Raw genomic sequence first — 69633 nt, 5'->3', positions numbered from 1 at the left:
CACGGATCAGAAGACGGCCATATGCAAACTATGCCAAAAGACTATTCCTGCGCCCGATGCCAACACAACAAACCTCTTCTATCACCTTAAGAAGGTCCACGAAAAAGAATACATGACAATCCAAAAAATCCGAGCTAAACCAAGTGGAACAGCGGGGGCAAGTTGCGAAAAGAAAAACTATAGCCAGCCGAAGATAAAGCAGTCTTTCGCACAAGGTACGCCATATGAGAAGGCGTCCCAGCGCCATAAAGAAATCACATGTGCCATCTCGCGTTACATCTGTAAAGGCATGGCTCCCGTGTATATAGTTGAGAAGGACAGCTTTCGAGACCTTAAATTAATTATTTAAATAGTGTTTATTTTGACAGTTGAGTTTAAATAACTGTATGATTTTGAAAAAAATGTGAAGGCTACTGTACCTCAACCACAGCTGTTTTCATTTGATACATTTATATTGCCGCACTAAAATGTATGTTTCTCATTTGTGACAGTACAGTTAAATGTCACTTCAAAATAAAGCTGGAGAAAAGTAAGCAATGAAATTTTTGTCAAACTTTTCAGAGAATAACTGAAAACATACTTTATTGTGGTATATCGTGATATATATCGTTATTGTGATATAAAATAATCCATATCGTGATATATGATTTTTTCCATATCGCCCAGCACTACCTCCGCGTATGAAGATGTGACTCAATCCATTTGATAACTCAGTAGCTTGTACAGAAGCTACTAGGGCTGGGCGATATGGCCTGTAACTGATATCCCGATATATTTTTGTTTATATCCCGATGCACGATATATATCTCAAAGTTTTGAAATCTCCTCTAAAATTTTGTGTAAATGTTGATTTTAACATTGTCATACATAAAAAAGACTCAAGTCAAATAATTTAAGAAAACTGTTAAAGGGAGGAAGGGGGAGGAGAAATCACAATAAAGTTAAATTTAACAAACTTTATTTTTAAACCAGGGATCTACACTCATATTCTTTAACAACACAGCGGGTCTCCTTGCTGTGACCTGGTCCTTAAACATCTAACAACAGCAGCTTAGGCTATCAACAACAACAAAAAATAATTTAACAAGCATCCCATTGAAAGGCATTTCAAAACTTTACAAATTAAAGTGCATTTTTCTGTGCAAGACTGCATTTGTTGTAAAAGACAATTAAACAAAATAAATAAATATATTTAAAATTAAATTGGCACAGAAGCAGAAGTCCATAAGTTAAAAAACAAAAAGTAAAATGCATCAGCAAGCATTCTTAACTAGCACATTTCAATAAACAAGGTGCACTTTTTCTGCTTGTTCCAAGTTTGTAATAACCCCCCCCCCCCCCCCAAAAAAAAAACAGAATACAAAATAATAGATAAATGGAAGTCCAATATGTGAATGCAAAAACAAAAATCAAACTTTAAATTACTGAAGTGGGTGGCATGGTTTTGTCTATCGCTTGTTTGCAGTAACCACTCAGCACAAAAATGTGTCTAGAGGTTTTGTGCTAAAAACACAAGCCTGTCAACAGCTTCTGGCTTGAGTGATGCCCTGTGACATGTGACCACATTCCCGCTGGTACTAAATACCCTTTCTGATGGGGAACTAGTGGCAGGCACACACAGATATTTTTTTGCCAAACTTTTCAGGTTTGGAAACATTTCCTCATGGTCCTTCCACCACAGCAGGGGATCAGATTCAGTGTCAGCACTTGGACTCTGCAAGTAGATGGACAATTCTGCTTTCATTGTCTCTTTGAGTGACAATATAGCTGTGGAAGAGGGGTTTGCTGCCTTTTTAAAGAAACTTCCAAGAGTTTTCTTTTTTGGTGGCTCTGGTTCAGACACTGCTGGTGTTTCATGAGACTGTGAAGCAGCTGACCGTGCTGTGCCCTGGTCAGACAGCATCGCCTGCGCCTCCATCTCCAATATGGCTCTTGACTTGACCTCCTCCACCTTCTCTGCATTGATGTACATGGTTTTAAACCGTGGATCCAAAAACGAAGCCATGTCTAGCAGGGCATCAGTGGCAGGGTCAGCAAACTTTTCTCTTAAATAATCCAGGATGGAGACTTTGATGGACTGGGTCAGTGGCGTGTCATCCTCCTGAACTGCCAAGGTGCTGGTGTTGAAAAGATGAAGCACAGGCTTCACTGTGGACACTGTAACATAGTCCTCACCAGACAGAGCATCAGTGAATTCCACAAGGGGTTTTAGAGCCTTTTGCACTGACTCTAAAACTTCCAGGTCTTGCCAGGTCAGAACAAGATGACATGTTTTCTTGTCTGAAGACAAAACCAGAGAAATGGCTCGTTCCTGCTCCAGCACTCGCTCAATCATTTTCTGACGGGATCCCCACCTGGTAGGAGACTCACTGATCAGCTGGTGTACAGGAATGTTGAGCTCTCTTTGTGCAGTGGCCAGGTCTCTCCTCCTCTTCCAACTGAACGAGAAGCTGCTCACAATCTTCTTACAAACAGCAACTGCTCGATCAATGCGGGGATCTTTCATGCTTCTCTGTGCAAGGGGTGGGGAAACGATTTAAAAGATTAAATAGAAATAATTATTCATTCAGCCTAATAGTGAGAACTGTTTAAGTAATTTATTCTCCATAGATCTGACCTTTGACATATGTTTAAAAAAAACTCATATGCTTTACAAAATATATATTGTCAATAACACCACAATATGAATGACAAACTGTTTTCAACGTAAGAATGGCTAGTTTTTAACTGGATGTGAATAGATAATGAAATGCTCATATTTTTAATTGCATGAAAAATATGATTGAAAGTACTCAAGCTGTTTAAATGCATAAAAAATACTGAAACGGTTTCAAAGTTTTTAATTTTAATTGTGCTGAAATATAAAATAGTATCTTAGCTATATTAACCACTGTTATAAAAAATATAAATGATATCTCAATTAGAAGGAGGGAAACCTATACAAATACTCACCAATAGCAAGGTGCAATCGATGGCCAAAACACTGTAGCCTTCTCCACCCATTCAGACTCATTGCTTTGATTATGTTAGCCCCATTGTCTGTTGTGACACAGACTTGATGAGTTTCTGACAAATTCCATGAACTGAGAGCATCTTGCAGTCCTTGTGCAATTAACTCTGCTGTATGATCATCAGGGAAAAAACTTGTCTGAAGGCACGCACTTTTAAGCTCCCAATTGTCGATGTAATGTATTGTTAAGCTGAGGTAAGGCTCACATGTTCTGCTGGTCCACAGATCCGTAGTTGTAGAGAAGTGGGTCACGTTTTTGAGTTTTTCTGCTGTCTTTTCTCGCACTGAAATGTACAATTCTGGTAGCGCTTTTTCTGCAAAGAATTTGCGACCAGGCGAATCATACTTTGGGTCAAGTGTTTTGATGAGGCCTCGGAATCCAGGCTTTTCCACAACGCTAACTGGGGCCATGTCTTTAGCAATGTACCTTGTTACTGCAGCCGTTATCTCTCTCCATTTTGAACTTTTTCTGTCGTATGGGATTGATTTAGCAAACGAAGAAACCAAAGTCATTTGTTTTGCTGCCAGTTCGTCTGATGATTTCTTCCGTGTCGGTGGAGATGTGACCACGCGGAGCTTGAGACATTCTTCATGTTGCTGAGGATGACATTTCAGGTGGTGAAACAAGTTGGTGGTACTGCCGCCTTTTGTAGCAACGGTTTTACAGCATATTTTGCAAATAACTGCATTTTGTTCAACGTCTTCCTTTCGAAACCCGAACCACCGCCAGATGATGGATCCAGAGCTGTTTTTCTTAATAACTAAATCGTCCGTACCACCTTCAGCTTCCATCCCCTAACATTTATAAGTTCGCACGTTGCAGGTATTACTTCCGTTGTCTCCAAGTTTCTTTTCCCGTTTCACGTAATGTAACAACACGCATGCGCTGTACGGGCGGGGTGAGTGCCATCTGCTGTTGTGAGCGGGGCAGTCTGCTTGACTATTTATACTCGATGTACGCGATATGCTTATTTTATATATCTCGGGTCAAACAACTCGGGATATATCGAGTATATCCGATATATCGCCCACCCCTAGAAGCTACTACAGAGTCAATAAATTCTTCATTCACACGAATGTCTTGCAGTGTTTCAATCCTCTTCTCCAGCTGTGTTATCCTCAAAGAAAGTTGCTCACACTCAGTGCAGCTCATTGATACTGCAGGGTTAGGAGACATCATTCCACTAGTTCTCCGATGGCAATCAACTAAATTTATCAAAAAATATATTCGTTCCAGTGATTTATAAGTGACCAGGAGTCCTTGTTCCTAAATTTCTTGCTGGTACAGATAAGAAAAAAGAAGAAAAAAATGCAATCAGAAAGGAGAGCAAAGCAGGAAGTCAGGAAGTCTACTCAACTGTAGAAATTGCACAAGCTTTTGCATACAGACTATATGCGAATGTTTAGGTGGTGGTGCATGAGGTCTGCTCTGATTGGCTGCAGGGAGGCCAGAGTCAGAAAGGGGGGCTGGCCCAGTGCGTGCACAGTGTGTCCGACTCCAAAACATCAGCAGCTTAGTGATGGCGAGTGAACCTGACCGAGCAGCAGTTTATGAAATTTAGCCATTTATGTTTGAACCAGACTCCGAGCCTGAGAGTGAAGATGCAGAGATAGTGTAAGAAGCACGTTTACAACAAAATGTTTACAAAACTTTACGCAGCAGAGCGCTTCACCCACTTATAAAAAAGAAAACATGGGGCTCATTTGTACATTACAGGGGGTTAAACTTTTAGGCTCGTCCCTTAGCATTAGCGTTAGCATTAGCTGTGTCAGCAGGAAAGCTTGGCTTTATATCAGTAGCAACACTTACTGATTGCATTGATGGTGAGCCACTCAGAGTTAGAATTGCACCTCTTTCCAACCGCAGGGTTGATGCCATCTTCGCCTGAAACTGTCCCAAATTACTAAAACATTCAGGCCAAGATGTTTAGCACAAACATAGAGCGCGGCAGGCAGAGTTTACCTTGTTGGCGGTTCTGCTGTGAACAAAGGGCCCAGACGGAAAAACTCCACCTTCTTCAAAAGGAAGGCTTTCAGGGAAGTTAACACTTCGGTCCAACATCAACACACGTTTTAACTTGAAAAAGTGCAGTTTCCATGTGATGACTACTTTAACAACCATGACAATGCAAAACGCGCATGGAAGTATGAGGACGGCAACGTATGATGTATGAAGCAGACTTATATATAAGGGAGAATAAATGGGCCTTCAGTCATGATGAATGAAGGGTTTTCCATCCATCAGACTGTTTTACATTGAGCACATCAGTGTTCAGCTGGTTCTTATAGATGTCTGTTCATATGGTGGCTTGCGTGCTTCATTTGAAAACAAAATACCGTTTTAAAGAAGAAATAAAATGGTTTTAAATGTAAAGTTTAATTTTGCAGTAGAATTGAGGGATTTTGCTCGTTGTGTGTTTGGGTGTGTGTGCAGGAGTTCTGATTGTATGAATCATGCTTTCAGAAAATGTGTGTAAACAATCGTAAATCAGGCTGAGCTGCCTTAGTGGAACGACTTGAGGCTTAATGAGGAGATGGATTCGTCTGGTTTCAGTCTTTTTCAGGTGAGTCTCTCAAGCAACTTTCACGGAAAACCCCTCAGATTTTTGAGCAAAGTTGTACGAGATTGCAGCAGGTCCTCAGATAACACCAGGCAGCCTGTCGGCCATCTTGTTCTCATGTATCATTAGAGTCCATCGTCCTATCTTCACAGTTCCTCTACAGCAGGTTGGAAGAGACATGTTTCCAGACGCGGACACGTCTCCTAACTGTCTGCTGACTGGTGAGACATGGCAGGAATGTGTGCCTTTAACCATCATCTGATGTCTTCCCTGCGTTCACAGATGGCGGAGACGGTGAAGTACGTGGACGATGAACATAAGAGCCTCTTCCTGAAGCTGCTGAACGAGCAGCGGCTGGAGGGCGAGCACTGCGACATTGCCGTGGTGGTGGAAGACGTCAAATTCAGAGCTCATCGTTGTGTCCTCGCCGCCTGCTCCAACTACTTCAAGAAGCTCTTCAAGAAACATGAGGTACTGCCCTGGTACGCACTGGGAACCCACTGGGTACACCAGCAGCTATGTTCTGCCTGGTGTGATCTGGAAAAAATTAGTTTAGAGGCATTTTGTTTTCATTTTGAAATCTGCGCTATATTCGGCTTTATGGTGCGGCTTGACCACAGGTTTGTAGTAGTGGCAAAGCATTGGACTGTAGCCCCGTCCTTCACCCTAACCACACTCATCATACAGGGCAGGAGAGACACTCCACTAACATGGAGACAAGGTGGCAGCGATGCCGTTTGTCCAAAGGGTTGATGAGTTTCTTCAATCCCGGGTTGCTCATGGGTTAACTGAGCGCTGGTCTATGGCGAGAAAAAAGTTGTTTGTTTATAACATTTGTTATCTCTGTGTCTCTGGGAGCTGGTGGATTATTTAGTCTCGACTCACAAAAATTTTTCTATTTTCTTGTGTTGCGTCGCAAGCCCCCGTGTGCACATCTGTGTGAACGAGCGCAACATTTCACATGCATGAATGTCGCCTGTCGCAACGATTTTCACCTCATCACGCAAGTTCCATAGAAAATGACAGAGAAGGAGCGACGTCGCCTCCCGTGTGTCCAGCCCATAACTTGAGAGGTGTTTGCAACTCGAGTTGAATAAAAGCAAAGCGGCAGGGCAGTGGGAGGAGTCTGCAGCAGTGGGAGGAGTCTGCAGCAGAGCTCTGCCAGTGGCGCTTGATTTGCAACTGGAAACAGCATAAGAGGAAACTGAGAAGGACAAAAATAATCGGATCATTTCATTTTTATGAAAACCCAGATCGTAACTGAGATTAAAATTCAATTAATCGCCCAGTCCTACCACTAGGTACACACAGGGTATACACAGGATACACACTGGGTACACACTGGGTATACACAGGATACACACTTGATATACACTGGGTAAACACTAGATACACAACGGGTATACACTGGATACACACTGGGTATACACTGGGTACACACTGGATACACACTGGGTACACACTGGATACACACTGGGTATACACTGGGTATACACACCGGGGATACCCTGGATACACACTGCATACACACTGGGTATACACTGGATACACACTGGATACACACTTGATACACACTGGGTATACACTGGATACACACTGGGTATACACTGGATACACACTGGGTACACACTGGGTATACACTGGGTACACACTGGATACACACTGGGTATACACTGGGTATACACACCGGGGATACCCTGGATACACACTGCATACACACTGGGTATACACTGGATACACACTGGATACACACTTGATACACACTGGGTATACACTGGATACACACTGGGTATACACTGGATACACACTGGGTATACACTGGGTACACACTGGATACACACTGGGTACACACTGGATACACACTGGGTATACACTGGATACACACTGGGTATACACACCGGGGATACCCTGGATACACACTGCATACACACTGGGTATACACACCGGGGATACCCTGGATACACACTGCATACACACTGGGTATACACTGGATACACACTGGGTACACACTGCATACACACTGGATACACACTTGATACACACTGGGTATACACTGGATACACACTGGGTACACACTGAGTACACACTGGGTATACTGTTACTAGCTCAGGTTCAGCGAGTCTCACCTGTTCCTGCGTTTCTTCAGGTGGACAACTCGTCTGTGATTGAGATCGACTTCATCCGCTCAGACATTTTTGAGGAGGTGCTGAACTACATGTACACAGCGAAGATATCCATCAAGAAAAGAGATGTTAACCTGATGATGTCATCAGGACAGATCCTCGGCATCCGCTTCCTGGACAAGCTCTGTTCTCAGGTAATGCACAGGTAACCCACACATGTAGAGTTCCCTCAGGACATGTAGTTGACATGATGTGTCCTCAGAAACGTGATGTGTCATCAGAAGACAAAGAGAAGTTTCCGTATGACATTGTGAAGATGGCGTTGCCGCCTGAAGCTCAGCTGGCTGCTGACTCAGAGGTACAACCATCAATATCCATTAGTGATGCATCAGTAATCAGTTAACCACAATGATCTATCAATAATCAATCAGTAATCCAAAAAGCGTTGTAGATCCAGTCCGTTAACCTGACTCTATGTGCAGGTTCTCGGTGAGCACGATGACACGCCCACTACAGATGACCTCGTTGAGGCATCAGCTAATCAGGAGCTTGACAAGTCACCAAGTGCAGCGTTGCACGTCCAGGAAGCCATCTTGAAAGAACTGACCAATGAGGATGTTCACAAGGTGCGTACCATGTAAGGGGGGTTGTGAGATAACACACACTGGTAAGGTATTAACAACCTGACCATGGGTTGTATTACCCCATTATATCACACATGAGGTGTTTCCAGCCGCCATGAATACGCCACGCCCCCTGGTGGGAAGCTTCTGACAGAACAGGATGCATAGTTTTAATCACAGTTCTCACAAACATGTTAAAACATCCACTAACAGCCTGATGCCTCCAGGTGACCTGTTACGACCAGGATGTGGTGACAGAGATGGAGGCGGAGCCTAAAGAGCTGGAAACGGAGCATCACAGCACCCAGACGCTGACATTTACAGACAGCATGGGCGAGGTGAAGGACGAGCAGGCGCCCGGCTGGTCAACAGCCCCCACCGACATGAAGTTTGAATACCTGCTTTACGGTCACAGAGAACACCTGGCCTGCCAGGTGTGTGGGAAGACCTTCCTGGATGAGAGCAGACTCAGGTATGTTCACTCCGGGACAATACATCTTGTAATTCACCTGACAGGTACACCTGAACAAAACACCTGACAGGTACACCAGAACAAAACACCTGAACAAATCACCTGACAAGTACACCTGAACAAATCACCTGACAAGTACACCTGAACAAACACCTGACAGGTACACCTGAACAACACACCTGACAGGTACACCTGAACAAATCACCTGACAAGTACACCTGAACAAACACCTGACAGGTACACCAGAACAAAACACCTGACATGTACACCAGAACAAAACACCTGACAGGTACACCAGAACAAAACACCTGACAGGTACACCTGAACAAACACTTGACAGGTACACCAGAACAAAACACCTGACAGCTACACCTGAACAAAACACCTGACAGGTACACCAGAACAAATCACCTGACAAGTACACCTGAACAAACACCTGACAGGTACACCAGAACAAAACACCTGACATGTACACCAGAACAAAACACCTGACAGGTACACCAGAACAAAACACCTGACAGGTACACCTGAACAAACACTTGACAGGTACACCAGAACAAAACACCTGACAGCTACACCTGAACAAAACACCTGACAGGTACACCAGAACAAAACACCTGACATGTACACCAGAACAACACACCTGACAGGTACACCAGAACAAACACCTGACAGGTACACCTGAACAACACACCTGACAAGTTCACCTGAACAAACACCTGACAGGTACACCTGAACAACACACCTGACAGGTACACCTGATCTCTGTCTTCAGAAAACACGAGAAGCTTCACTCAGCGGAGCGTCCATTCGCTTGTGAAATCTGCACCAAAGCTTTTACCACCCACGCTCACCTGAAAGGTAAACATACCCCTGAACTCAGGTGTGATCACAATACATTGTCAGTGTTTCGGTTAGCATGTCTGTGGCTCCACCCTCACCTTTCTTATAGAACACCTGAAGATCCACACGGGATTCAAACCATACAGGTGTGACGTTTGTGGGAAATCGTTCATTCGAGCTCCTGACCTTAAAAAACATGAACGGGTTCACAGTAACGAGAGACCGTTCGCCTGTCAGATGTGTGACAAGGTAAGCTCACCTGTCTGGGCCTCACCTGTCTGTGGTACCCATCTTTGTCTTACTTGTTTGTCTCACCTGTCTTGTCTCACCTGTCTGTGTGTCACCCTCCTGTTTCACCTCTATGTCTCACCTGCCTCTCACCTTTCTGTCTTACCTGTCTGTCTCATCTCCACAGGCGTTCAAACACAAGTCTCACCTGAAGGACCATGAGAGGAGACACCGTGGAGAGAAACCCTTCGTCTGTCCGTCCTGCACCAAGGCTTTTGCCAAGGTAACACTCATCCTGGTCCTGATGTCATCAGAGGTGTGACTGTCCATGGCCACGCCCACCAATCTGTAGCACAGTCCACTTTACCTGCAGGAGTTGTCCTCTCATTGATTCATTCAAACTAAAGAGTCAAACATATTTTCTGTTCTCCATGGAGACCAATCCATCCCTGCTGTATAACCAGAAATGTTAGGCTAGTTAACTTGTGGTTGCCATGACGACAAGTGTGAGATGTGTGGATATGAAAACTTTTATGATTTCTGGAAATTAAATGTTTTTTTTTAACATCAGTCTGAAGACTGATGTTTCTTCCCAACCAGAAGGCTTCCAGCTCAGATCTTTTGCTAGTCAGAAAAAATAACAACTAGGGTTGTCAAAATATTGATATTCAGATGTTAATCAATACTAAACTTACTTAGATTGATCTCGGTGGAGCTGCTGTGATAGTCAGAGGATCAAATGACCACACAGATATGCTGCAGAAAACTGAGCTCGTTCATGATTAGATTTTTGGAGACAGAAAGCAGAAACCACCCGGTACTGGAGGGTGGACCTGATAAAGTGAACGGTGGGTGTAGAATCACTGCAGTCACAGTAGCTGAAACAGAACAGGTGAAAACTCTTCCTCCTCCTCCTCCTCCTCTTTGTGTTCATTCACTGAAGGCAAACATGAAACCAAATGTTTCCACTTTGATTTAAACTGAGGCTTACTGAACATCACCTCCTGACAGCAGTTACCTTACATTACAACATCTGCTGTGCTGTTGCTAGGTAACCAGATGTGTTTTTACCTGTGTTGAGTTCAGTGTCTGTCTGTACTTTCAGGCGTCGGATCTGAAGCGTCACGAGAACAACATGCACAGTGAGAGGAAGCAGATAAATCCTCTTCAGAGCGACACAGAGACACTGCAGGCTGCCGCCATGGCTGCAGAGGAGCAACACCTGGAGAACATCAGCTGTTCCTAGCGCCTGGAGAAGATCAGCTGTTCCCAACGCCTGGAAAACATCAGCTGTGCCCAACACCTGGAGAACATCAGCGGTTCCCAACTCCTGGAGAACATCAACCATTCCCATCAGCTGTTCTCAATGCCTGGAAAACATCAGCTGTTCCCAACACCTGGAGAACATCCACTCTTCCCATCAGCTGTTCTCAATGCCTGGAAAACATCAGCTGTTCCCATCAGCTGTTCTCAATGCCTGGAAAACATCAGCTGTTCCCATCAGCTGTTCCCAATGCCTGGAGAACATCAGCTGTTCCCAACACCTGGAAAACATCAGCTATTCCCAAAGCCTGGAAAACATCAGCTGTTCCTAACACCTGGAGAATATCAGCTGTTCCCAACACCTGGAAAACATCAGCTATTCCCAACACCTGGAGAATATCAGCTATTCCCAACGCCTGGAGAACATCAGCTATTCCCAACGCCTGGAGAACATCAACTGTTCCCAACACCTGGAGAACATCAGCTGTTCCCAACACCTGGAGAACATCAGCTATTCCCAACGCCTGGAGAACATCAGCTGTTCCCAACACCTGGAGAACATCAGCTGTTCCCAACACCTGGAGAACATCAGCTGTTCCCAACACCTGGAAAACATCAGCTGTTCCCAACAACTGGATCAGTGTTTCTGTATAAATCCAGATTTAATCCAGACTTGAATGGAGGTCTGAAGGTCGGAAAATGTTCTCCTGCTCTGAACTGACTGTAACATGACCTGATGACCTCATTGGTCATGTGATGAACATGTCACCCCCCCACCCCCCTTTCATGTGTTGTGTTATCAGTCTGTGTTGTATATAAAGGTTCTGTTCAGTTTAATGAGCAGAACTCTGTCATTGTCCCTGAAGTACAGGAGCCCATAGAGGACACATGTAAATAAACTGTTTTAAATCAGCTTTTCAGTCACAATTGGTTTATTGATTGATTATTGATCTGTGAAATTTATCAATCATCAGAACTTTTTCATTCTTGACGTGAGGACAAGGAACTCGAACGTGTTAGAATAACAGAACAAACATGGTTTATATGTGGAAGTGAGTTATGTGCCCCACGTCATCAAGCTCAGGATTAACATTATTATCATTAAAAAAGAAAGAAAGCTCCAACTTCCACATCATCCTGAAGGAAGATTCAACATCTTTATTGTCATGCAAAAATGAACATGTTTGAGGAGTCTCTCGGCTTAAGCACAAAGTAGACATGTTTAACACCTGGTAAATAAAACATTTTAGGATTAATAGGTCAAGTTTACCTTCATGACAACTGTGAGGGGGGTGAATTTTTTTCTAACTCATCTGTTTGGATGTTATTTAATCTTGAAATTTGGCATAATTAGGGGCGTGTCCTTTTGATTGACAGGTATCAAATATCCGCGGAAAGAAGGGAGAGTGCAGCACAACCACGGTTTTTAGCCGGCTAACAGCACTCCTTACCTTTAGCCCGCCTACCTCTGTTAGCTGGTTAGCTACCGTAAGCTTGGTTAGCTCTTAGCTACAGGCAGCTTGGAGTTTGAAAGGTGTTAATCATCCACCCCCACCTTCACAGTCCCCCTCTCAGCTCCTCCTCTTTGCCCATTTTTGAATTTTCAGGGAATGACAACACGTGTGACGTTGCCAAGATGGCGACAGTGGGAACGCCCAATGAGCTTCAATTTATCTCTTCGGAAACCTACAGGTGACGTCACGGGGGCTCCTTCCATCTTTTATATACAGTCTCTGGTACTGTACCACCCAAGGTAAAAAAATTTCAGACTGATTACACAACAGTTTTCCAGGTGATCTGGATGAAGTCGTGCTGTGTCATTTGTGGCCATGACGTCATGCACAGTCCTCCACTGGAGGTCAGCTGCCCATTTTTAACAGCCTATACAAGGACTGCCAGCCTCCGTTTGGAGTGAGCTAGACTTCTGTCCACTCTGATGCCTTCAATTCTCTCAGAAGCTGAAAGTGTCTCACCTTCATCCAAAGGTCATAAACTCATCTTCCTCCCAATCATCCACACTGGGAGTAACAGTCAAAATAGGAACATTGGCGTAGCCTCCTCATGAGCCAGTTGAAGCAGTCAGGAACCCTCTCCTCATGATGTCTTCTTGTTCACCTTCTGCTGCAACACCTCTGCAGGTGAAGTCAGGTGTCCCACCTTAACACAACTGCTTCCCTCTAGGCCAGTCTAACAGAGGTCCCTTCACGCCTGAATTTAATTACAAATGTATAAGAATAAAATAAACGCAGTAAAAAAAATTAAAGATATATAAAACAAAGACTGCAACAAGATAAAAAAACCAAATGTTAAATAAATTAACAAAGATAATAAATAAAAACCACAGAAATTAATGAATAAAGTAAATGAAAGCTGTTAATCGTATTATCGTATACCGACTGGACTCTCAGACAATTATAACTTTAGCCTTGTAGGCATATTTATTTCTCTGGTAGCGGAGAAGAAGTTGCACGCATCGAAGAACGGAAAATACAGAACAGAGAGAGGAAGTATAGACAACAACGTCACATCCTGGATATACTGTATGAAAAATAAACATTGCCCCCTGTAGGACACAATAAGTAAGTGCGTACATATTATGACTGTTAACACCCCCACTCGAACTTCAGCTTATTGCGATGTATATACTACATAAAAATATATACTGATTCTTTGGCCTTCAACACAAAATACAACAATAACATAATGATACATACATTTGTTTTGTTTGTTTGTTTTAAGCTTTTCAAGTACCAAACAAATACTGACCAAACCTTTTGAGTTGTAGTTTAGTTGCTGGTTTTGTCATCAAGTCAGCTATCATGCTGTCAGTAGGACAATACTCTAAACATATCTTCCCACTATTCACAGTTTCCCGTATGAAGTGATATCTAATATCAATATGTTTACACCTTTGGCGGTTAACAGGGTTTCTGGCTAAGGCAATAGCTCCCTGGTTATCGTCAAAAACCCTGGTTTGTGTGTATTCGTAAGTGTCCATGCCTCTGAGTAGTTGTTGCAAATACATACACTCCTGTATGGCTGAAGCCAAAGCCATGTATTCTGCCTCACACGTAGACAGTGCAACGGTCGGTTGTTTTCTACTTTTCCATGAGATGAGGGAGCTTTTCTCATTCAAACTGACACAATATCCCGTGGTGCTACGTCTGTCTGTGACCTCTGATGCCCAGTCAGCATCACTGTGGACTACAAGGCCCAGATCACCTTGCTCATCTTTTCTAAAACATAAACCACGGCTAGCTGTACCTCTCAGGTACCTAAACACTTGCTTCACAGTACTCCAATGCTCTTCACTTGGTTCAGCGAAATGCTGGGAAAGTTTGCTGACCACAAAACTTAAATCTGGTCTAGTGCATGTAGCCAAGTAGATCAAGCTTCCTACTGCTTCCCTGTATATTTTTGGATGTTGCATTTTTTCAGCGTTTTCCGAGTATACAAGTTTGGGCTCACATGGGGTCTCCCTAGCCCTACAGTGCTGCATCTGAAATCTAGTGAGGATTCTGTCCACGTATCTATGTTGTGACATAGTTACTTGACCCTCCGACTGATTAAAATCTATTCCCAAGAAAGTGTTTAATTTTCCCAGGTCTTTCATTTTGAATCTTTTCGTGAGCATCTTTTTGACTCGTTTCACTACCTCTTCATTGTTGGCAGCGATAATGAGATCATCAACCCAGACAATCAAAATCACTTTCTCATTTTGCTTTTCTCTCGTGTACTGACAGTTATCGGCAGGATTTTGTCTAAAACCATTTTCAGTGAGGTGCGCGTGTAACAGAGTATTCCAGTTCCTGCCTGACTGCTTAAGGCCATATAGAGACTTTTGTAACTTGCATACTAGTTTTTCTCCTGTCTTCGAGCCTTCCTCATAACCTTCAGGTTGTTCTAAGTAGATTTCGCAGTCAATTGGTGCGTTTAGATACGCTGTTTTCACGTCCATCTGGTGCAGAACTAAGTCTTCCTGTACCGCCTTTTGCATGATGACTCTGACAGTTGTCATGTCAACCGTAGGTGAAAATGTTTCCTCATAATCAATTCCTTGCCTTTGGCTGTAACCTTTGGCGACAAATCTTGCCTTGTACTTGTCTGACCCATCTGCCTCGCTCTTGAGAGAATAGACCCACTTACCCCCCACTGCCTTTTTGCCTGGAGGTAGCTGGGTGATTCTGAAGGTTTCATTCTCACTTAGTGATTGCATCTCATCATCCATTGCACTTATCCACTGTTTAGATTTAGGTGAGCCTACAGCCTCCTTGTAGCTTTGTGGTATGTCGCTGACTGCTCTATAACAAGAGTCTACACATGTTACCAGCCTGTCTGCTGTATCTTCGATTTCATAATCCTGCAATCGCACTGGCTTTCTCCTCTCTCTTTGTGGGTTTTTCCTAGTCACCAACTCAGTGCTTGCCTTTTCTTCTCCAACCTCGGAAACATCGGCTCCATCACTTTGTTCAGATGCATTTCCCTCATCGTCATCTACCCTGGGATACACATCCCTATCTTGGTATTCGATGTGTGACTCATGTGTCTGTGTTTCTTTTTCTATCTGATTTGCCATCTTGTTTGTGACCTTCACCAATCTGTACTTTTGAACCTTCTCTGTGTCTTGAAAATACACAAGATAAGCAGGACTGTTCCTGTCGTAACCTAAGAAAAGACCTTGTTCGCACCTGGGATCCAATTTCCCTTTGTCCTGTGTGTATGCAAAACATACAGACCCAAATTTCTGGAGTTTGGACATGTTCGGTTTCTTGCCTGTGAGCATCTCATAGGCTGTTTTCTTTGTGCGGTTACTGTAACACCTATTTCTCACGTAGGCTGCTGTTTGTACAGCATAATTCCACAGTTTGTCTGGCAACTTGCTTTCTAACAGCATACACCTGCCCATTTCATAGAGGGTTCGCCAGCCTCTTTCTGCTGTACCGTTTTGGTGCGGCGAATAAGGTGCAGATGTCTCATGCTTAATACCATTTTTGGTTAGCAGTGTTTTGAACTCCCTACTTGTAAATTCTGTACCGTTGTCTGAACGGATACATTTTACTTTTCCATAAGGTGCTGAGTCTGCCAAGAATCTTTCTGTGGCCTGTACTGTATCAGCTTTGGATTTAAGGGAATATACTGTCATGGCACCCGAATAGTCGTCTGTGAAGGAGATAGCATATCTGTGACCTTCTAGACTCGGGGTTCTCATTGGGCCGGCTAAATCAGTGTGAACTAGCTGTAACGGATCCGTAGCTTTTCTGTCTGCCTCCCTGTTCCTTGTCTGGACGAATTTCCCTTTTGTGCATATTTCACACAGTTCTTTTGGTTTAGCTGTACTGCCCCTTATTTCCATCCCTTTAACCACACCCAGTAGCTTTTGCACATCTGCGTAGTTACAATGCCCCAGAATTTCATGCCAAGTTTGCATGTCATGACATACACTGCATTTTTCAACACTTTTCTCAACAGTTGGCAAGTAAAACAGATTTCCACTTTCATAAAAGTCAAACCTGGTGCCTCTTTTGGTGATTATGTGGCTGTCCCCCTTTTTGAAAGTCACTGTTGCTCCTCCATTTGTTGCTCTTGCCACTGAAAAGATGTCGTGTGGATATGTCGGCATAAGCAATGCATCCTGTAGCTGTGCTCTTTGTTCACGTCCATCAGTGTCCATCAGGTAGATCAGCACCGTCCCTCTGCGTTGCGCCATTCCACTGCATTTTGTCCCATCTGCCAGCTCGATCGAATGGGTGTTAGGTTGGAATGTGTTGTCGAAGCTTGTGAATTTAGTAATATCATTTACGATATGAGATGTTGCTCCGGCATCGACCATGATCCCTTTCTTCTTTACATTGTCTGATGGCCTCTCGCCGGTTGCATGCTTTGCCATGAAGCATTGATCTTCTTCGTCGTCCTCTTTTTCCTCTGCGACCTTTCTTGCTCCATCTCTTTTCCCTCCCTTTTTGCATAGGGATTCGATGTGAGTATTGCTTCTGCAGTGACTGCACCACACTTTCCGGGTACACTTGGTCCTGATGTGTCCTTTTACTCCACATCTGTAACATTCCAAAGCTTCCTCGTTCTTCTTGTGTGTCTTGGTGCCCTGTTTGCTTTGCTTTGTACTAGTCTTCATCACACTGTCTGTAGATCCGGATGTCCTCATCTTCTCAGATTCTTCATATACTCTTAATCTTCTTTTGAAGTCTTTGAATGTAACATTGTCCTCGTTCTGTGTAACATGGACAGCCAGCGGCTTGAATGAGTCTGGTAGTCCATTCAAAACAGTGGCAACAAGCAGCCCATCACTCATGGTTTCTCCTGCCTCACGAAGGGCTGAAATTATATTCTCAGTCCTTATCATGTAGTCTGTAACAGTTTCATTTCCTCCCATTTTAATGGTGGTCAATGTCGTGTACAGGTTCAGAATCCTGGGCTTGCTTTTTCCGGAGTAATGTTCTCTTAATATTTTTAGGGCTTTCCTCCCATCTTCGGCAGCATCGTGTCTTATCAGCGACAGGCTTTTATGATCTAGCGCTTTCACTAACTGCGCATAGCAGTCTGCATTTTTCGCGTCATCTGCAGCCATTGCTGCCTCCCCGGTGGGGGCTTGCATGATGGTTTCTTTAAGCTTCAAAATATGTAAACGGCTAAGAAATCTCGTCTCCCACAGATCATACTTATCTTCCTTTCCATCAAATATAATTTGTTGGGGTGGCGATCCTGCTCCAGCCATTGTTATGTTGTCTCTCTTTCGGGGTGCGGCTTGTAGAGAACTCTACCTTCGCTTTTCGCGGGAGTCTCTCGGCGCCGTTTTCTTTTAGTCCTAGCTAGTAGCTCCTTCCGGCTCTAGACTGGCGTCCCTGGGCCCATAACCTGTTAATCGTATTATCGTATACCGACTGGACTCTCAGACAATTATAACTTTAGCCTTGTAGGCATATTTATTTCTCTGGTAGCGGAGAAGAAGTTGCACGCATCGAAGAACGGAAAATACAGAACAGAGAGAGAGGAAGTATAGACAACAACGTCACATCCTGGATATACTGTATGAAAAATAAACATTGCCCCCTGTAGGACACAATAAGTAAGTGCGTACATATTATGACTGTTAACAAAAGCAAATAAGTAAATCAACTAATTAATTAGTTAGGTGTGGGCATACTCATTACCTCCAAACTTGTTGCCTGTACATTTAAGTTTACCCCAGTGGATGAGAGGGTAGCCTCCCTACGCCTTCGGGTGGGGGACGGGTCCTGACTGTTTGTGTGTTGTGAGGGTCTGCTGAGAACGTCTGGTGGAGTCCCCCGTCAGAAGTAGCTTCGAGTCCCATCTCCAGAAGAGCTTCAACCGTGTCCCAAATGAGACAGTTCACACTGAGTCCGAGTGGACGGTGTTCCCGCTTTTTTTGTTGAGGTGAACAACCAAAGCTGTGGCTGTAAGGTCATCAGTGCCTGTCGCTGAGATAATCCCCGAGCTCACTGGTGGACACCAGCTGAAGCAGGAGTCCTATCAGGCCTAAAGGCAGGATAAGTGGAGCAGTGGGCACTGAAGCAAAAACTTGAACATAGGAATATGGAGAGGCCATGGAGAAAGACTTCTGGACGGTTTCAAGGAAATTCTGCTGCCACTAGCCAGAGGAGGAGCCCACACTTGATGGGGGGTGCTACTGACCGCCACTCAGGACATTGTGGCTCACTGGCAGAAATACTTTGAAGACCTCCTCAGTCCCACCGATATGTCTTCTGATGTGGAAGCACAGTCCAAGGAGCCAGGGGTGGGCTCTCCTATCTCCAGGACAGACGTGTCTGAGGTGGTTGCAAAGCTCCTCGGTGGCAGGGCCCCGCGGGTAAGCGAGATTTGCCCAGAGTTCCTTAAAACTCTGGATGCTGTAGAGCTGTCTTGGTTGACACGCTTCTGCAGCATTGCGTGGACATTAGGGACAGTTTCCCTGGACTGGCAGACTGAGATGGTGGTCCCCCTCTTCACACTCCTCAACCTCACTGGTAAGGTCTATTCAGGGGTCTTGGAGAAGGGGGTCCGTCAGCCTCGGATTGAGACAGAGCAGTGTGGTTTTAATTTTTACAGTGTGTCTCCTATGATAAGGGCCCAGCGTGAAAGAAGGATGGGCTCTCTGTGAACTCTACAACTGCCAAGTTCCCCTCAGCTCCCCCCTTAATTCAAGGTCTGGACGCAAGACATAATATGTCTTAACGCTCATATTATGAGTGTCAATGCAGCTTCTCACCACTTGGTGGCAGTAATGTGTCAGTTAGCTGTTCAATAAACTCCAACAATAATAAAGTCCAGGTGAGACAGGTGTTAAATAAACACTCAGTTTGCCGCTGGCCTGTACCGAAAGTTATGTAAAACTATTTAAAGCAAAAAACAATTTAAGATAAAAATGGTCCTAAAACCCTGTCTCGTCTGGAAAATCGTAAAAATTGAAAAAGGTAAGTTTTTTAAAGAAATTAATCAATTCAGGTTTTAAAATTATTATTGTATTATTTATCTTTCAAATTAAATGTCTTGTATTTAAAGATCTACATAAACAATAGTTATTTACAGTTTATTTCATCTGAACCTTTTAGTATTTTGAATGTAGTTTATCATTGCAGCATTTTATTGATCAAATTGAATCTTTTTTCATCAGTTTTATTTCAAGTCCCTCCTTGTTTTCTGGTCTTTTCTTCTGTAGTAAAATATAATATTTACTGGATTTTGTGCTTATAAGCCTGACAAGCTTTTAAATGTGTTCTTGTATGATTTTATTTCAATTCATGTACACCTAATATAGAAATGTCTTCTTCATGATCTCATTGCATCATGTCATACTTTTAAAATATTTTTCATCGTATATTTTATCATTTTGCCAATCATATAATTTTTCTGAAAGAAAGAAAGAAAGAAAGAAAGAAAGAAAGAAAGAAAGAAAGAAAGAAAAGAAATGCTGCACTAGGAAAGTGTGTATTTTTCTTTTTTTGGATGTTATGTCTGTGCTGTACCACACACCTCACAGGTGATCAAATGAACACAGTTTTAGAGCGGGACCTGTGATTAACAAAAACATTGTTAATATAAAAACTGCGCAACCACTTACAGTGCTGAAGAAATTTACCCTGACCTCTGGTTCTGGTTCTGGTAAAGGCATGACATTTACCCTTATAAGGTGGTCCCTTAAATTTCTGTTCCTCCTGTAAACCCCTATTACTGGGTGGTTCTTGAGCAGCTGGGTATCCTGAAGTGGTCCCTAAACACTCTGACCAGCTTGAGTGTGGAGGGAGAATATGTAGTGACGTCAGTGGGTAAAAATGACTTGAGGCTCTTCCTGAGGACACTGCCCTCTTGTGGACAGAGTGGCAAACAACACCTTTGTGCTTGGGGTGGATACTGGTTTTAAGAGGGTGTGCATGTCAGTGGGTTTAAAGAATACTTTGATGCCCAATTTGTGAGTGTGGAGGGATGCCGATGCCGCACGCCCTGCTGCAATGAGGGGTCCCAAGCTTGTGGGCTGAACGGTTCTACTGGTGGTCTGTAGGCATGGTTCTAGTTGATTGGCCGGGTGGTCTCGTTCAGGTGATCGGATGGCGGGTGTCAGGTTGGTCAGCTTGATCACAATCACAGCTTGGGCCTGATACAGGGTCTCCTACCTGAGGTGACAGCTCAGGTTTCTTTTGGCCCAGGACAAGGCAATGTGAAAGGGGCCCCTCCTGGGGTGTGTTTAAGGGTGAGACTGAGGTTTGTGTGTGTGTGTGTGTGTGCCAGGATGGGTTGGATGGGATGGGGTTAAAAGGGTGCACCTTTGGGGGAGCCCTGTGTGGGCTTTGAGTCTGGGTTCTCCCACTATCCTCCTCCCCCTCTTCTCCTTACCCTCTAGGCATGTAGTTAGTGGGTGCATTGCGGGCTGGTGGCAGCTCATTGGCTGCCGTCGCTGTGTGTCCTGGGAACAGCTGCTCCTGTCCTGCCCTGGGGGGCCTTCTGGGGTATGGGGCTGCTTACTGCTGCCAGCGGCTCACCTTCTGGATGACTCCCCTGGACATCCCTGGACCCCTCTCCTTCCTCACTTTCTCATACACAGGTGTAGGCGGGCTCTTGGGGCACGGGGCCCTACGCTCTGGCCTCCCTGGATGACCAGTGCCTGGTGGGGTTGACAGCAGCTGATCTTGGCCCATCGGGGCCTGTGTCCCATGACTGCAGGGAGCTCTGGCTGAGGCCTTCCTATGCCACCCTCTGGGTGGGTCCAGGGTAGTCTTTGTGGTGGGGTGGCTGGGGTTCGTGCTCTGGGATTGCTGCTGATCGCCTCTGTCTCTGGGCCACACAAGTCTGCCTCTAGCCTCCGTGGAGGTGTGGTCACATTTGCAGGATCACACTCATCACTGATCCCTCCTCATTCTTCCTCCTCTGCATGATGACACAGTCATTGAGTTGTACAGTTGATTTATACATTATGAGATATCCAGCCGTCCCTCCATGCCCTGTAGGACACATAGCCGGCAGACCAGAGGATAGCGAGCCCCTAATCCACCCCACCCAGATGCAGCCCCCCCAGGGCCAGCAGCCACCCTTCCACTACATTGTTCCATGAGAAAAATGTTATACAATTCCCTGGATGAGCACAGAACCAGACTCACAAATCACTCGTCATATCAGAATCTTTCATTTAAATTTGTTGTTGTAACAACAGCAATAAAAAAATTAAAAAGAAGGAAAACAAAAGATCAGGTGATCAGGTATCTGCTCCAGACTGGTCATTCAGGTCACAGCTGCTTCAGGAGGTTGGTCATCAGGGTTTGAGCAGCCAATCACAGCAAGGATTAACTTTGTAGACGTCCAGCAGACGGCAGTCTGGGTGGAGACGGCGCTCACCTGACAGACAGACAGACCGGTTCTAACAGGTTCTGATTGGTTCTAACACCTACCTGTCTACTGATTATGTATTCATGACACTCACAGATGTTTCCGCCAACTTCATACAGATGCTGAACTGGGCTGAGAAGAGAGAGAGACAGGTGGACAGGGAGACAGACAGGTCAGCTGTCAGAGCTTCCTGTAAAGGGGGAACAGGACTTCTTTAGGATAGAACTGGTACCTGGTCTCACTCTGGAAGCGGCATGTAACGTCTTTGGCTGTTGTCTGTTCATCAAGCTGTATCGCCATGGAAACCTTGGTGTGTAATGGGGCGTGGATCCTGATCACACCTTCACACAGCTCTGTGATCTGCACATGCACAGGTGAAGGGTTCAGTCTGTCCTGGTCCTAGGTCTAGTCTGAGTCTGTTCTCGTCTTGGTCGAGGTCCTGGTCTCAGTTTCTCCTGATCCTGATCTCGGCCTGTCCTGGTACTGGTCTCAATATGTCCTGATCCTTCTCTCAGCCTGTTCTAGTCTTATTCTCAGCCTGTCTTGGTACTGGTCTCGGTCTGTGGGGAACCTCACCTGGTTTCGGTCATTCTTCTCGTTCTTCCTCCTCAGTAAGCGTGTCCTGGTCCTGCTCAGGACAAGTGGCTTCTGATTAGACACTTGGTTCATTTGTCTCACCTGAGACAGCAGGAAGTGGGGGACCTATTACAGAGAACAGGAAGTGATGTCAGGGAAAGGGTGGGACAATGATGTCACTGTGTCCATGTCCTGAGACTTACGATCCACAGCAGGTCCTGGTGTTTGATCATCAGCTGTATCAGCTGGGCCCCTCCCATCGCCTCCTCCATCTCCTCCTGTTGCTTAGTAATGGAGTGCTTTTTTCCATGGTTACGAACAGCAAACAGATTGGGAGCCATCACCATAGAGACGTTGCACAAAGACATCCGGTTCTGGTCCTGATAAGATACCACCTTACGTAGGAAGACCAGCAGGGCCTGTAACCATGGAAACAGGCCCAGGTTTATCTGTTACAATGGCAACAGGTGTCCTGGTTACAGGTGGAGATTTATCTGTTACCACGACAATGGCGGAAATTATCTGTCACCATGGTAACAGGTGCAGGTTCATATTAACAGGGTGAACCAGTATTTAAAGCTGATTCCAACAGAAGTCTCGGGTAGAATAAACCTGAATAAACATGTCCAACATCTGTCTGTCCTTCTTTTTTTCTGTCCCCCTGTCTCTCGGCCTGTCTCTATCCAAGGTTTACTCTGTGTCTGTTTGTCTAACTCTGTCAGCTCTGTCTGTGTCAGTGTATGTGTCTGTTCTTCAGTTAGGCTGTCTCTATGTCTATGTCTGTCTCTGTGTCTGTCTCTTTTCCTCCATGTCTTTTTCTGTCTGTGTCTCTGTAGTGAAGACAGTGTTGTGACTGCAACTTTACTCTCAAAGTGTCTCTGTGGACTTCAGGAAGAAGCAAAGACAGCAGCTGCAGAGCCTGGATCTGATGGACTTCGGAGGACAAACCTGTAGAGACACAACAACAAGAAGTCAGCACAACTTTAACAACTGTAAAGTGTGTGTATATATCCATCACAGAGAGGTAGGTGGACAGGAGTGTGTGTATATACCTATCACAGGGTGGTAGGTGGACAGGAGTGTGTGTATATACCTATCACAGAGTGGTAGGTGGACAGGAGTGTGTGTATATACCTATCACAGGGAGGTAGGTGGACAGGAGTGTGTGTATATACCTATCACAGAGTGGTAGGTGGACAAGTGTGTGTGTATACCTATCACAGGGAGGTAGGTGGACAGGAGTGTGTGTATATACCTATCACAGAGTGGTAGGTGGACAAGAGTGTGTGTATACCTATCACAGAGTGGTAGGTGGACAGGAGTGTGTGTGTCAGCAGAGGCGTTGGCAGCTCTCTGATGAAAAGCTTCATTAGACCTGCAGCATCCACTTGTCTCACTGAAGACCAGTCAAAGGCTCCACAACACCTGTCCAGTTGTTGGCGTAGGTACTATACACAGACGGAGACAAATAGACAGACATTCACAGAGACTCTGAAAGTTCACTTCAGTTCACTCTGATCAAATGTCTTTGTGCTTTTACTGTCATCAAAGGGTTATTGTAAGGACTAGTATGTAGGGACATTTTCTTTTTGTGTTTAAATTTCTGTTGTAGGGACATTTCTACACCACTGGTAATTTTCTACTCTGCTGGGACATTTTCTTCTCTTTTCTACACTGGTGTAATATTTCCACTTATTGGGGACATTTCTACACTGTTGTAACATTTTTTTCTCTCAGTGTTGACATTTCTACACTTAGGGGATATTTCTTGGGTCAGTTTCTTTACTGTTATAATATTTCTTCTGTGTGGGGACATTTCTGCATCATCGGAACAGTTTAACTTGGTGGGGACATTTTTACACAGTTTGCACATCTACTCTGTGGGGACATTTCTTATCTTTGAAGATTTCTACACCAATGGGACATTGCTACTCTGCTGGGATACTTATTCTGCTCTTCATGATAAGACAGTTCCTTCTCAGGTAGACCTTTTGCTATGATGTATCTCCAGATGTCCTGTTTGTGCGACTCTGGTGGCTTTCCTGTCAAGGTTTGTCTTACCTTCAGTCTGGCTGCTGATCCTGGAACTCGGAGGATCCCCTCGGTCTGGAGTCCGGTTAGTTCTAAAATGGACAACAACTACAGACAGACAGACAGCTGGTCTGAGGTTAGATGATCTAATCCAACAAACACTGAAATAACTTTGACTCTGCCAGCTGATTCCTTCCTGCTAACTGCTAACCACACAGACGGGTGCATCATGATATGGCTGTTCTTCAGGTTCTGAGATTGAAACAGGATGATGCAACTCAAGACTGATGGACAGAGACAGAGTGACAAAGAAAGAGAGATGTACAGAGACAAAGACCTGGACTGAAAAAGACCGAGAGTTGAGCAGAGACAAAGAGATGGACAGAGACAGAGATATGGACTGAAATAGATATAAACGGGCTGACAGAGAGCTGGACTGACAGACAGAGAGAGATGGGGAGGTACAGATTAACAGGCACAGATGGACATACAAAGAGACAGATAATTTTTCACCTTCTGGAAGACAAAAGGAACTTTGATTCCTGGGAATGTCTTTCTGTCGTTTTCCAGCAGGGAAATCAGAGGAACTCCAAAAACACCGCTGTCTGATGGAAACACAATGACAGAACTGGAACTTTATCAAGAATCAGAAACATGAAATTACTAGTTTCCTCACTCCAAAACATGTCTTTTACGGATTTCTCTCAGGCCAAAGACATTCCAGAGTCTTCCACAGGTGCAAGGTTTCAATCAGACTGAAAAGATACCCAAAATCTCCACGGAGAGGCCATTTTACTAAGACCAGAAATATTCCAGAGTCCTACACAAAAACATTGTTTTCAATAGTCCTCAATTAGACCAAAAACATTCCCACGTAAATGCAGTTTCACCAATACCAAAAATATTCCTTAGTCCTCCACGGAGACGCAGTTTCACTAGACCAAAAACATTCATGAGTCCTCCACGGAGACGCAGTTTCACTAGACCAAAAACATTCATGAGTCCTTCACGAACACATTGTTTCACTAAGACCAAAAACATTCCAGAGTCTTCCACAGGTACGAGGTTTCAATCAGACCGAAAAGATACCCAAAATCTCCATAGAGAGGCCATTTTACTAAGACCAGAAAAATTCCAGACATTGTTTTCAATAGTCCTCAATTAGACCATAAACATTCACACGTAAATGCAGTTTCACCAAGACCAAAAACATTCCCGAGTCCTCCACGGACACGTTGTTTAACTCAGACCAACATTCCCGAGTCCTCCACGGACATGTTGTTTCACTAAGACCAGAAACATTCCCGAGTCCTACACGGACACATTGTTTCACCATGACCAGAAACATTCCCGAGTCCTCCACGGACACAACGTTTAACTCAAACTAACATTCCCAAGTCCCCCACGGACAAATTGTTTAACTCAGACAAAAAAGATTCCCGAGTTCTGAAAGGACACAGCGTTTAACTCAGAACAAAGATATTGCAGACACCTCCACCAACACGTTGTTTCACTAAGACCAAAAACATTCCCAAGACCTTCACAGACACACGGTTTACTCAGACCAATAACATTCCTGAGTCCTCCACAAATAAGCCATTTCAATCAGGCCAAAACGTTCTAAAAATCTGAACTAAGATGAACTTATCTTTGATTCAGTCTCATATTAGTTACAATGGAGATTTATTCTGCAAAGCTAGTCAGCTCCAGACCAGGCTAATAGCATTGCTTAGTTAATACTAGAGTCTTTTATCATCGTCAGAAGTGACTCCATCAGAAATTACATTTTGTTCAGTTTTAAAATTATTTAATCCATGTTTTCATGAATTCTTATGTCTTTTGCTCTTTTTGATTGTGTGACAATAAAGTTGAATGACTAGGTCCACAAATTCCAATTTAATGATGTAATTTATCTGTGACCATTGTCAACAATGATTCAAGAGATCAGTATAGCAACGGTGACAATAAATCCAACTGTATGAAAATTGCTGATCAAGCTGATGTGGATCCGTCTATCCATCCATTATCTGCCGCTTATCTGGAGTCGGGTCGCAGGGGCAGCTGTCTAAGCAGGGAAACCCAGACTTCCCTCTCCCCGGCCACATTCACCAGCTCATCCAGAGGGATCCCGAGGTGTTCCCAGGCCAGCCGAGAGATGTAGTCCATCCAGCGTGTCCTGGGTCTTCCCCGGGGCCTCTTTCCGGTGAGACGTGCCCGGAACACTTTACCAGGGAGGCGTCCAGGAAGCATCCTAAACAGATGCCCGAGCCACCTCATCTGGCTCCTCTGAATGTGGAGCCGCTTGTATTCGTGATCTTGTTATTTCGGTCACTACCCACAGCTCATGACCATAGGTGAGGGTAGGAATGTAGATCGACCGGTAAATCCGAGAGCTTTGCCTTTTGGCTCAGCTCCTTCTTCACCACGACAGACCGATGCAGAGTCCTTATCACTGCAGACGCCGCACCGTTCCTCCTGTCGATCTCCCGCTCCTTCCCTCACTCGTGAACAAGACCCCGAGATACGTGAACTCCTCCACTTGGGGCAGGACCCTATTGCAGACCCGGAGAGAGTACTCCACCCTTTTCCGGCTGAGGACCATGGTCTCGGACTTGGAGGTGCTGATTTTCATCCCAGCCTCTCCACACTTGGCTGTGAATCGCTCCAGTAAGAGTCATCCGCAAAGAGAAGAGACCCAATCCTGAGGCCACCGAACCGGATCCCCTCAACACCTCGGCTGCACCTAGAAATTCTGTCCATAAAGGTTATGAACAGAATCGGAGACAAAGGGCAGCCTTGGCGGAGTCCAACCCGCAATGGAAAAGATTCTGATTTACTGCTGGCAATGCGGACCAAGCTCAAACACCGGTTGTATAGGGACCAGACAGCTCGTACAAGCAGGTCCGGCACTCCATACTCCCAGAGAACCCCCCACAGGAGTCCCCGAGGGACACGGCCGAATGCCTTTTCCAAGTCCACAAAGCACATGTAGATTGGTTGGGCAAAGTCCCATGCCCCTTCAAAGACCCCGAAGAAGGTGTAGAGCTGGTCCACTGTTCCACGACTGGGACGAAAACCACACTGCTCCTCCCCAATCCGAGGTTCGACTATCCGATGGACCCTCCTCTCCAGCACCCCTGAATAGACCTTACCGGGGAGGCTGAGGAGTGTGATCCCCCTGTAGTTGGAGCACACCCTCCGGTCCCCCTTTTTGAAGATTATTTATATCAGCTAATCAATATGGAAGATTTTTTTCAATTATGTCAGTGACTACACATCCATAGGTGTTCCAGGTGTTTTACCCTTTATGATGGCTTGCTAGTTTTTAAGAGATGTGACTGATTCTGAGAAGGGCTTTCCGGCCAGAAAGACTTTTTCAGGACCAGTTGTATCATCTGGCTTTTCCAGACAGGTAGAGTGGTAAAGATTTTCACAGAATTAAATAAATTACCCTTACAGGCTACTGGGTTTGGTGGACCTCCTTCCAAAATCACAAACTACAAAACCTCTAAAAACACAACCACCACAACAGCCTCCTTGTCCTCCTGAGAAACATCAGGAATATCCTTAAAGCGGCCTTCTGCTCTGAACCATTGATCTGAATTTTATGTGTTGGATCAGGAACATACTGAGAACCACCTCAGCTACCACAGTAACAATCAGCCCAAACACAGCTGGAACCAGGGCCAGCAGAACCTCATAAAGAACTTCTAATGTCTTTCACAGAACTACTCAAGACAGAATCTATTGTAGGAACAATAAAAAAAACAATTAAACCTATTAACCTACTGATCTCTTGAACCCAAGAAAGGAACTATAACAATAACTGGAGGAACCACCAAATATATAAAGAACTGATGGAATGCTTTCAGAAAAGATCTAGATCTAGATTTCCTATACTCCACATAAAGGTCCAGTGAGATCCCTGAAGGACCTCTGGAACCATCAACAGGATTTTATGTTCTTTAAAAGTAATTTCCTCCTGAATTCCTTTTTAGACGTCTCTCTTTAGTTGAAACTGCACATCGTCTCAAACCTGTGTTCAGACCGTGAATGTGAAAATGAAAGCGCACCCCTGGTCCTGCTGCGCGGGCGGCCGGGTGCGTTTGGTTTGAACGCCCAAAGCAAGCACCAGGAAGGGTGGAGAGCTCAATGTGAGAGATGAAGCCGAGCCGGGTGAGGTCACGTGATGACAAATCATCTGCACAGGTGAGACCCTGTGATGGGGAGACTGATACAAACTGCACACACACACACACACACACACACGCATGCACACAGAGTTTACAGCAGCCAATCAGCAGTCTGCAGCTAGAACCATTCAGCTCTACGAAAAGAAAAGGTCTGAAAGTGTCTGTCTGAAAGTTCACACTCACCTGTAACTCACTGTTTTTGCCTCCGTGGAAACGGAGACAGTCCCAACAAGTCCCGCCCCTTTTGTGCTCGGCCACGCCCTCTGAGTAGGGAGTGTCTCGCACCAGCCAATCAGCTCGTCTTGGCCAACTCCCTGCTGAGTGTGTGTGTGGGGGGGAGTGTGTGGGGGTGGGTGAGTTGGTGTGTGTTGGTGAAGATGGATGTTCTGGAAGATGATCTTCAAAAACGAACGCTGGGAGAGTTGGGCGGACTGTAAAAAACAACAAGGCAAACAGGAAGCCAGCATGAAGTCATCCCACAGACCCAAAGCACCAAAACATCCCCACACCCACCTGATTAAACACAGATGAAGAGTTTTTAGGACTGTGTAAACTGTGGAATCACCTGAGGAATCATATAAAGGATTAGCACTATGTGATCCATGAAACAGCGTGCAGGGTAATACCTCTGTGGGTGCTGCGCCGGATGGTCTTGGTGGTGTTGTGGTATCGACTTGGAGGTGACTCGGCTCGACGCTGGGAAGGGGAGGAGCCTTGGTCTGCTGAGTCATCATCAGGCTGAATCAGGAAGAGAAAACATTCCATCACTACTTTTGGATCTCCCACATATCATATTGTGAGTGCCGGCAGCATGGTAGCATTGCAACCCATGAGCTTTATGTTGTACCTCAGTGAAGACGTCTCGCACATCTCTGATTGGCTGCCTGTTTCTCTTCCTCAGTGTCTCATTGTAGTTGTCCAGCCTCTTCCTCACTGTGGCAGCCTGTTGCCGTGTCAACGTGGACAGCACAGCGTCTACTGGGGGAGCTGTCTCCTCTGACCTTGCTGAGCTTGTTACCAGCGAGGATAACCCCGCCTCCATTAGCCACGCCGCCTCCATCTCCACCTCTGCAGGAAACAAGACAGTTGAGAAAGATGCCCGTCCCTCAGTTGTTGGTTAACTTTAAAATTAAACTTTTCTGGGATGAATCTGTTCCCGTCTCCCTGAGGACGGATTCCATCATCCTGGAATCACAGCTGCTGTTACTTCTGCTAAGTGGTAAGGTGAAATCCCGTACATATTTGGTCCGATTCGGGTCAGATGTGGTTTCCAGGAGGGTGATGGACATCCATACGAAGCTGCTACTGGATTCATTCGCAACATACTAGTGAAGGGAACTCCACTGAATGGAACTTCCTGTTTGGATGTGGGAGGTTGAGTTTTCGGAAAAGCCAGACGTCTCGCTCTGCTGTCACTTTGACTTACCGTCCATGCTCTTCATGTCCTCTTCCTCCTCTTCCTCCTCCCTCTCTTCCTCAATGCTCTGGACTTCCCTCCAGTAGGTTTCCATGGTGACATGTCGGGGATCAGAGGTCGCTGTGTGACATAGAGAAGGGATGGAGGAAGTGGGAAGTGAAGTGGTAGACGGAGATGACATCATCCTGTAGAGATAGGAAATGGATGATGTCAGCCAATCAGAGTATCACAGAGCCATGCAGGATCATTTTGTCTTTACAGTCTGGTTTCCATGGAGACGGGATGCTCCTCTGCCTGGTGCCACTCAGTTGTCTCCAACTTTGATGTTGTTTGTTGCTCTGCTTCGGTGTCTGTCATTGAGAACTACACTCCCAGAATGCACTTCACTTACAATGAAATAAAGCCGCCTTGTAGAGGCTCCGCCCCCTCACCACATTTCCTTCCTACCTCTGAAACCAGCTCCCATAAAATATTAATCAAGTCATTTTCCTGCAGTGTATTGATCCACGAGTGTGTGTAGGGAACCTTCGGCTAATGGTTTTAGTTCCCAGGGGAGGACAGAGTGGGGTGCTCAGGCAAATGTTTGTCCATTAGGAGGAAATGGATGTTGTCAGCCAATCAGAGACAGTTGTTTTCACTCAGGTCCTCAGATCATAATCAGACCTGGCTCGTCTTCCAGCAGAGATGTTAAATCAGCAGGTCTGGCTGAAATTCAGCTGTTTCTGTGAGTTTTTGACACATTTTGTCTTCTTTGTTTGTTTGTGATTTTGCTCTGGTTCAGTTGGCAGTTGTTAGCTCTGGATCAGACCCCCCCCCCCCCCCCCCCCAGTTACTGACTGAAAAAGTCAGAGCAGATGCAGCTGTACCAGCCAGAACCCAGAATCTCTCTGCATGTAAAGATTAGGACCAGAACTACCAAGCAGGTTAAACAGAACCACTTGGTAAGCCCAGGCGTTCTGATTCTGATGACCAAATGGGCAGAGTTAGCGCCACATGTCCAACATCTGTCCACCTTCAGTAACTGAAGGATCCGCTGTGTAGTTCAGTGGGACAGTTTGATGAGCTCTGCTTGTCGTCAGATGGACCCGAGTTCACAACCTGCAGAACAACCACCCAATCCTATGATTCCAGCTGGTCTTAACTAGATCCAGAATCAACAAAACATCACACTGTGGCTACCAGGCTGGGTGGGATCCAAGTCCACAAAACTAAACCTGAATCAGTTCTGGAATTCAGAGTAAAACAGGATCCACATCTGGTTGAAGAAGCAGCTAAACAGACCAGAGCTTGGAGGGTTTTTTGCTAATGAGAGCAAGATAGAAACAGTTTGATCTGCATGACTGTGATGCCTTAATATTTAAAAATGTGTCACTAGGACCTCTCCTATCACCAGTGAGACAGAAAGCAGAACTTACCTCCTCTCAGTCCGACTGCTGGTCCACTCTGAAGGAAGATGCAGGGAGGGAGGGGGATCTGATGGGAGGGGCTGCCAAAGCTCCAAGTTTAGACCAGCAGCTGAAGTCCAGCTCAGATGGGGTGGGTCGGACCAAGCCCTCTCAGCTGTTGGAGCAAACAGGCACTGATGTGTGCTGGGAATACAGGGTGGAACTGAACTGGTTTCAGCTGATCTGGGATCTGGTGCAACAAACCAAAAACTTGTATATTTTTTTCCTAAACTCTTTTGCTTCACCTTGTAAACATCAAACATTAAGCAAAGGTAGATTGAGACATTGTTGAGGACTTAGGAGAAGCAGACCTAACTGTCTCCCAGCTGTCCATCCATCCATTTTTAATACTGGCTATTCCAGTTCAGGGTCACAGTGGGAATGGAGTCTCTCCCAGCAGTTAGAGGAGAGAGGCAGGAACACCTGGACAGATCATATGTTCACACTCATTCCTAGAGAGAATTTAGAGAGACCTCATGTGAGTGACACATATCTTTGGGCTGTGGGAGAAAGCCAGAGTACCCAGAAAAAAGCCCATGCACACACATGGAGAACATGCTAACTCTACTTAGGAGGGTACCTGTTGGAAGGCCCCTCCCCCGCAGAGGCTCGGCCCAGCAACCTTCATGTTGTGAGGCAGCGGTGCTGACCACACCACAGACGTGAAGCCCGCCTCTCAGTTATGATGTTCTGAAACTTCACATGATCAATAAATGCTTCATGTTATCAGTCTGATCAGTTTCACTGAAACTATAAATCAAACCAGTTCAGATAGAAAATCTTTAACACTGAGCCCGTTGACATGACCACCACAATCAAATATCTGCGAGTAATGACTTACTTATTATAATATGGTGCACTTCTGAGATTCAAAAAATCTGAGTCTACATTACCAGAGTCTACATTCGTAGTCATTTTGTAGTACGTACGTGTCTGGTGATGTCACTTCCTGTTATTTGCAAAACATTCTGTGTTTGTGGTCGATATGGCGGTCTAAATTCTTTTTCCTTTTCCTTGCTTAACAACACATTTAAAGTCAACTGGATTTGTCACTTTTACAAATCTCCTACCTCAATCTGGAACAAAATTCCTCATCATAATTTTTCCCAGCATGGTGGTTGGAATTTTTTCCTGGTCTGTAATTACAATGTGTAAAATCTCCCCGTCTGCTTTTTATCACCTGGCATTGTTATCATGGTTACTCATCTATAAGCACAGCTTTTCACCTCACCGATACTTCATCTGGAATAATAAGGACATAATAAGGATGTTCTATATAAGCGCGGGTCTCTGTTTTTCAGATGGTAAATGAACTGTACTTATACAGCGCTTTTCCAGTCAAACCCAAAGCGTTCAACACTACAAGTCACATTCACCCAGTCACACATACATTCAAACCCCAACAGGCACATCGGGAGGCATCGGTGTCTTGACCAAGGACACTTTGGCATGGAGTCGGGGGAAGCCTGGAATCGATCGACTGCTCTTCCTCCTGCAACTCCATCTACAACTCTAATCTAAAGTTGTTAGATCAACTATTTAATGCGGAAATTAATTTATTTATGCTGGAATTTTTAAACAGTATAACATCCCATCTGGTGAAAATGCTAAAGGTTTTGGAGCCTTTTTTTCCTGGAGTGTGTATGTGGTTCTACCAGAGACCTTGGTTTTTCTAAACCCCTGTACTTTCTCCACTGCAATCTGCTGTGGGCAAAATATGTTTAAACTTTTACCACCATAGAAATAATAAAGAAATTAAAGCTCTCTTTTTTAAAAAAAAAAAAACAACTATATTTTATCCCTTCCATGTGCCATTTTACACTAGAATTGATGTGTGTATGATGCGACGTGGAGGAAGGTCTGGCTCCTACCAAATCATTACTTATCTCTAACAAAGTTAAAAAAGTGTTCTTCAAACTTCCACATAGATTTTATCCCTCAAAAAGTTATCTAATGAGATTTAAATCAGATACTGATGTTTTGTGTACTTTTTTGGTGAACAATTTCCTGAAATCATCTCTCATTTAATTTGGCTCTGTCCTCACTCCTGTTTCGGCAACATTTCTGTGATCTCATTTGTTGTGAAGTAACAATCAGTTTTAATTTATAGCAGAAACAGGTTCTGTTAGGCCTCCACCAGACTAACTATAAAAGCTCATTGGAATTCATAATTAACCTATAAATCTGTTTAGCTAAATTTCACATTCGTAATTGTAAATTCCTACAAAGAAAACCCATGTTTTTAAACTTTCTGGTGGAACTAAAATGTTGTGTGGATTCTATCAGTGTCTCTAAAAATGTTTCTGATTCAGATCCTCCCTTTTCGTTATGTATTTTGATATGTGCAGCTCTGTATTTCTTATTAAATCATTTATTTTTCACCCTCTGTTTATCTCTTTTTTTTTCTTTTTTTTTGTTGTTGTTGTATAGTAGCCTAGACAAATTATTTGTTTCATAAAAAAGGTATGGCTTGTATTATTGAAAAGTGCAAATAAAGTTTTTTTGGAGTCTCAGGTCCGTTCCAATCATGGCGATGAACTCTCTCTCTCTCACTCTCTCTCTCTCTGCCCCGCCTCTCATTCAGGCGCATGCGCAGACCGCTCCGTGTCTCCGCGTTTCCGTGTTGTTTCGTATGTCGGATCAGTGAGGCGGATCATCGCAGTGGGTAAGTTTCGCTCTAGACTTCGGTTCTGGTCCCGGCTCGCCCTGGCTCCGTGTATACGGGTCTGCGGCCACTCGCCCGGACCAGGCCAGTGGCTTCGGCCGCTTCAATAGGCCCTGCGGCCGGCGGGGGCAGCCGCGGATCAGCGCCTGTTCCTCTGTTTGTTTCCTGGTTGAATCCGTCAGCTCAAACCCGAAGGACGCACTTCCGGTTCACCTTCGCAGTAAGAGCCCGGAGTTCACCCACCTGGTTACTATAGCAACTGAGGTCAGATGGCGACAACGGTTACTGGTCAATTTCAGTCAGCTTCATGTGGGCCAACACTGATGTTTGTGTTGATAATCTGACTGACTGGCGCTGAGGAAGCGCACCTTTAGCTGACGATGACATCATCACACAGCGACAGATCAGCAGAGAAGAAAATGGCTTCAGTTCGCTATTGATATGATCACTGGCGAACTATAATACTATCAAGATTTCTGTCGTAAATTCAGCTTTTACTGCCCAGTTGAAGAACGTAAAATGGTGACCAAAAGAATCCCTTCCCTCTTAAAACAATGATTCAGTAGATCAAAATGATTTCTGATATAACTGACACCACTATGTATGGCATCCACAAATTCAGTCGAAATAGCTTAACAGTTCACTCTGACCCTTTCCAACTGAAAAGGAAGTATTTCTAAGCGACTATGGTGCAGAATCAATCAGGAAAATATTAAAAATATGTTCGTCCTATCTAGTTTGACTCAAACTAAAGAAGTGTCATTTAAAGTCCTAAATGATATTTATCCATCAAACCACTCCTTTCAAGAAAATTCAATTCAAGCAATACCACATGGATTCTGTGTAAGAGAAATTTATATTTCTTTAGTCATTTTCAACTGTTTTAATTAACTTTGTGTTAATATTAGTATTCATTCAAGGACACAGTCAATGTTCTCTGAGCATCACGGCCAGCTTTACCAGAACCTTCAGCCTGTTAGTTGTGCAGGTCTGTAGCTGGAACATCCTCCCAGTCACCGCATCCACACCAAACAGGAAGAAGTCATCACTGATTGTGTGATTTTTCAACTGAAAGAGCAACATGCCGAAGATCCTGTACAGTCTCCTGCCGGAATTCTACCGGCTTAAAGCCTTCATTTCCCTCCCAAAGCCACACCTGGCAGAATCAGGCAGGAAGGATCGGCTGCACAGCCTATGATCTGCTAAGTGTTAGTGTGTTCCAGCCGTCCTTGGAAATCAGAATTTCAAGGAATTTTTTGCCAGAAATGATGGCGACCGTCTGTGACCTGCTCTGTGTAGATTGACCAGTAGATGGGGATCTGCCCCAAGGACACGCCTTGAACGGCTGCTCATCTCATTTACATAATGAGGCAGAAATTCATACAGAAATGTAAAAAGGAGAACCAAAATAAATTCGCTTGGAAAAATAAATGGTGGAAGAAAATGCAAGATTGGAAATATTGACATAAATATGACTCTGAAAAACAGAGTGTCAGTAAATAAATAAATTAATTAAATGTTAGATGAAAATAAAATACAGAAACAAGTCATTTTGGGGATAAGAAAATGTAAAAGGGAAAAAAATACAGAAAAAAGTACAGGCATAAAAACAAAGGGGGGGGAAATTTGACAAATAAATAAACTGAACTGAAAATCACATGGAAAAGTGAAAAGTAGGAATATTAACACAAAGTTAAATTAAAACAGTTGAAAATGGCAAAAGAAATTTAAACGTGTTTAAATATTTAAATTTATATATTTAATAGGTTTTAATGGAAAAAAATGTTTAATTTTTCGTGTAGTTTTGGGCATATGAATTCTTTTATTGAGCCATTTCTGTATTTATATCTTGGCAGTTTTTGGTCGTTTGCTCCGTGAGGGAAAATAACAGTGGTTGCCATGGTGACTCCAGGTATCAGAGCTCCACTGATGATTGATTTTTATCGTGCTTCTAGATAAAAATACGCAGCAACTCAAAGCAGCTTATCGGGAACCAGAAACTCAGAGTAAGTTTACCCAAAATTTCTTTTTAGACTCACAAACTTTTGAACCTCCTTCTGGAACTGGCCTCATGTGATCAGTAATGAGACAGATCAGCGATAGATCGCTCACCTGTTTGTGAGTCAATAGTCACATCAAAGGAGTTCCTGTAAAATGATTCAAGACTAAATCAACATTCACATTAACTGATTGATCATATCACAAATCAATAACTGAAGCTGATTGTCATTGTCCTGTTTGATCTGTTTGAAGCTGATTGCTATCGCCCTGATTGATCAGGTTAAAACTGATCATGATTGACCTGATTGATGGGTTTCAAGCTGATCATCCTGATTAATCACTTTGAAGTTGCTTACAAGGACAGAGATACTTTTATTTTGAAGGTGGAAGTGTGCTAACTTCCTGTGTGTGTTTTAATGGAGGACTTCCTGTCCTGATGAAGATAATGGAAAACTGACAGCTTGATCTCCTCCAAGGGGTTTATTCATCCACATGTTTGGTTTTTTGTTGTTGTTTTTCATTATTTGATGTTTTTGTTGTGATCGATCTGCTGTTGCTTATTTTGATCTTAAATTTGAGTTATCCTCTCTGAATGTCTCTCATCTTTGTTGGATGTTAGAATGGACATCCCCGATGGTCCAGCTGCTAATCGATCGACCAGCACCTGTTTTATTAATCAATAAATATTTGGATTCTTTGGAATCATTTAGTTTCACAGATCAATAGACAGAACAAACTGAACAATAATAGATCTGATCCAGACTCCAGGATGAAACGGATCAAAGTCCTGTTCACCTGACAGGAAGTCACCTGAGCCGGAATCACCAGATGATTAGTTTGTTACTCTGTGTTTGGACCAGAGACGAAGCTTCACAGACTAGACCTTCCTTCTCCAATGAGACATGCACCCTTTGATCAATCGATTAATCAATCGATTGATTAATCGATTGATCATCATTCTTGATTCAGCTCACCTTCATTCAGCGATGACACACAGGAGACAGATGAAGAGCAGACGATCATCCTCACCTCTGTTTATTTCCTGTTTGAACAGAAAACAACCAAAGAAGAAGAGGAAGAGGAGGTGATGAAGAACAAAGTCAGCAGCACTCAAGGTAACACACCTGCACACCCCACTCTGCCAACAGTTTGTCCAATTTTTCTACCAGCTAGTTGACATGCCCTGTTAGTACCAGGGTAATTAAAGGTTGGAATCTCTGCCTTATGTGTGCCTCAGCCAGAACTAAGCTTCTAGCATCATTATCCAGAACTAAGCTTCTAGCTTCATTAGCCAGAGCTAAGCTTCTAGCTTCATTATCCAGAACTAAGCTTCTAGCTTCATTAGCCAGAACTAAGCTTCTAGCTTCATTAGCCAGAGCTAAGCTTCTAGCATCATTATCCAGAACTAAGCTTCTAGCTTCATTAGCCAGAACTAAGCTTCTAGCTTCATTAGCCAGAGCTAAGCTTCTAGCTTCATTATCCAGAACTAAGCTTCTAGCTTCATTAGCCAGAGCTAAGCTTCTAGCTTCATTAGCCAGAGCTAAGCTTCTAGCTTCATTAGCCAGAACTAAGCTTCTAGCTTCATTAGCCAGAGCTAAGCTTCTAGCTTCATTATCCAGAACTAAGCTTCTAGCTTCATTATCCAGAACTAAGCTTCTAGCTTCATTAGCCAGAACTAAGCTTCTAGCTTCATTACCCAGAGCTAAGCTTCTAGCTTCATTATCCAGAACTAAGCTTCTAGCTTCATTAGCCAGAACTAAGCTTCTAGCTTCATTAGCCAGAGCTAAGCTTCTAGCATCATTATCCAGAACTAAGCTTCTAGCTTCATTATCCAGAACTAAGCTTCTAGCTTCATTAGCCAGAACTAAGCTTCTAGCTTCATTAGCCAGAGCTAAGCTTCTAGCTTCATTATCCAGAACTAAGCTTCTAGCTTCATTACCCAGAACTAAGCTTCTAGCTTCATTAGCCAGAGCTAAGCTTCTAGCTTCATTATCCAGAACTAAGCTTCTAGCTTCATTAGCCAGAGCTAAGCTTCTAGCTTCATTAGCCAGAGCTAAGCTTCTAGCTTTATTATCCAGAACTAAGCTTCTAGCTTCATTAGCCAGAGCTAAGCTTCTAGCTTCATTAGCCAGAGCTAAGCTTCTAGCTTCATTATCCAGAACTAAGCTTCTAGCTTCATTAGCCAGAACTAAGCTTCTAGCATCATTATCCAGAACTAAGCTTCTAGCTTCATTAGCCAGAACTAAGCTTCTAGCTTCATTAGCCAGAACTAAGCTTCTAGCATCATTATCCAGAACTAAGCTTCTAGCTTCATTAGCCAGAACTAAGCTTCTAGCTTCATTAGCCAGAGCTAAGCTTCTAGCTTCATTAGCCAGAGCTAAGCTTCTAGCTTTATTATCCAGAACAAAGCTTCTAGCTTCATTAGCCAGAGCTAAGCTTCTAGCTTCATTAGCCAGAGCTAAGCTTCTAGCTTCATTAGCCAGAGCTAAGCTTCTAGCTTCATTATCCAGAACTAAGCTTCTAGGTTCATTAGCCAGAGCTAAGCTTCTAGCTTCATTAGCCAGAGCTAAGCTTCTAGCTTCATTATCCAGAACTAACCTTCTAGCTTCATTAGCCAGAACTAAGCTTCTAGCTTCATTAGCCAGAGCTAAGCTTCTAGCTTCATTATCCAGAGCTAAGCTTCTAGCTTCATTATCCAGAACTAAGCTTCTAGCTTCATTATCCAGAACTAAGCTTCTAGCTTCATTAGCCAGAGCTAAGCTTCTAGCTTTATTATCCAGAACTAAGCTTCTAGCTTCATTAGCCAGAGCTAAGCTTCTAGCTTCATTAGCCAGAGCTAAGCTTCTAGCTTCATTAGCCAGAGCTAAGCTTCTAGCTTCATTATCCAGAGCTAAGCTTCTAGCATCATTATCCAGAACTAAGCTTCTAGCTTCATTAGCCAGAGCTAAGCTTCTAGCTTCATTAGCCAGAGCTAAGCTTCTAGCTTCATTATCCAGAGCTAAGCTTCTAGCATCATTATCCAGAGCTAAGCTTCTAGCTTCATTATCCAGAGCTAAGCTTCTAGCATCATTATCCAGAGCTAAGCTTCTAGCTTCATTAGCCAGAGCTAAGCTTCTACCTTCATTATCCAGAGCTAAGCTTCTAGCTTAATAATCCAGAGCTAACATTCTAGCTAAATAATCCAGAGCTAACATTCTAGCTTAATAATCCAGAGCAAACATTCTATCTTAATAATCCAGAGCTAACATTCTAGCTAAATAATCCAGCGCTAACATTCTAGCTTCATTAGCCAGATCAAACCTTCTAGCTTCATTATCCAGAGCTAAGCTTCTACCTTAATAATCCAGAGCTAACATTCTAGCTAAATAATCCAGAGCTAACATTTTAGCTTAATAATCCAGAGCTAACATTCTAGCTTAATAATCCAGAGCTAACATTCTAGCTTAATAATCCAGAGCTAACATTCTAGCTAAATAATCCAGAGCTAACATTTTAGCTTAATAATCCAGAGCTAACATTCTAGCTTAATAATCCAGAGCTAACATTCTAGCTTAATAATCCAGAGCTAACATTCTAGCTAAATAATCCAGAGCTAACATTCTAGCTAAATAATCCAGAGCTAACATTCTAGCTTAATAATCCAGCGCTAACATTCTAGCTAAATAATCCAGAGCTAACATTCTAGCTTCATTAGCCAGAGCTAAGCTTCTAGCTTCATTAGCCAGAGCTAAGCTTCTAGCTTCATTAGCCAGAGCTAAGCTTCTAGCTTCATTATCCAGAACTAACCTTCTAGCTTCATTATCCAGAGCTAAGCTTCTAGCTTCATTATCCAGAACTAACTTTCTAGCTTCATTATCCAGAGCTAACATTCTAGCTTAATAATCCAGAGCTAACATTCTAGCTTAATAATCCAGAGCTAACATTCTAGCTAAATAATCCAGAGCTAACATTCTAGTTTAATAATCCAGAGCTAACATTCTAGCTTCATTAGCCAGAGCTAAGCTTCTAGCTTCATTATCCAGAACTAACCTTCTAGCTTCATTATCCAGAACTAACCTTCTAGCTTCATTATCCAGAGCTAAGCTTCTAGCTTAATAATCCAGAGCTAACATTCTAGCTTAATAATCCAGAGCTAACATTCTAGCTAAATGATCCAGAGCTAACATTCTAGCTTAATAATCCAGAGCTAACATTCTAGCTTAATAATCCAGAGCTAACATTCTAGCTAAATAATCCAGAGCTAACATTCTAGCTTCATTATCCAGAGCTAAGCTTCTAGCTTATCACATAAATGTTGCCGAAACAGGAGTGAGGACAGAGCCAAATTAAATGAGAGATGATTTCAGGAGATTGTTCACAACGCCTCAGATCCCACGATTCGGCTGTCCAGTGATAAGAGCAGACAACCAGCCGCGCACCCCGCATTCAGCAGAGCAGTCAGCTCTCCACACCCCAGCAGCCACTCAAGCTGTGTGGAAGCCCGACCCACCGTAAACAGCACGCCACGGCTACAGCTCCGCCACGCCAGCCACAACTACCACGGGAGATTGAAGAAGGAAAAGAAGGCTGGCGGAGCAAACACACCCGCTGTTAAAAAGGGCTGTAACGCCGCCCACTAATCACGGTGGTAACCCAGGTGGTTGTAGCCAGACTGGCACTGCCACAGAGTGGCCAGGAGGAAAACAACCTCCTAGAAGCTTAGCTCTGGGTAATGAAGCTAGAAGCTTAGCTTTGGCTAAGGTAAACCTGGTACTTCTGCTTAAATTCCGTTAGGTTATTGTGATGGATGCTGGCGAGAGCTTTGTCTCTGAGGTCCAGCAGATCTTCCCTCAAGTTAGTGAAACAGGAGTTGTGCTTTGCTGTATGCATATCCATGAGATATATGAATGATAAAGTAAATTAAAAAGCAAGAAGACGTGACAATAAAAAGTACAACAAACTTAAAATACTTAAAAAAACGCAGCAATACACAGAGCAGCTGAGAGGGCTGCCTGCTCACTTCAGGTGCTGGAAGTTGCTGTTGTTATTGAATCAGAGCAGCGATGTGATTGGCTGATGTCTCTTGGTCCTCAGTAAGTGTGAAGAGGCGGTCCTGGTCCTGGCAGCAGTACCTAAATGAGCAAAAGGCTGAAGCAGCTCCGCCCACCCTCTTCATACAGGTAACACACACCCAGAGAAATACATCTGTAACATATATCTGAACCACACTCACCTGTCTGACCTCACCTGTCTGTCAGGCCCAGTCCTTTCCCAGCAAGAGAGCCAGTTTTAAAGTGGGAATGAAGCTTGAAGGTATTGATCCGCTACATCCTTCGATGTTTTGTGTGCTGACGGTTGCCGAGGTAACTCACACACACACACACACACACACACACACACACACACACACACACACACCTCTGAGAGGACTGCCAGGTGAGTTTCTTGTTTCTCTGTCAGGTGATTGGCTGTCGGCTGCGTCTCCATATCGATGGTTACTCAGAATGCTATGACTTCTGGGTAAATGCTGACTCAGCAGACATCAAGTCAGTAGGCTGGTGTAAAGAGCACAAGCACAAGCTCCACCCTCCTAAAGGTGAGCAGACTGCCCAACCCTGACAGGTACACCACCTGGCACAGGTGAGAACATCTACCTGGTCTTTGTTTGCAGGTCAGACTGAAGCAGAGTTTGACTGGCAGAGCTACCTTCAGTCCTCAGGCTCTCATGCTGCTCCGCTCACTCTGTTCACCTGTCGCTCTGCAGTGAGTACACACCTGTCTGTCTATCTGTCCACATCTCTGTCTATCCACCTAACTGGCTCTCAACCTGTCTGTACACACCTGTTCTTACTTGTCAATACAGACGTGTCTCTCTCTGTCTCAGTCTGTCTCAGAGTTCCAGGTGGGGATGAAGTTGGAGGCAGTGGACAAGAAGAACCCCGGTCTGGTCTGTGTCGCCTCCGTTACTGATGTCATCAATGACCGCTTCCTGGTTCACTTTGACAACTGGGACGATACATATGATTACTGGTGAGACAGACAGGTCAAAAGATGGACAGACAGACAGACAGATAATATGATGGACAGACAGACATGTTGTAACAGTGCCAGTAGTATCAGAACCACATTCCTTATTGTTAGCTGTAGTATTGATTGTTTCTAGCAGGCTGACAGATGATATAATGATTGATCAGGTGTGACAGCAGCAGCCCATACATCCATCCTGTCGGCTGGTGTGAAGAGCAGGGACGTCCTCTGACTGCCCCACAGGGTATGTTGTACTTTTACACACCATTCTTATACTCACAGTACTAATACACAATGCTCTAATACTCACAGTACTACTACATCTTGTACTTTGACACATTTCAAGTAAAGTACTTAATGTCGTTGCAGTATCACTCTGAAGTACTTTTATCTTTCAGGTCATCCCAATCCTGAGAACTTTCTCTGGGAGGAGTACCTGCAGCAAACTGGTTCTACAGCTGCTCCCAGTTCAGCATTCACACTGGTGAGAGGAGGCGCTTGAAGGGAAGGCAGGTCAAATGAAAATTCTGTGTGATGACTGACAGCTGTTTCTGTCCAATCAGAGAGCTCCACATGGTTTCCAGGTTAACCACAAAGTTGAGGCAGTTGACAAAAGGAACCCCATGTTGATCCGAGTTGCCACGGTAGTGGACACTGAAGACTACAGGGTGAAGGTACTGTCTGCGATTTACCTGTCCAAGTACCTCAGTGATGTCTTAAAGTATGTGATGAGGTAACCGGGTGTGTACATACAGATCCACTATGATGGCTGGTCCTCTCAGTTTGACGTGTGGTGTGACAGTGACCACTGTGACCTGCATCCTGTTGGCTGGTGTCAACGCACAGGACACCCTCTGGAACCACCCCCAGGTCAGACAGATGGGACAGAGTGAGACAGGTCATATAGACAGTCAGAGTGAGACAGGTCAGACAGAGGGTTTAGAGTGAGGCAGGTCAGACAGACTGTTCAGAGTGAGACAGGTCAGACAGATGTGTCAGAGAGAGAAAGGTCAGACAGAGGGTTCAAAGTAAGAGAGTGCAGACAGACGGGTCAGAGTGAGAAAGGTCAGACAGACTGTTCAGAGTGAGACAGGTAAGACAGATGGTTCAGAGTGAAACGGGTCATAAAGACAATTCCGAGTGAGACAGGTCAGACAGATGGGTCAGAGTAAGACAGGTCAGACAGAGGGTTCAGAGTAAGACAGGTTAGACAGACAATTTAGAGTGAGACAGGTCATATAAACAGGTCAGACAGAGGGTTGAGAGTGAGGCAGGTCAGACAGACTGTTCAGAGTGAGACAGGTCAGACAGATGTGTCAGAGAGAGAAAGGTCAGACAGAGGTTCAAAGTAAGAGAGGTCAGACAGACGGGTCAGAGTGAGAAAGGTCAGACAGTCGGGTCAGAGTGAGACAGGTCAGACAGATGGGTTCAGAGTGAGACAGGTCAGACAGACTGTTCAGAGTGAGACAGGCAAGGCAGATGGTTCAGAGTGAAACGGGTCATAAAGACAATTCTGAGTGAGACAGGTCAGACAGACTGTTCAGAGTGAGACAGGTCAGACAGTCGGGTCAGAGTGAGACAGGTTAGGCAGACAATTCAGAGTGAAACAGGTCATATAGACTGGTCAGAGTGAGAAAGGTCAGACAGATGGGTCAGAGTAAGACAGGTCAGACAGAGGGTTCAGAGTAAGACAGGTTAGACAGACAATTTAGAGTGAGACAGGTCATATAAACAGGTCAGACAGAGGGTTGAGAGTGAGACAGGTCAGACAGTCGGGTCAGAGTGAGACAGGTTAGACAGACAATTCAGAGTGAGACAGGTCATATAGACTGGTCAGAGTGAGAAAGGTCAGACAGATGGGTCAGAGTAAGACAGGTCAGACAGAGGGTTCAGAGTAAGACAGGTTAGACAGACAATTTAGAGTGAGACAGGTCATATAAACAGGTCAGATAGAGGGTTGAGAGTGAGACAGGTCAGACAGGGTTCAGAGTGAGACAGGTCGCAAAGACAATTCTGAGTGAGACATGTCAGACAGACGGGTCAAAGCAAGACAGGTCAGTCGGGTCAGAGTAAGATGCGTCAGCATAGAAACAGTTATTGTGTCTTCGATAACATTCTCTATATGTGTGAGACAGGTTCCTCCCCCCTGTCCTCCCCTTCTCAGGGAGTGTGTCCCACTGCAGGCTGCAGAGGAGTGGGACACATCAAAGGAGCCAAATACACTGGACACCACAGGTAGTTGTCTCATTGTTCTACCTTTTGACTCATTATTCTAACTGCTGACTCATCATTCTGACTTTTAACTACTCGGTCTGACTGCTAACTACTCGTTCTGACTGCTAACTACTCGCTCTGATTGCTAACTACTCGTTCTGACTGCTAACTACTCGTTCTGACTGCTAACTACTCATTCTGACTGCTAACTACTCGTTCTGATTGCTAGCTATTTATTCTGACTGCTGATTCATTGTTCAGAATCTTAACTACTCGCTCTGACTGCTAACTACTCGTTCTGACTGGTGACTACGCGTTCTGACTGCTGACTCATCGTTCTTAATGCTGACTACTCGTTCTGACTGCTGACTCATCATTCTTAATGCTGACATTCGGTCTGACTGCTGACTAATCATTCTATATGCTAACTACTCATTCTGACTGCTAACTACTCGCTCTGACTGTTAACTACTCGTTCTGATGCTAACTACTCGTTCTGACTGCTGACTACTCGTTCTGACTGATGACTCATCGTTCTTAATGCTGACATTCAGTCTGACTGCTGACTAATCATTCTAAATGCTAACTACTCATTCTGACTGCTAACTACTCGCTCTGACTGTTAACTACTCGTTTTGATTGCTAACTACTCGTTCTGACTGCTGACTACTCGTTCTGACTGCTGACTCATCGTTCTTAATGCTGACATTTGGTCTGACTGCTGACTAATCATTCTAAATGCTAACTACTCATTCTGACTGCTAACTACTCGCTCTGACTGTTAACTACTCGTTCTGATTGCTAACTACTCGTTTTGACTGGTGACTACTCATTCTGACTGCTGACTCGTCGTTCTTAATGCTGACTACTCGTTCTGACTGCTGACTCATCGTTCTTAATGCTGACATTCGGTCTGACTGCTGACTAATCATTCTAAATGCTAACTACTCATTCTGACTGCTAACTACTCATTCTGACTGGTGACTACTCGTTCTGACTGCTGACTCATCGTTCTTAATGCTGACTACTCATTCTGACTGCTGACTCATTGTTCTTTGTGCTGACTATTCGGTCTGACTGCTGACTAATCATTCTAAATGCGAACTACTCATTCTAACTGCCAACCACTTATTCTGACTTCTAACTACTCGTTCTAACTGCTAACTACTCGTTCTGACTGCTAACTACTCGTTCTGATTGCTAGCTATTCATTCTGACTGCTAACTACTCGTTCTGATTGCTAGCTATTCATTCTGACTGCTGACTCATTGTTCAGAATGCTGACTACTTGCTCTGACTGCTGACCGATTATTCTGACTGCTGACTACTGCTTCTTAATGCTGACTACTCTTTCTGACTGCTGACTCATGGTTCTGACTGCTGACTCATCATTCTGACTGCTGGCTACTTGTTGTTAATGCTGACTACTCTTTCTGACTGCTGACTCGTGGTTCTGACTGTTGACTCATCATTCTGACCGCTGGCTACTTGTTGTTAATGCTGACGACTCTTTCTGACTGCTAACTCATGGTTCTGACTGCTGACTCATCATTCTGACTGCTGGCTACTTGTTGTTAATGCTGACTACTCTTTCTGACTGCTGACTCGTGGTTCTGACTGCTGACTCATCATTCTGACCGCTGGCTACTTGTTGTTAATGCTGACTACTCTTTCTGACTGCTAACTCATGGTTCTGACTGCTGGCTACTTGTTGTTAATGCTGACTACTCTTTCTGACTGCTGACTCGTGGTTCTTAATGCTGACTCATCATTCTGACTGCTGGCTACTTGTTGTTAATGCTGACTACTCTTTCTGACTGCTAACTCATGGTTCTGACTCCTGACTCATCATTCTGACTGCTGGCTACTTGTTGTTAATGCTGACGACTCTTTCTGACTGCTGACTCGTGGTTCTGACTCCTGACTCATCATTCTGACTGCTGGCTACTTGTTGTTAATGCTGACGACTCTTTCTGACTGCTGACTCGTGGTTCTGACTCCTGACTCATCATTCTGACTGCTGGCTACTTGTTGTTAATGCTGACGACTCTTTCTGACTGCTGACTCGTGGTTCTTTTTTTTTTTTATTTTTTATTTTTTTATTTATTTATTTATTTATTTATTTTTTTTAATTTATTTTATTTTATTATTTTTTTTTTTTCATCATTCTGACTGCTGGCTACTTGTTGTTAATGCTGACGACTCTTTCTGACTGCTGACTCGTGGTTCTGACTGCTGACTTTCTTATGTCTCACATCGCTTACCAATGTTCGTTGCTCATTAGTTTTCTCTGAGTCCCCCGCGATTTCCGGTGGTATTGTTTTGGTCTTCTGTGACAAGCGACAGATAGCTAAGCTCCCTGAAAACGGACCAAATTACTTACGTAACCAAACACAGAATGGGTTTTATCAAGACAGCTGACTACTTGTTCTGACTGCTGACTTTCTTATTTCTGAAATTGCTTACCAATGTTCGTTGCTCATTAGTTTTCTCTGAATAAAAATCCATGTCTTGTTTTTCTTCTCTCTCTGTCTCTGTCTGCTCTGTCTCTCACCCAGTGCCTTCGGCTGTCCTTATTCAGACATTAACATGCGAAAGGAGGTGGTTTTTCCCGATAGGCTGGGAGGAGAGAGATCCATCACCCTCATACCTGTCACAATACATCACCAAAGCAACAGGTAATCTCATCAGGAGATGTAAACAGCACAAACAGGAAATGACGACAGAATGCTGACTCATTAATTTAGTGTTCTTAGCAGACAGCAGGGGTAGCACTGGCCCAGTCAATCTACCGTCTCACTGTCTGTTCGTCCATCCATTTATGTGTCTGTCTTTCTGTCTTTACCTTGATGTGTGGAACAGGAGAGAACTTGAAGTGAAGGCGGAGGACAAGGACGAGCAGCTGCTGCTTCCTCTTGGCAAAAGAAGACGACTGGTGGATCGGTAGGTGTGACAGATGGAGAAGCCGCTCTGTGATTGGCTCATTGATTTGCAGAGGGTGTAAACAGTACATCTAAGTTTCTTACAGGGTAAAAGTTGTGTTTTATGTGTTTTGTGTAAACAATATGTGGTTATATCATATAACACACAGTTTTCCTGACGTCAGAGGACATTAGTCAGACTGAGTTTTGTTTCAGAAAGGTTCAGTGATTCCAAGTGGAGTTTCTTCCATCCTATCTCAACGTTTCTCCTCCATCCTGTCTCCTCAGCCTTTCCTCCACCCTTTCTTCATCTTCTCTCCTCCATGCTCTTTCCTGGTCCTAATCAGGAGGATGGAGGAGAGAAGGCAGAAACCTGAAAATGAGACAAATCTTCAAACACTGATGGTGGTGATAATGATATGGATGATGATGATGATGATGATGATGATGCTTCATTTCTTCCTTTTTGACTCCGCCCTCACAGACTGCAGCAGCCAACCGAATTTCTCCAAGTGAAACAGGAAGAGGAGCAGCTTAACCTCAGAGCCATCAGTCCAGGTTGGTCTGGGAGTTCTGGTTCCAGAAGTATTTGTGCTCTGTGGACCACACTATATCGCCACGACAACAGACAGGTGGACAGATGTGCTTGAACTGAACCTCTGAAACAGCCAGTTCCACGCTGTGGTACCAGTTCATCAGACTGGTGTTGGTTCAGCAACATCTGCCTGTCAAGGGGCTTTCACACAGACACGGTTCTGGTCCTTGTTCCATTCTGGAGACTCACAACCGCGGCACTTTCTGGTGAACTGGCCCGCGTTCACACCAGTTTAACCAGAACTAAACTAAACATGCTGGAGATCTGGACCTGCGAGTTGATGTTTCAGTCACAGGCTTCATTATAACCAGCTGGATCCAGAACCAGAATGCTCACACAGTATAGCATAAACAATCGGATGTTAACATGAGCTGACATAAGTCACATTACACATTTTAAACTGGTTGCCAGGTAACATAACGGCTCAGCAACATACAGGTTTTCCTCTTATTAAATGATTCCAGTGTTTGATTGACCTCAGTCTATCTGAACTATATTTTCATCAGGTGGTCTGTAGTCATCCTGCCATCTTCAGGCGGAGGAGGAGGCTTCTTCTTCGGTGGTGTCTGCTGCGGTGGCTATCCAGTAGCTGGAAAGATGGACATGTAACACCACGTTGTCCACCACTGCCACAGGATTCCTTCTTTTCTGAATATTATTATTTGGTCTGTTTAGTTAGTTTTTTTTTTTACAGAAGGCAGGTCTGCCTCTGAATACAGAACCGTACAGCACTAGCACGAACATTGTCAGGCAACATTGATATGGTTTTGACTTTTTTTTTTTTAACTTGATTGAAACATTACTAATCCAGCGGTCTGGCAAGGGAATCAGTTTTTACCCACCGATGATGCCGCAGTTCGCGATTGAGAGCCATTATTTTATAGTTATCCAAACCATATCCTTGGTGTGAAATTTCCGGGTGATTTGAAATTAGGTTCAGGACCAGCCGTCACAGTTCACAGAGCTGTAACCATGACAACGTGGATGGATGGTAACCTGAAGGTTAGGTTGGACCACAGGTAATCAGCTGGTTTATTATCTCTGATCACAGCAGGACTGAGACTGAGCTGCTGTCTGACAGAGGTAAAGTCCATCAGTCTGTCTCAGATCAACCACGCGACTCTGCAACAGTCACATGACTCTGCAGTAGTCATGTGACTGCCGCAGAAGAGGAGATTATGTCATTTAAAGTAAGAAGGATGTGTCTTATCCTTCTACACAGCTGATGTTTCACATCCGTCACATGACTCCTCACGCTGAAGTCACTAATAAGAGTGTTTCCATGGAAACCAAGAATGTGATGTCAGAGAGGGTGTATGTGATGTTTGTGCTGATTAAAGCAAATAGCTGCTGTTAGTTTCTATCTGGAGGATTCAATGCTGAAACACAGCAGCTCTGCTTCCTCCTCTTCATCCTCCTCTTCTTCCTCCTTCTCTGCACCATTGGAGGAGGAGGCTGACCGCTGGATCCAAAACCAGAATGCTCACACAGCTTAGAGCAGGACAGCGTAAACAGTTCTGACTCAGCACTGTGTGAGCATCTTCAAACAGGAAGCAACTATTTACATCAGTCTAAATCCAGTACCAGAGTTAGAACCACAGACGGTCCATTTTTTAGTTCTTATCCCAGTCTGAACCCTCTTAGAGAAGCTTTCTCTTATTTCTTTAAGTAGTCTTCAGGAACAGTTCTCCAGGATCCTTGAAGGACTTTCCAAAGCTCTTCTTTGGATGTTTCTGCCTTTTGTTCCGTTCTATGTCCAGAAGATCTCACCCTGCTTCAGTATTATTGAGGTTTGGGTTCTGGGCAGGATATGTCCCTTCATCAGACCTGCTGAGGCCCGGGTTCTGGGGAGGATCCATCTCTCCATCAGACCTCTTGCCACTGATCAGTCCAGTTTTTGTGTGACATACCTGCCTTAAACACGGCTTCTTGACAGCAGTGTTTCCATGGAGACCATTTCTGATGAGGCTTCGCCCAACAGTAGGTGGCCCAGATGCATCTCTCAGGTCCTGGTTCAGGTCTTTGCTGGATTTGTTCCTGTTTCTTCAGAACATCACTTTTAGATTCTTTTCATCTGCTGTAGCCTTTAGTCCTGACTCTTCTTCTTTGGTTCTCGCCTGAGTTAGGAGCATTTTTTCTACCTGAATGATTCATATGTCAGAGTTAAGTTCCCCCGAAGATGGTCAGACCTGATGCCTTCCTTCCTGACTTCTAACAACTAAAATTTACACCCACCGACTTGGAACTCTGCATTAACTTTACAGCTGATTTAAATCCCCCCAAAAAACGTTGGTCCTAATTTTATAGTCTGATAGGAAAATTACAGGAGACACTCTCAATACCATCCATAAAATTGGACCAAAGATTGATCCATCTCTCCTGATGCCAGCCCAGATTTGCAAGAACATTCATTTCATGTCCCGTACAGTATAAAGTACTGTCGGAATTTACTAAACTGGGGAAAGGATGTTTAAAATGCTCACTCAACACCACACTGACACGCCCCACCTGGCTCTGGGAAGAGGTCACTGCATCATTATCTCTGTTTAGGGCTGCCAGATCCCCCATCCCCATCTCTCTGCTTACTAGGTGATTTATCAAAGCAGATTACTCCTTGTGGCTCTAGCTACCAGGAAATTATAGAACACCGTAACCACAATGGTTAGCTTACTTTTGGACCACATCTCCATGGAAACGTTAACCATCTTCCTGCAGATGATCCGGTATCAGGACTGGACCGAAGATGATCCGGTATCAGGACTGGACCGGAGATGATCAGGTATCGGGACTAGATGAGAAAAACTAAAGACCTTCAGAAGATGACAACAATCTGACGTGTGTGTGTCTTGTGTACTGCAGACATCATGTGACTTGAGTTAAGTGAAGACAAGTGTGTTCTGTGTTCAGAGGCAGTCCTGTCTTCTGTTGCCATGACAACGAGGAGGCAGAGTCAGTTGAGAGCTGCTGCAGCCACTTTGTGATGGTTTAAATGGTCACTTATTTAAACACACACTCTGACACCCCCGGCTCTCCTTACTGTGTTTCCATGGGAACAGCAGGCAGATGAAGTGGCCGTTTCCATAGAAACAGCTCGCTATGGTAACTGCAGTGTTGATTGTGGTCTGTGCTCCATCCTGTGTAGGACTGCAGACTCATCACTGATCACATGATGCTCAGAGGGGTGAGACAGGTCGGTTCTGGTCTCGTAGCCGGTCCTGATCCAAGAATGGTTATGCAGGTCGGTTCTGGTCTCGTAGCCGTTCCTGATCTAAGAATGGTGAGGCAGGTCGGTTCCGGTCTCGTAGCCGGTCCTGATCCAAGAATGGTTAGGCAAGTCGGTCCTGGTCTCGTAGCCGGTCCTGATCTAAGAATGGTGAGGCAGGTCGGTTTCGGTCTCATAGCCGGTCCTGATCCAAGAATGGTTAGGCAGGTCGGTTCCGGTCTCGTAGCTGGTCCTGACCTAAGAATGGTGAGGCAGGTCGGTTCTGGGCTCGTAGCCGGTCCTGATCTAAGACTGGTAAGATGGGTATGTTCTGGTCTTATTCCTGGTCCTGATCTGAGACCAGAGAGATGGGTCGGTTCATGTTTCATTGCCAGTTCTAATCCAAGTGAGACGGGTCTGAGCTGCTCCAGGACCAGGATCTGTTGCTAATCATAGTGATGGATTAGATTCATACTGAGTTCCAGATGATTCCTCACAGTTACTGAAGCGTTTGACTTTTCCTGTTACATTAAGCCTGTGTGGTCTCTGTATCTTGTTGACTCTGTCTCTGTCCACCTCTGTGTCTTCTGTCCAGAGTCCAGTCTGCAGGCCGCCCTCCACCAGTCCGTCTTCCTGTCGGCCATGTCGGCGCAGCCGGGACGCGACCTGTCCCTCTGTTGGGAACAACATCGTAAACTGCTGCCGGGAGTAGTTGGAGTTCATGCAGAGACTGTCCAACACTGGAGTGTCCAACAGGTGAGGACAACAAGAAAGAGGCTACAGGTGTTTTTCTCTCTCTCTGGTCTGTAAAGAGTCGTTGCTATGGCAACAGTACATAGGTATTGACTGGTCTTGATGAGCCGGTGTTACGGTCCTTCTCTCTGCAGGTGTCCAACTTCATCGAGTCTCTTCCTGGCTGCGAGGAACAGGCCAAACAATTCAGGGATGAGGTGAGACGGCCAGTAAGCTTCTGTCAATATGAAGTCATCATAGGGCTGTGATCTGATTGGTTATTACTCCTCTATAGCAAATAGATGGACGGGCCTTGCTGCTGCTCACCCAGCGGGATATCGTCAGGATCATGTCAATCAAACTTGGACCTGCCCTCAAAATATACAACTCCATCCTGATGTTCAAACACGCCGACAGCAAGAGCCAATCACAGCCTGGGGATAAGAGCCAATCACATGCTGAGGACAGCAGTCAATCACACACTGAAGATGAGACCCAGTCACACTTCCAAGATCCAAACACCTGACACCTGCTGTTGCCTGAATTTACCCCTGGTTAAGCCCCTCCCTCTTGTCCCGTTTTATTCAGTAAGAGATCAGATTTGAAGTTGTGATGTCACAATGACCTCAGGTGTGTCTGTAACGCGTCCTGCTGCTGTCATCATTCTGTCACTTAAACACCTGAGCTCCTTTCAGGCTCCACCTCTCTATAGGGGGCGGGGCTTATCCTGGACAAGTGCAAAGGATTCTGGGATGTTGACGTTTAATAATACACCTGCTGAGACTGAAGCCAGCTGGATGGGGGTGGAGCCTGAGGACTGAACATGAATATTTGTTTCCACGGTGACCAGATTATGAAAACAACTTCAGCAGAAACATGGCCGCTGCGTCCTTATTGGCTGGGGTGTTAAAATAATTCTGTCTGCCTCACTAAAGCTGGTCAGTCAGAGTTGACGACACCATCAGCATCATCGTGCAGAAGTCTGTTTCTGTTGTACATCAACAGGATTACGGAAAGAAGAGCAGGAATTTTTCACTTGGAACTCTTAAAACTACAGCTCTTTTATTTCCAGGGTGTGTTTTTGCACATAATTTCATAAACAACAGAACTGAAATTCGAGAAAAGTCCTGAAACCTTCACCAGTCAGTTTGATGTCTGAACCTTTGAGCTGTTGACAAGATCAGAAATCATTTTTATTCTCACAACATAAAATAACCGTAAAATAAGCATGTGTCACATGATCATGTTTGCATAATTGTGATGGAAAGCAGTTTGTCACAAAAACCAGCTCCAGGTAGAAATGTAGTGGAAACAGTTTCCAATGATTCAAGTATTTATTAACTTTGAAATCAACATAAAATAAATCAAATAAACTATCATTTATGAGAAAACATACAGACAAACAGCCGTCAGACTTCTGATGAAATGTTAAAGAAGAGACCTTAATGAGATGTGAATTGAATGTTAATGTTACTTTGACCATAATGGTATGTAAATGAGACCTTGAGTGTTATTGAGAAGTTAATGAGTCAACTCTTTTCTCATGAATGTTCCAGTCTAGCGTTTATGTTGCGGCTTAACAATCAGCAGATTATGACGTCACATTGTAGCCCCGCCCATTTACCGATGACTGTTCCTCTCAGGATTCAACTGTTCAGTCGTTAGGAGAGACTTTATCCTGCCTGCCCTGCTGTGGGTGGGTGACATCCCATGTATTTTTAATCCAGAGTTTCTAGTTTTCCTGTGTCACTCCAGAGTATCTATTGTTGTCTACTTTGTCTCTCTAGACTTATTTAATCTTTATATTTAAATAGAAATTTATAATCTGTCCTGCTGGGATTCAAACCAAAAAGCTAACAGGAAGTTAGTGTCTCTCTGACTCCTCCCCCTCTGTGATGGGGTGGGAGGGGTTGCTATGCTGCATATGCTTAGTTTTTAATCTTGTTTGTATTTGGCAGGCTTTTCCTCAGGTTTCCATAGTAACGGCTGTGGTGTTTCCAACAGTCAGCTGATATTTATATTTACTTCCTGTCTACTGTTTCTGTCAGTGTTTGATGACATCAATAAAAACTGATCTGATCTGTGTGTTGCGCATTGATTGATCTTTGTAACCAGGTGCCTTCACTGCCTCCCCCTTTTGAGGCCTTCTTGGTTAAGATGCTGAAATCTGCACGAAAACTTTGGTCATCGTCACGGTAACAGAATAAAAATGATTACATAATATAAGTGCGGAAAATGAATGAAAAACAAAAGGTCAAGAGAAAATCCAGGATCCCTAGTGTGTTCAGAACTTGCCACCAGTCATCGCTTGTCCTTCAGGTGTGTCCAGCAGGTTTTATATCAGGTGTGTCCAGCAGGTTTTAAATCAGGTGTGTCCAGCAGGTTTGATACCAGGTGTGTCCAGCAGGTTTTATATCAGGTGTGTCCAGCAGGTTTGATACCAGGTGTGTCCAGCAGGTTTTAAATCAGGTGTGTCCATCAGGTTTGACATCAGGTGTGTCCAGCAGGATTTATATCGGGTGTGTCCAGCAGGTTTTACATCAGGTGTGTCCAGCAGGTTTTACATCAGGTGTGTCCAGCAGGTTTTACATCAGGTGTGTCCAGCAGGTTTTATATCAGGTGTGTCCATCAGGATTGACATCAGGTGTGTCCAGCAGGTTTTAAATCAGGTGTGTCCAGCAGGTTTTACATCAGGTGTGTCCAGCAGGTTTGACATCAGGTGTGTCCAGCAGGTTTTAAATCAGGTGTGTCCAGCAGGTTTTATATCAGGTGTGTCCAGCAGGTTTGATACCAGGTGTGTCCAGCAGGTTTTAAATCAGGTGTGTCCATCAGGTTTGACATCAGGTGTGTCCAGCAGGTTTTATATCAGGTGTGTCCAGCAGGTTTGACATCAGGTGTGTCCAGCAGGTTTTACATCAGGTGTGTCTAGCAGGTTTTAAATCAGGTGTGTCCAGCAGGTTTTACATCAGGTGTGTCCAGCAGGTTTTATATCAGGTGTGTCCATCAGGATTGACATCAGGTGTGTCCAGCAGGTTTTAAATCAGGTGTGTCCAGCAGGTTTTACATCAGGTGTGTCCAGCAGGTTTGACATCAGGTGTGTCCAGCAGGTTTTACATCAGGTGTGTCCAGCAGGTTTTATATCAGGTGTGTCCAGCAGGTTTTAAATCAGGTGTGTCCAGCAGGTTTTACATCAGCTGTGTCCAGCAGGTTTGACATCAGGTGTGTCCAGCAGGTTTGACATCAGGTGTGTCCAGCAGGTTTTATATCACGCGTGTCCAGCATGTTTTATATCAGGTGTGTCCAGCAGGTTTTATATCACGTGTGTCCAGCATGTTTTATATCAGGTGTGTCCAGCAGGTTTTAAATCAGGTGTGTCCAGCAGGTTTGACATCAGGTGTGTCCAGCATGTTTTATATCAGGTGTGTCCAGCAGGTTTTATATCAGGTGTGTCCAGCAGGTTTGACATCAGGTGTGTCCAGCAGGTTTTATATCAGGTGTGTCCAGCAGGTTTGACATCAGGTGTGTCCAGCATGTTTTATATCAGGTGTGTCCAGCAGGTTTTACATCAGGTGTGTCCAGCAGGTTTGACATCAGGTGTGTCCAGCAGGCTTTATATCATGTGTGTCCAGCATGTTTTATATCAGGTGTGTCCAGCAGGTTTTATATCACGTGTGTCCAGCATGTTTTATATCAGGTGTGTCCAGCAGGTTTTAAATCAGGTGTGTCCAGCAGGTTTGACATCAGGTGTGTCCAGCATGTTTTATATCAGGTGTGTCCAGCAGGTTTTATATCAGGTGTGTCCAGCAGGTTTGACATCAGGTGTGTCCAGCAGGTTTTACATCAGGTGTGTCCAGCAGGTTTGACATCAGGTGTGTCCAGCAGGTTTTATATGAGGTGTGTCCAGCAGGTTTTACATCAGGTGTGTCCAGCAGGTTTTACATCAGGTGTGTCCAGCATGTTTTATATCAGGTGTGTCCAGCAGGTTTTATATCAGGTGTGTCCAGCAGGTTTTACATCAGGTGTGTCCAGCAGGTTTTATATCAGGTGTGTCCAGCAGGTTTTACATCAGGTGTGTCCAGCAGGTTTTATATCAGGTGTGTCCAGCAGGTTTGACATCAGGTGTGTCCAGCAGGTTTTATATCACGTGTGTCCAGCATGTTTTATATCAGGTGTGTCCAGCAGGTTTTATATCACGTGTGTCCAGCATGTTTTATATAAGGTGTGTCCAGCAGGTTTTATATCACGTGTGTCCAGCATGTTTTATATCAGGTGTGTCCAGCAGGTTTGACATCAGGTGTGTCCAGCATGTTTTATATCAGGTGTGCCCAGCAGGTTTTATATCAGGTGTGTCCAGCAGGTTTGACATCAGGTGTGTCCAGCAGGTTTTACATCAGGTGTGTTCAGCAGGTTTGACATCAGGTGTGTCCAGCAGGTTTGACATCAGGTGTGTCCAGCAGGTTTTATATGAGGTGTGTCCAGCAGGTTTTACATCAGGTGTGTCCAGCAGGTTTTACATCAGGTGTGTCCAGCATGTTTTATATCAGGTGTGTCCAGCAGGTTTTATATCAGGTGTGTCCAGCAGGTTTGACATCAGGTGTGTCCAGCAGGTTTTATATGAGGTGTGTCCAGCAGGTTTTACATCAGGTGTGTCCAGCAGGTTTGACATCAGGTGTGTCCAGCATGTTTTATATCAGGTGTGTCCAGCAGGTTTTATATCAGGTGTGTCCAGCAGGTTTTACATCAGGTGTGTCCAGCAGGTTTTATATCAGGTGTGTCCAGCAGGTTTTACATCAGGTGTGTCCAGCAGGTTTGACATCAGGTGTGTCCAGCAGGTTTTACATCAGGTGTGTCCAGCAGGTTTGACATCAGGTGTGTCCAGCAGGTTTTATATCAGGTGTGTCCAGCAGGTTTTATATCACGTGTGTCCAGCATGTTTTATATCAGGTGTGTCCAGCAGGTTTTAAATCAGGTGTGTCCAGCAGGTTTGACATAAGGTGTGTCCAGCATGTTTTACATCAGGTGTGTCCAGCAGGTTTTATATCAGGTGTGTCCAGCAGGTTTTACATCAGGTGTGTCCAGCAGGTTTTATATCAGGTGTGTCCAGCAGGTTTTACATCAGGTGTGTCCAGCAGGTTTGACATCAGGTGTGTCCAGCAGGTTTTATATCACGTGTGTCCAGCATGTTTTATATCAGGTGTGTCCGGCAGGTTTTATATCACGTGTGTCCAGCATGTTTTATATAAGGTGTGTCCAGCAGGTTTTATATCACGTGTGTCCAGCATGTTTTATATCAGGTGTGTCCAGCAGGTTTGACATCAGGTGTGTCCAGCATGTTTTATATCAGGTGTGCCCAGCAGGTTTTATATCAGGTGTGTCCAGCAGGTTTTACATCAGGTGTGTCCAGCAGGTTTGACATCAGGTGTGTCCAGCAGGTTTTATATGAGGTGTGTCCAGCAGGTTTTACATCAGGTGTGTCCAGCAGGTTTTACATCAGGTGTGTCCAGCATGTTTTATATCAGGTGTGTCCAGCAGGTTTTATATCAGGTGTGTCCAGCATGTTTTATATCAGGTGTGTCCAGCAGGTTTTATATCACGTGTGTCCAGCATGTTTTATATCAGGTGTGTCCAGCAGGTTTTAAATCAGGTGTGTCTAGCAGGTTTGACATCAGGTGTGTCCAGCAGGTTTTACATCAGGTGTGTCCAGCAGGTTTGACATCAGGTGTGTCCAGCAGGTTTTATATCAGGTGTGTCCAGCAGGTTTTACATCAGGTGTGTCCATCAGGTTTTACATCAGGTGTGTCCAGCATGTTTTATATCAGGTGTGTCCAGCAGGTTTTATATCAGGTGTGTCCAGCAGGTTTTACATCAGGTGTGTCCAGCAGGTTTTATATCAGGTGTGTCCAGCAGGTTTTATATCAGGTGTGTCCAGCATGTTTTATATCAGGTGTGTCCAGCAGGTTTTACATCAGGTGTGTCCAGCAGGTTTTATATCAGGTGTGTCCAGCAGGTTTTATATCAGGTGTGTCCAGCAGGTTTTACATCAGGTGTGTCCAGCAGGTTTTATATCAGGTGTGTCCAGCAGGTTTGACATCAGGTGTGTCCAGCAGGTTTTACATCAGGTGTGTCCAGCAGGTTTGACATCAGGTGTGTCCAGCAGGTTTTATATCAGGTGTGTCCAGCAGGTTTTATATGAGGTGTGTCCAGCATGTTTTATATCAGGTGTGTCCAGCAGGTTTTAAATCAGGTGTGTCCAGCAGGTTTTATATCAGGTGTGTCCAGCATGTTTTATATCAGGTGTGTCCAGCAGGTTTTATATCATGTGTGTCCAGCATGTTTTATATCAGGTGTGTCCAGCAGGTTTTAAATCAGGTGTGTCCAGCAGGTTTTACATCAGGTGTGTCCAGCAGGTTTGACATCAGGTGTGTCCAGCAGGTTTTATATGAGGTGTGTCCAGCAGGTTTTACATCAGGTGTGTCCATCAGGTTTTACATCAGGTGTGTCCAGCAGGTTTTACATCAGGTGTGTCCAGCAGGTTTTACATCAGGTGTGTCCAGCAGGTTTTATATCAGGTGTGTCCAGCAGGTTTTATATCAGGTGTGTCCAGCATGTTTTTCATCAGGTGTGTCCAGCAGGTTTTATATCAGGTGTGTCCAGCAGGTTTTATATCAGGTGTGTCCAGCAGGTTTTACATCAGGTGTGTCCAGCAGGTTTGACATCAGGTGTGTCCAGCAGGCTTTATATCATGTGTGTCCAGCATGTTTTATATCAGGTGTGTCCAGCAGGTTTTATATCACGTGTGTCCAGCATGTTTTATATCAGGTGTGTCCAGCAGGTTTTAAATCAGGTGTGTCCAGCAGGTTTGACATCAGGTGTGTCCAGCATGTTTTATATCAGGTGTGTCCAGCAGGTTTTATATCAGGTGTGTCCAGCAGGTTTGACATCAGGTGTGTCCAGCAGGTTTTACATCAGGTGTGTCCAGCAGGTTTGACATCAGGTGTGTCCAGCAGGTTTTATATGAGGTGTGTCCAGCAGGTTTTACATCAGGTGTGTCCAGCAGGTTTTACATCAGGTGTGTCCAGCAGGTTTTATATCAGGTGTGTCCAGCAGGTTTTACATCAGGTGTGTCCAGCAGGTTTTACATCAGGTGTGTCCAGCAGGTTTTACATCAGGTGTGTCCAGCAGGTTTGACATCAGGTGTGTCCAGCAGGTTTTATATCACGTGTGTCCAGCATGTTTTATATCAGGTGTGTCCAGCAGGTTTTATATCACGTGTGTCCAGCATGTTTTATATAAGGTGTGTCCAGCAGGTTTTATATCACGTGTGTCCAGCATGTTTTATATCAGGTGTGTCCAGCAGGTTTGACATCAGGTGTGTCCAGCATGTTTTATATCAGGTGTGCCCAGCAGGTTTTATATCAGGTGTGTCCAGCAGGTTTGACATCAGGTGTGTCCAGCAGGTTTTACATCAGGTGTGTCCAGCAGGTTTGACATCAGGTGTGTCCAGCAGGTTTGACATCAGGTGTGTCCAGCAGGTTTTATATCAGGTGTGTCCAGCAGGTTTTACATCAGGTGTGTCCAGCAGGTTTTACATCAGGTGTGTCCAGCATGTTTTATATCAGGTGTGTCCAGCAGGTTTTATATCAGGTGTGTCCAGCAGGTTTGACATCAGGTGTGTCCAGCAGGTTTGACATCAGGTGTGTCCAGCAGGTTTTATATGAGGTGTGTCCAGCAGGTTTTACATCAGGTGTGTCCAGCAGGTTTGACATCAGGTGTGTCCAGCATGTTTTATATCAGGTGTGTCCAGCAGGTTTTATATCAGGTGTGTCCAGCAGGTTTTACATCAGGTGTGTCCAGCAGGTTTTATATCAGGTGTGTCCAGCAGGTTTTACATCAGGTGTGTCCAGCAGGTTTGACATCAGGTGTGTCCAGCAGGTTTTACATCAGGTGTGTCCAGCAGGTTTGACATCAGGTGTGTCCAGCAGGTTTTATATCAGGTGTGTCCAGCAGGTTTTATATCACGTGTGTCCAGCATGTTTTATATCAGGTGTGTCCAGCAGGTTTTAAATCAGGTGTGTCCAGCAGGTTTGACATCAGGTGTGTCCAGCAGGTTTTATATCAGGTGTGTCCAGCAGGTTTTATATCAGGTGTGTCCAGCAGGTTTTACATCAGGTGTGTCCAGCAGGTTTTATATCAGGTGTGTCCAGCAGGTTTTACATCAGGTGTGTCCAGCAGGTTTTATATCAGGTGTGTCCAGCAGGTTTTACATCAGGTGTGTCCAGCAGGTTTTATATCAGGTGTGTCCAGCAGGTTTTACATCAGGTGTGTCCAGCAGGTTTGACATCAGGTGTGTCCAGCAGGTTTTATATCACGTGTGTCCAGCATGTTTTATATCAGGTGTGTCCGGCAGGTTTTATATCACGTGTGTCCAGCATGTTTTATATAAGGTGTGTCCAGCAGGTTTTATATCACGTGTGTCCAGCATGTTTTATATCAGGTGTGTCCAGCAGGTTTGACATCAGGTGTGTCCAGCATGTTTTATATCAGGTGTGCCCAGCAGGTTTTATATCAGGTGTGTCCAGCAGGTTTTACATCAGGTGTGTCCAGCAGGTTTGACATCAGGTGTGTCCAGCAGGTTTTATATGAGGTGTGTCCAGCAGGTTTTACATCAGGTGTGTCCAGCAGGTTTTACATCAGGTGTGTCCAGCATGTTTTATATCAGGTGTGTCCAGCAGGTTTTATATCAGGTGTGTCCAGCATGTTTTATATCAGGTGTGTCCAGCAGGTTTTATATCACGTGTGTCCAGCATGTTTTATATCAGGTGTGTCCAGCAGGTTTTAAATCAGGTGTGTCCAGCAGGTTTGACATCAGGTGTGTCCAGCAGGTTTTACATCAGGTGTGTCCAGCAGGTTTGACATCAGGTGTGTCCAGCAGGTTTTATATCAGGTGTGTCCAGCAGGTTTTACATCAGGTGTGTCCATCAGGTTTTATATCAGGTGTGTCCAGCATGTTTTATATCAGGTGTGTCCAGCAGGTTTTATATCAGGTGTGTCCAGCAGGTTTTACATCAGGTGTGTCCAGCAGGTTTTATATCAGGTGTGTCCAGCAGGTTTTATATCAGGTGTGTCCAGCATGTTTTATATCAGGTGTGTCCAGCAGGTTTTACATCAGGTGTGTCCAGCAGGTTTTATATCAGGTGTGTCCAGCAGGTTTTATATCAGGTGTGTCCAGCAGGTTTTACATCAGGTGTGTCCAGCAGGTTTTATATCAGGTGTGTCCAGCATGTTTTATATCAGGTGTGTCCAGCAGGTTTTATATGAGGTGTGTCCAGCATGTTTTATATCAGGTGTGTCCAGCAGGTTTTAAATCAGGTGTGTCCAGCAGGTTTTATATCAGGTGTGTCCAGCATGTTTTATATCAGGTGTGTCCAGCAGGTTTTATATCACGTGTGTCCAGCATGTTTTATATCAGGTGTGTCCAGCAGGTTTTAAATCAGGTGTGTCCAGCAGGTTTGACATCAGGTGTGTCCAGCAGGTTTTACATCAGGTGTGTCCAGCAGGTTTGACATCAGGTGTGTCCAGCAGGTTTTATATGAGGTGTGTCCAGCAGGTTTTACATCAGGTGTGTCCATCAGGTTTTACATCAGGTGTGTCCAGCAGGTTTTACATCAGGTGTGTCCAGCAGGTTTTATATCAGGTGTGTCCAGCAGGTTTTACATCAGGTGTGTCCAGCAGGTTTTATATCAGGTGTGTCCAGCAGGTTTTATATCAGGTGTGTCCAGCAGGTTTTATATCAGGTGTGTCCAGCATGTTTTATATCAGGTGTGTCCAGCAGGTTTTATATCAGGTGTGTCCAGCATGTTTTATATCAGGTGTGTCCAGCAGGTTTTAAATCAGGTGTGTCCAGCAGGTTTGACATCAGGTGTGTCCAGCAGGTTTTAAATCAGGTGTGTCCAGCAGGTTTGACATCAGGTGTGTCCAGCATGTTTTATATCAGGTGTGTCCAGCAGGTTTTATATCAGGTGTGTCCAGCAGGTTTGACATCAGGTGTGTCCAGCAGGTTTTATATCAGGTGTGTCCAGCAGGTTTGACATCAGGTGTGTCCAGCAGGTTTTACATCAGGTGTGTCCAGCAGGTTTGACATCAGGTGTGTCCAGCAGGTTTGACATCAGGTGTGTCCATCAGGTTTTACATCAGGTGTGTCCAGCAGGTGATTCAGGTTTCAGTGTATGAAATTAAAACAAGCAGCTCTGGTTTTTTCTGGTTCTTCTGTTCTCAAGTTCTTGATATTGTTTTCTAAAAAAGAGTTATTGCTCATCAGGAGAGACTTAATCATCTTCTATGAGTCAGGTTGGAACATGTTCCTCCTAAGTTTGATCACATGGTCTATCAGCCATTTTTGAACACATCCAGAACTCTGTCATGAAGAACCAGAATTCCTTTAGACCTCTGCTTCCATTATGGTCTTCTTCCTCTGGGCTTAGATTCCTGTTAGCAACCACTGCTCTGACGAGCGAAGCCTGCAGTGCCACCTGCTGACCCCACTGTTTATTCTTTCTGAGGCAACTGGTGGGACCTAGAATAGACCTGGCAACTGAGAATTTTCTCTGAAGTGATGTTTCAGAAGTTTGATTCAGTCGATGGAACCGTAAACTTTTACTATGATGAAGATCATGGTTGATTTTTGTCACCATTTCCTTGTTTCATGTTTCCTTTAACATCTTTGTGGAATCGTATTATCATCCACACTTACAGGACGTCTACAGCAAACGCTGCAGAACTGGGTCCACCAGAAAGAACCCACTCAGTCCTGCCATAGACGCTTCACCCTGCTGCCTCCAGGGACACATTACCACTGCCTGAAGGCTCGTACAGAGAGGATGAGGAAGAGCTTTTTCTTCAGGCCATCCATATCCTCAACGGACAATGACACACACATAATATATTCATCATATCTTTATTACTAATTATATTTTCACTGCACATCTTATACTGTTTTTGTTTTTTCCTCTGGAGTACAACTGGAGTAGGTGCAAAAGTATTTTCCTGCTCATTATACCATTTATGAAATGGATGTAATAAATAAAAGCAATTTTATTTCATTTAATTCTCCACCAACGATACACAGGAAACTCATGAGTGTTTTCTCTTCTTGTCTCCACCAGGTGTGTTTCAGTGAATCAAACGTCTCCACCAGGTGTGTTTCAGGGAATCAAACGTCTCCACCAGGTGTGTTTCAGTGAATCAAACGTCTCCACCAGGTGTTTCAGTGAATCAAACGTCTCCAGGTGTGTTTCAGTGAATCAAACGTCTCCACCAGGTGTGTTTCAGTGAATCAAACGTCTCCAGGTGTGTTTCAGTGAATCAAACGTCTCCACCAGGTGTGTTTCAGTGAATCAAACGTCTCCACCAGGTGTGTTTCAGTGAATCAAACGTCTCCACCAGGTGTGTTTCAGTGAATCAAACGTCTCCATCAGGTGTGTTTCAGTGAATCAACTGTCTCCAGGTGTGTTTCAGGGAATCAAACGTCTCCACCAGATGTGTTTCAGTGAATCAAACGTCTCCACCAGGTGTGTTTCAGGGAATCAAACGTCTCCACCAGGTGTGTTTCAGTGAATCAAACGTCTCCAGGTGTGTTTCAGTGAATCAAACGTCTCCACCAGGTGTGTTTCAGTGAATCAAACGTCTCCAGGTGTGTTTCAGTGAATCAAACGTCTCCACCAGGTGTGTTTCAGTGAATCAAAGGTCTCCACCAGGTGTGTTTCAGGGAATCAAACGTCTCCAGGTGTGTTTCAGGGAATCAAACGTCTCCAGGTGTGTTTCAGTGATTGCCATCCTGAAGATTGCTCTTAATGATTTTGTGTTGCAGGATCAGTCTCCTAATGAAGAAGCTTCTCATGTTCAGGGTTGTTACAGAGTGTGATGATTTTAAGTGTTTGAGGCAAATCTGGCTGCAGATGTTAGATGAGTGTGTTATTTCCAGTGGAGTGTCAGTGGGAGGAACCTGTCTTTCTCTCTGTGGGAGGAGACAGTCGGATCGCTGCAGAGACTGAAACACAGGGAGGAGCAGAGGCAGAGCGGGGGAGAAGACAGCAGGAGGTGAGTAGAGGAGGAGATATTTAAAGAGACGTTGGAGCAGCGGGAGAGGAGGAGAACAGGAGGAGGACAGGAGGAGAACAGGAGGAGAACAGGAGGAGGACAGGAGGAGAACAGAAGGAGGAGGAACATGAACCAGCATCAGCTTCCCGCCTGAGAACAAACCTTCTGTTCTATGTGTGAGTGATTATTTACAGCAGAGCGATCAGTCGATTCTGATCAGAATTGATTCATATTCAGCAGTGATGTCATGTTTATTGATCAGACCAGAATGTCTGGATCAATATAAAGCTGGAATTATTGACTGATTTCTGTTTTGTGTCTATGTGGAGGTCTGTGCAGTATTTATCAGTATTGGCAGTGTAGATAATCAATAGAGAAGATTAGTTGATCATCAGTGATTAATGATGAATTGAACCTGTGAATGAATTCTGGGAATGAAGTATTGATTATTTGCCTTCAGAACTGATAAGTATTGATCACTGTGGCAGGAGTAAGTCTGCTCTGGAGGAGCTGTAGTGCATGCTGGGAGATGTAGTTCCTCTCACAGTAGTGCATTGTGGGAGTCTCAGTGTTCTCACATGACCCTCATAACCAGCTGCAGAAGTTATGACACAAAGTGTGTGTGGGTTCACCAACTTCCTCCCAAAGTCCAGATGCATACACGTTAGGTTAACTGGTCACTCTAAATTATCTTTAGAAATGAGTGTGAGCATGAGTGGTTGTTTGTCTCTGTGTTGGCCCTGGCGACCTGTCCAGGTGTACCCTGCCCTTTTGCCTGCTAATTGCTGGGATAGGTTCCAGCCCCCCTGCAACTCTGAAATGGAATAATAGTGCATTTTAGTTGTCTTCAGAATTTGTTTTTTGAACGAATATTTGCCAGAAATAATGAAGTGAACTAGTTATTCTGAATGAATAACTCATAAGTTGATAAGGTTTCGTAATCATTATCACCAAAATTGGCTGGTGTTCTCATGGTATGCATTTTTAAAATGGATTGGTGATTTTCTACTTTTATATGGCAAAATTGTAAATACACAGAAATTGGCTATTTTGGATGCATTGATTGATTGGAGGGTTCTGTTCAAACCAGTACCCAACTGAGGATGGAATCATTGACATTCTTGCTATGAGGCTGTGGTGCTTACCACCACACCACCTGCAACCATGCAGAATTTAAATGACTTGAATTCCATCACAGCTCTTTGGAGGTCTGTGAGGAATGGAGGTACATCTCTAGTGAAGGTTCATGAGGAGTGGAGGTCCATAACTAGTGAAGGTCTATGAGGAGTGGAGGTCCATAACTAGTGAAGGTCTATGAGGAGTAGAGGTCCATAACTAGTGAAGGTCTATGAGGAGTAGAGGTCCATAACTAGTGAAGGTGTATAAGGAGTGGAGGTCCATAACTAGTGAAGGTCTATGAGGAGTGGAGGTCCATAACTAGTGAAGGTCTATGAGGAGTAGAGGTCCATAACTAGTGAAGGTCTATGAGGAGTAGAGGTCCATAACTAGTGAAGGTGTATAAGGAGTGGAGGTTCATAACTAGTGAAGGTGTATGATAAGTGGAGGTCCATGACTAGGGACCTCTATGAGGAGTGGAGGTCAATAAGTAGTAGAGGTCTATGAGGAGTAGAGGTCCTTAACTTGAGGAGCTCTTTGAGGAGTGAAGGTCCATAACTAGTGGACCTCTATGAGTAGTGGAGGTCTCAAACCAGAAGAGGTCTATTAGGAGTGGAGATCCATAACTACAGGAACTCTTTAAGGAGAGGAGGTCCATAACTAGTGGAATTCTATTAGGGGAGGTCTATAACTAGTGAAGGTCTATGAGGAGTGGAGGTCCTTAAGTTGAGGAGCTATTTGAGGAGTGGAGGTCCATAACTAGAGGAGGTCTACCCTGATGTTCTTCAGACATCTCCTTCATTATGGTGGTCTTTATCTGTTGTGACTTTCAGATCCTTTGCGACATTGCAAGACAACCTCAACCAGGATGTTAACTCTCTCTCTCTTTCAGATGAGGTGATAGTGGGTGGGGTTCAGCTGCCATCTGATTGGTGATGATTGCAACCGGTGGCCTGCTGAGGATCAACGCAAGGCGTCAGGACTCTCTGAGGTCCAAACCACACAAAGCACACAAACAAAAGAAGAACAAGAGCAAAAATAAAAGGTACCACAGACTCTAAAGAACACATACGATGTCAGAGGACACCTAATATATCACCACATGATGATGTCACTTCCTGCCCCCTAGGAGAAGTGAAGTGGTGGTGGTCAAAGGAAGGGTAAAGCTGTGCTCAGTGGCGGGTCTTGTTGCAGTGCTTGGTGTCTTGGTCTTGCTGGGGGGCATCTTCGTGGCGGCTCTGGGCTACTGGCCTCATGATGGACTGTTCTTCCGTGCTCAGCTACAAGAGGGCGCCGCCATGGCTTCAGTGTCCTCCAGCAGCACCACACCGTCACCTGCTGACATCCAGGTAAGTCTGTCATGTTTCTAACACTGCAGTTCTGGTCCAGATCTTTCCCTGCACATCTGTCTGTGATTCAGGGAGGAGAGAATGGGGAGGAGCTGGAAGGAGACCGAGGGATCCACAGAAGAGATGAGGATATCAATAGAGGAGATGAAAGAGATGAGGGGATCCACGGAGGACAAAATGAAGACAAGGGGGTCCACAGAGGAGACAGAGGAGACGAGGGGATCCACGGAGGAGACAATGGAGATGAAGGAGGAATAAACGATGAAGGCTTTAACCAAACAGAAATCATCAATGGGACGAGACAGCAGCTTCCAAGAGGATTTCTGGAGGACTTTCTAGACAGGTAAACTAACTCATACCTGTATCTAATGCTAATTTCAGTTAATGGTCCTCTCTGTGGTTCTGATGGTTCTGTCAGGGGTTGCAGACGTCTGGTCAGAGACTCAAAACATCTCCACCAGGTGGGTTTCAGAAAAATGAGTCTCAGTGTAGAGCTTCATTAAAGTTGATAAAAACTGTTCATCATGTTGTTGTGATTTCAGACACTATTCTGTCACATGACCTCTACATGTTCAATTTCATTTTCACTTTATTTAATGAAGGATAATTTCTTCTGCAGCAGACATCATACACACAATTCATGATGGACTGATGGACATAAAACATAGATAGCTACAGTATGTTATCTCTGCTTTTTTTTTAGCAGCATTTAGGACTAGAATGCAAGGCATGAAGAAAAGGCAAGGCAAGGCAAGGCAGTTTATTTGTATAGCACATTTCATGTACAGGACAATTCAAAGTGCTTTACATAAAACAAAGACATTACAGATATTTAGAATAGTAAAAGGCATCAACACATAATCACAATAAAATAATAAATTACATTAAAATGATTAAAAGTAAGATAAGTTAAAAAAAAAAAAAAAAAAAAAAGTTACCGTGCAGATGTCATGCATAGGCACATGAAAAAAGAAATGTTTTTAACCTGGATTTAAAAATGTCTACATTTGGGGAAAGTTTAATCTCCACTGGCAGTTTGTTCCATTTGTTTGCAGCATAACAGCTAAATGCTGCTTCTCCATGTTTAGTCTGGACTCTGGTCTGGACTAGTTGACCAGAGTCTTTGGATCTAAGAGCTCTGCTAGGTTTATATTCTCTGAACATATCACAGATGTATTCTGGGCCTAAACCATTCTGGGATTTGTAAATGATCAGAAGAGTTTTAAAATCTATTCTGTGACTGACTGGAAGCCAGTGTAAAGATTTCAAAACTGGTGTGATGTGTTCAGATCTCTTAGTCCTGGTTAAAACTCTAGCAGCAGCGTTCTGGATGAGCTGCAGATGTTTAATGCTCTTTTTAGGAAGTCCTGTTAAAAGACCATTACAGTAATCCAGTCTACTGGAGATGAATGCATGGATGAGTTTCTCTTGGTCTTTCTGGGAAACTAAACTTTTAATTCTGTTGATGTTTCTGAGCTGGTAAAAAGCTGTCTTAGTGACAGCTTTGATGTGGCTGCTGAAAGTCAAATCTGAGTCTATCAACACTCCCAGGTTACGAACTTGGTTGGTGATTTTAAAAGCCCGAGTCTCCAAACCCAGATTTAGTTTAATGGTTGAGGGGATGGTTGGGTGAAGGCTAGAAGGAAACGTGTTTATTGTTTGAGGTGATGAGTAAAATCCATACGGATGGACTTTGATGACTTCTGCCTGTTATACTGTAGATGAACTATTCTATGGAGGAATTTTTTTTCTGACAGTCAGGTTTCCAACCAGAAGATGATGGAAACTGACAGGACTGACTCAATAAAAACAGTATAAAATTGTTTTATCACAGTCTTGCTGATGTGAAACATTACAGCTTTCTCAGGCAAAATAGGTGTTGTTGACCTTTTTTCACACAGTGATTCCAAATTGTAATAGAATTTCAACTAGTTAGGGTCCGAGCCATACAAAGTATGGCAGGGCCCTATTGTTCCTGAAATGTTTATTATTCTTCTAAGCGACAAAACACCAAATTTGACCCCCTAAACACCCATGAAAAGTTGTGAAATTTTGCACACACATCAAGACCCGAGCAAATTTCGATATTCTAAGGTCCGCATACACTTCAATGCAAAAATGGCTCAACAGCGCCACATAGAGACCAAAAAAATACCCAAATGAATGGGGTCCCAAAAGTCTACTTCGACATAGGAACACGAAACCCGGCACACACATGTACCACCCCAAGTCGAGCAAAAAAGTCAATGAAACACCTGTTGCCATGGCAATAGGGCGCCCGCCATCTTGGTGTGTGCGGCCATTTTTTTGCCATTTTTTGCACTTTACACACATCGTATTTGAACCAACTAGTCTGAGGGGATTCGTGCGACTGACTCGAAACTTGGTGGGAAGCTTCCTGACAAGTTGGGGACCAAACGCTCCTCAAATCTTTCTAATAGGAAAAACCGTGTCACCGTGGCAACCGACGGAAAATGACCTTCTCGCCATGAAACACGGTTTGCTCATATCTCCACAGGAATAAATGGGAACTGCACCAAACTTGACAGGATTCATACACGTTGGGTCCTTAACGCATTACACCACCTGTTGTCATGGCGACATTGGGTGGCGGGGTCCAGGCCGCTCGGACCCGATGGATGCCGCTTGCGGCTTTAATTATTAATTATTGTGGCAAGGTATTTATAACTGGTCTCTAGTTCAGTCTGGATGACTTTGGATACAACTAAATTGTGGCACTGTGAAAGGTTGTTTAAAATCAATACACATCTCCTTTGTTTTAGATATTAATTTAGAAAGGCTTCTTCACCATATAAAATCAGTGAGAACTTGACCGTGACCGATGTCATCATTAATTAGCAGGAAGATGATTACAGAGTTGTCCACATACTTTCTAATTCTATAAATTGATTTTTCCTAACTTCTAGATGCCTATAAACCAAACTAAGTAGCAGTACATCTTCTGGCTCTATGAGAAAACTGGCTGGGGCCTTCCTCTGCCGCCCTCAGGGTGGGTACAGGGTCGTCTTTGTGGTGGGGTGGCTAGGGTACATGCTCCAGGATTGCTGATGGTCTCTGGGCCGCCCTAGTCTGCATAGAG

General features: G+C 44.3%; 5 protein-coding genes and 1 long non-coding RNA gene across 20 annotated transcripts in view; 5 read left to right on the top strand and 1 right to left on the bottom strand.

Moving 5' to 3' along the window:
• The window catches only part of zbtb14 (zinc finger and BTB domain containing 14), a 19842-nt gene extending 7807 nt beyond the window's left edge, over positions 1 to 12035 (top strand). For 2 of the 3 annotated variants that reach the window (XM_041968201.1, XM_041968202.1), the window contains 9 exons: positions 5854 to 6042; positions 7718 to 7888; positions 7957 to 8052; positions 8177 to 8320; positions 8545 to 8789; positions 9565 to 9650; positions 9742 to 9881; positions 10048 to 10143; positions 10966 to 12035. In XM_041968201.1, the coding sequence (XP_041824135.1) occupies positions 5854 to 6042; positions 7718 to 7888; positions 7957 to 8052; positions 8177 to 8320; positions 8545 to 8789; positions 9565 to 9650; positions 9742 to 9881; positions 10048 to 10143; positions 10966 to 11106 (1308 nt within the window). In that variant the 3' untranslated portion in view covers positions 11107 to 12035. The remainder of the gene's footprint in view (positions 1 to 5853; positions 6043 to 7717; positions 7889 to 7956; positions 8053 to 8176; positions 8321 to 8544; positions 8790 to 9564; positions 9651 to 9741; positions 9882 to 10047; positions 10144 to 10965) is intronic. The other variant, XM_041968203.1, reaches the window with a different exon arrangement.
• LOC121628845 (foot protein 1 variant 2-like) lies at positions 11103 to 12035 on the top strand. Its single transcript, XM_041968227.1, has 2 exons — positions 11103 to 11337; positions 11378 to 12035. Exons 1-2 carry the CDS (start codon positions 11294 to 11296, stop codon positions 11775 to 11777), a joined length of 444 nt encoding a protein of 147 aa, XP_041824161.1. The 5' UTR covers positions 11103 to 11293; the 3' UTR covers positions 11778 to 12035.
• A 9716-nt stretch (positions 12036 to 21751) lies between these two features.
• On the bottom strand, positions 21752 to 37294 carry arhgap28 (Rho GTPase activating protein 28). 9 transcript variants are annotated; one of them, XM_041968175.1, is made up of 18 exons: positions 37277 to 37294; positions 32217 to 32332; positions 31948 to 32059; positions 31607 to 31826; positions 30201 to 30376; positions 29622 to 29842; positions 29401 to 29512; positions 28958 to 29205; positions 28618 to 28822; positions 25095 to 25186; positions 24612 to 24689; positions 23845 to 23998; positions 23416 to 23498; positions 22754 to 22969; positions 22551 to 22676; positions 22207 to 22334; positions 22069 to 22106; positions 21752 to 21983 (listed from the first exon to the last, which is right to left on the bottom strand). In XM_041968175.1, exons 3-18 carry the CDS (start codon positions 31976 to 31978, stop codon positions 21901 to 21903), a joined length of 2211 nt encoding a protein of 736 aa, XP_041824109.1. In that variant the 5' UTR covers positions 31979 to 32059; positions 32217 to 32332; positions 37277 to 37294; the 3' UTR covers positions 21752 to 21900. The 9 variants fall into 9 exon arrangements, with proteins under 9 accessions (XP_041824109.1, XP_041824108.1, XP_041824107.1 ...); XM_041968174.1 differs by lacking the exon at positions 37277 to 37294 and adding an exon at positions 34190 to 34464; XM_041968173.1 differs by lacking the exon at positions 37277 to 37294 and adding an exon at positions 33027 to 34385.
• On the top strand, positions 34218 to 54057 carry LOC121628822 (lethal(3)malignant brain tumor-like protein 4). Of its 3 annotated transcripts, none has more exons than XM_041968186.1 (18): positions 34218 to 34301; positions 37357 to 37417; positions 41376 to 41461; positions 41540 to 41644; positions 41742 to 41877; positions 41953 to 42044; positions 42166 to 42311; positions 42476 to 42552; positions 42707 to 42792; positions 42872 to 42982; positions 43064 to 43178; positions 44444 to 44543; positions 47081 to 47200; positions 47385 to 47465; positions 47928 to 48001; positions 51836 to 51996; positions 52128 to 52190; positions 52268 to 54057. In XM_041968186.1, the coding sequence occupies exons 2-18, from the start codon at positions 37390 to 37392 to the stop codon at positions 52496 to 52498; spliced, it is 1812 nt and encodes a 603-aa protein (XP_041824120.1). In that variant the 5' UTR covers positions 34218 to 34301; positions 37357 to 37389; the 3' UTR covers positions 52499 to 54057. The 3 variants fall into 3 exon arrangements, with proteins under 3 accessions (XP_041824120.1, XP_041824123.1, XP_041824121.1); XM_041968189.1 differs by lacking the exon at positions 34218 to 34301 and adding an exon at positions 34441 to 34521; XM_041968187.1 differs by lacking the exon at positions 34218 to 34301 and adding an exon at positions 36257 to 36307.
• LOC121628863 lies at positions 43989 to 44433 on the top strand. The gene is made up of 3 exons (XR_006008292.1): positions 43989 to 44002; positions 44184 to 44211; positions 44253 to 44433. It is a non-coding gene; the product is annotated as an uncharacterized LOC121628863 (long non-coding RNA).
• Positions 54058 to 63997: 9940 nt separating the features above from the next.
• The window catches only part of LOC121628825, a 10289-nt gene continuing 4653 nt past the window's right edge, over positions 63998 to 69633 (top strand). For all 3 annotated transcript variants that reach the window (XR_006008271.1, XR_006008270.1, XM_041968196.1), the window contains exons 1-4: positions 63998 to 64244; positions 66077 to 66229; positions 66314 to 66533; positions 66605 to 66876. Coding sequence is in view for 1 of the 3 variants with exons in the window: in XM_041968196.1 (XP_041824130.1) it covers positions 66120 to 66229; positions 66314 to 66533; positions 66605 to 66876 (602 nt within the window). In the remaining 2 variants the exon portion in view is untranslated. The remainder of the gene's footprint in view (positions 64245 to 66076; positions 66230 to 66313; positions 66534 to 66604; positions 66877 to 69633) is intronic.

This window comes from Melanotaenia boesemani, chromosome 18 (assembly GCF_017639745.1).
Source record: "Melanotaenia boesemani isolate fMelBoe1 chromosome 18, fMelBoe1.pri, whole genome shotgun sequence".
Lineage (NCBI taxonomy): Eukaryota > Metazoa > Chordata > Actinopteri > Atheriniformes > Melanotaeniidae > Melanotaenia > Melanotaenia boesemani.
Note: the sequence above shows the minus strand (reverse complement) of the source record. Positions and strands in the feature narration are given on the sequence as shown.

What these genes read in the sequence shown, in the direction of transcription:
- LOC121628822 (XM_041968186.1), top strand. Translation starts at nt 37,390, where the DNA reads ATGAAGAACAAAGTCAGCAGCACTCAAG. An exon ending in CGCCCACCCTCTTCATACAG is followed by an intron (nt 41,462 to 41,539) that starts GTAACACACACC and finishes CCTGTCTGTCAG; the next exon opens with GCCCAGTCCTTTCCCAGCAA. An exon ending in GACGATACATATGATTACTG is followed by an intron (nt 42,312 to 42,475) that starts GTGAGACAGACA and finishes ATGATTGATCAG; the next exon opens with GTGTGACAGCAGCAGCCCAT.
- LOC121628845 (XM_041968227.1), top strand. Translation starts at nt 11,294, where the DNA reads ATGCCTGGAAAACATCAGCTGTTCCCATCAGCTGTTCTCAATGC. An exon ending in CCATCAGCTGTTCTCAATGC is followed by an intron (nt 11,338 to 11,377) that starts CTGGAAAACATC and finishes TGTTCCCAATGC; the next exon opens with CTGGAGAACATCAGCTGTTC.
- arhgap28 (XM_041968175.1), bottom strand. Translation starts at nt 31,978, where the DNA reads ATGGATGGATGGACAGCTGGGAGACAGTTAG. An exon ending in TGCGAGACGTCTTCACTGAG is followed by an intron (nt 29,513 to 29,621) that starts GTACAACATAAA and finishes TTCCTGATTCAG; the next exon opens with CCTGATGATGACTCAGCAGA. An exon ending in CCGGCGCAGCACCCACAGAG is followed by an intron (nt 29,206 to 29,400) that starts GTATTACCCTGC and finishes TGTTTTTTACAG; the next exon opens with TCCGCCCAACTCTCCCAGCG.